The following is a 72,089-nucleotide window of genomic DNA, read 5'->3' as shown; positions in this document are numbered from 1 at the left end:
GTCAGTGAGCTAGAGCCAGACATCCTGAAGAGTGAGGTTGAGTGGGCCTTAAGAAGCATTGCTAATAACAAGGCAGCAGGAGACGACGGCATCCCAGCTGAACTGTTCAAAATCTTGCAAGATGATGCTGTCAGGGTAATGCATGCTATATGCCAGCAAATTTGGAAAACACAAGAATGGCCATCAGACTGGAAAAAATCAACTTATATCCCCATACCAAAAAAGGGAAACACTAAAGAATGTTCAAACTATCGAACAGTGGCACTCATTTCACATGCCAGTAAGGTAATGCTCAAGATCCTGCAAGGTAGACTTCAGCAGTTCATGGAGCGAGAATTGCCAGATGTACAAGCTGGGTTTAGAAAAGGCAGAGGAACTAGGGACCAAATTGCCAATATCTGCTGGATAATGGAAAAAGCCAGGGAGTTTCAGAAAAACATCTATTTCTCTTTTATTGACTATTCTAAAGCCTTTGACTGTGTGGACCATAACAAATTGTGGCAAGTTCTTAGTGGTATGGGGATACCAAGTCATCTTGTCTGCCTCCTGAAGAATCTGTATAATGACCAAGTAGCAACAGTAAGAACAGGCCACGGAACGACGGACTGGTTTAATATTGGGAAAGGAGTACGGCAGGGCTGTATACTCTCACCCTACCTATTCAACTTGTATGCAGAACACATCATGCGACATGCTGGGCTTGAGGAATCCAAGGCTGGAGTTAAAATCTCTGGAAGAAACATTAACAATCTCAGATATGCGGATGATACCACTTTGATGGCTGAAAGCGAAGAGGAACTGAGGAGCCTTATGATGAAGGTGAAAGAAGAAAGTGCAAAAGCTGGCTTGCAGCTAAACCTCAAAAAAACCAAGATTATGGCAACCAGCTTGTTTGATAACTGGCAAATAGAGGGAGAAAATGTAGAAGCAGTGAAAGACTTTGTATTTCTAGGTGCGAAGATTACTGCAGATGCTGACTGCAGTCAGGAAATCAGAAGACGCTTAATCCTTGGGAGAAGAGCAATGACAAATCTCGATAAAATAGTTAAGAGCAGAGACATCACACTGACAACAAAGGTCCGCATAGTTAAAGCAATGGTGTTCCCCGTAGTTACATATGGCTGTGGGAGCTGGACCATAAGGAAGGCTGAGAGAAGGAAGATCGATGCTTTGGAACTGTGGTGTTGGAGGAAAATTCTGAGAGTGCCTTGGACTGCAAGCAGATCAAACCAGTCCATCCTCCAGGAAATAAAGCCAGACTGCTCACTTGAGGAAATGATATTAAAGGCAAAACTGAAATACTCTGGCCACATAATGAGAAGACAGGACACCCTGGAGAAGATGCTGATGCTAGGGAGAGTGGAAGGCAAAAGGAAGAGGGGCCGACCAAGGGCAAGGTGGATGGATGATATTCTAGAGGTGATGGACTTGCCCCTGGGGGAGCTGGGGTTGTTGACAACCGACAGGAAGCTCTGGCATGGGCTGGTCCATGAAGTCACGAAGAGTCGGAAGCGACTAAACGAAGAAACAACAACACAAACAATCAAGAATAAGAGAAAAGGTTAAAATTGTAAAATGTTCCAAATTTGCACTTCTGACTGGAATCTCAATCAGACCAATTTCTAACTTTTACTACTTGGAGTATTTATCTGTTTGCATGTTCGTTGTTGAGCAAATGGTTCAGATTGCAGGTGTATTCTGAAGGGTGAATAATAGAAGAGATTGATGTGAGATTAAGTACATGAAATCTGAGTACATCTCCTTATGATTTAATTATCAGAGTGGAGAGGGATACAGGCAGATATCTTTAACATTAAACATATAATAGGAAGAAATTGCTGGATTGTATTTTACCTCCTGGATCACAAGAATGCAACTTGAGGCCTAGTGAAATAGTTTTTGAATCATTTCCTGAAAGTTAACTAATCTAGAATGATGGGTTAGAACAGACTGACAAATCCAAATAATGAGTCATTTCAGAATTATTTAGGGGTATTTAGATACTACTTTAGGCTGTGAACTGAACATTTACAGTCTCCCATTTAGAGATCCAGCTATCCAGCAGAATGGGATTTGTAATTTGGAGAAGACATTCTTTGCACTTTGAGAAGACATTCTTTTCAAGTCCCTGGTTCACTTTTTGGTATCTCCAGTTGAAAAGATCCAAAAGCAGTTGATGAGAACTTTATTTAAACCCTGCACAGCCACTTCCAGTGTGCATAGGTGGGCCTGGTGAACCAAAAGCTGGATTTAGTAATTTCATACATTTCTTTTGTGGTACACCAAACTTACCTGAATTGCAGATCAAGGCCATATTAAATGTCAAGGCAAGCATGAATGTCCAAATTATATCTTTGTATCACTGAAATGCAGTTTTTGTCTTTCTTCCTGTTTATTATTACAATATCAGTGGGTGGTGACTGGACATTTACTTCTTTTCCTTGGAACCATTTTTTAAAAAATCAAAGCGGGTCTGGTAATTTTCTGGCATGTGCCTTTGAATCTTTTTTTCTTATGTTTTATTTTGCATGGATGATAAAGCTCCTGGGGAGGTCCCTGGTGTTGCTGACCCTCTCTGTTCAGATTCTAGCCAACCACAATTAAACTGGGGGGAGAGATGAGCTGCTCGTGAATGCTTGTCTTCCTGAACATGTGATATTTCTGCTCCTATAGCTAGGGTTTTTTTTCCCCAGCAGAAGACAAATCAGCAAGTATGATGCTGTCAGGGCTCAGACATCACATCCCCTGGAAGAAAGCAAGAGCCAAGGAACTTCAGAACCCCCCAAGGAAAAGTCAGAATGTCAGAAGCCCACACCAGCTATTAAAAAAGAGGAAGAGTCAGAACAAATAAGAGTAGGTGGCATCTTTTTTGCTGTAACTGTACTGGAGTCCTCAGTTCCCTTTTTCAAATGGGAATATAGAACTGATAATTAGGGAATTTGTCTGACATGATGACAGTTTGGTGTAAAGGAGAGAAGCAAAATGACTTGGGAGGAAAATAGGCTCCGAAAAGCTAGTGGCTTTGTTTATTTTTTTAAAATAAAGCTACTGTGCAAAGTTCTGGATGCTATTACTACTGGAAAGCTCCTTGAGATGTGTATGTGTGCATGGGGGGCATTTTTAAAGAGTCAGTGTAAGAGGCCTCCTTGGTTCCTTATTATCACTGCTTTCCCTAAAGCTTATTTTAAGGTGGCCATTGTTACCTCCAACTGGAACTGAAATGGCATAATCTATGAATGAAATTTGGGGATGTGGTTGTATAGCAGCATCCCTAGCTGCCAACAGAAAAAGCTGTCTATGGAAAGAAGTAATAGCTAAAATCAGAGATCTTATTGGACCTGCAAATCACAGAACTGAATGATGATAATACCAAGCCAGTTAGTCTTGTCTGCTTGGTTTATGGGCCTGTACTGTCTGATAGGAGATCTTTTCAAGTGCCAAATCTTCCTCCCTCCCTCCCTCTCTCTGGAAAAATAATGGCTGAAGCTACCATCATATCTTCTGAGATTTTGGAAAAGTTACTCACTGGATTTCATGAGACTTTTCCCCCCAAATTCTTGTGAATTTCAGGATTCTTATCCAAAATCTGTTAGGATTTTGTGTGCTGTGTTTTTGCTGTATGTACTCTATGTTCCTTTGAGGTTCTCTGGAATTTCACCAGCACATTGCTCAGTGCTGATCTCTGTCGTCTGGTGTTATTTAGATAGCTATTTGTGTGTGCACGACCAATGATCAGATGGTGAAGGTAATGAGGAACAGCCAAGTAACCTTCAAAAAGATCTAATTATCAGAATTTTTCCTCTTACTTTTCTGGGTTTGGTGGGGAGAGATAGCATCACATTGCATTTTCAAAAGCACTTGCTTGCAAGATCTTGGGGGAAAGTTGGTGCTTAATTGATTTCAGCCTTCCAAAATTCCAGTTAGCATCATCTTTAATATCGGTCCCTGCTGATTAGGTAAGATGATAGAATTCATAGTCCAATTCATCTGAAAGAGATGATGTTGGAATTCATTGGCTTTATTGCAATAATTATCACTGGAAAATCTGAAGGGCCAGGTTAGGGACAGATCATCTTGGAGAAGTCTATCTATGTGGTTGCTAAGAGTTGACACTGACTTGTGGCACATAATCAATTGCAATAAATACCAATTGACAAGCACTCAGTTCCCATTTTTCTCTCTGTATGTTGTTACTCAGCGCTTTTTGCATCTGTTGACGTGGGGGATGGGGTGAAGGTGCAAGAACATCCTTTCGGTGCCTGCCTAATCTCTCCCAGCTTGAAACCTCCCTGATATGTCCAGCATCTATAATTTCCCATCTGGTATGAACAAAGACCAACACCTAATGTCAATACTTAGTCTTCCATCAGAAATGGAACAGTGTCCTTTTCCCCTTGCAAAAATGTCTGCTTTCTATTGACAGATGTTAAAGAAGCAAATTGCAGGCCTACAGGAGGAGTTCAGGAGAAACAAGATCCACTGGCAAACTGCCCATGGCAGGCTAAGGAGTCAAGTGGAAGCACTGACCAAGCAGAACCTGGAGCTGCAGGATGAGCTTGGAGTCTCTGGTCATCAGAAGATGGAAACCCAGAGAAAACGTGGAGCAGTGGATATTAACAGAAGATCAGAAACACCAGTACTATACACAAGATTTTTATTTGGGTTTAATGTCTTGGCTCCCTTCCTCAAGCCTGCTTCAGAGTAAAGACTAGGGGTCTTGTCAGAATATTCAACTGGTAACAGATTATTCTCTAGTACATTGCTTTTCAGACCAGCTTCAGAACTCCCCCTGATGAAACCTTGCAATGCATCTAACCAGTATATCAATTCATAGGGAGGCACTGGTGGTATTGGAGTAGGCAACAAGCTGGGATTTATTTCATTCATGTGCAAGGACAAGAAATCTCCTGGAAGCTGGCCCTTTCTTTTCTCACCAAGGAAGTGGCTGCTGCACATGTGGCCTTATTTTTATTTACTTTTTCAAATTCAGGTGTACTGAAAATCACTGTTGGCTATATTGCACTCACTTAAAACATTTTATTGTTAATTCATCATTTCCTCCCCAGCTTTCTGCAGCTATTTTGAGAGGGACATTCTCCCAAGAGTCTGTAGAAGAGAGACCATTGCAAGATAACCACAAGAATCTCATCAGTGTGCATGTAAGAAGGAAAATACCATTTGATGATTTGACTCATGGAGATAGGAATGTCCAGATAAGTCCTGTAGTCATGATGATGCACAAAAAAAGAAAAAAAAATGCTTCCAACATATAAGGAATGTGTACAACTTGCACAGTATTGTAGCTGGACTGTGGAGGCAGAGACTCAAGTCCCCATATGAAATGAAAGTTGATGTGGTCCAGTGGTTAATATACTAAGCTAGATGTAATGAGATCCTAATATGAACCTTGCTGCTTCCATGACCTCAGTATACCCCTTGGGCATATGTCTGCCTCTTAGCCTTGGTTCCACCATCTTTAATATGGTACACCATAAAAGAGACTATCTTTCTTTCCTCAGCCTAGATATGTTGGGGCTGTAAGTCACCAAGGCTGCTCTGGCTGGCAATTTTGGAAATTGTAGTCCCAGGATATTTGGAGGGCACCAGGGTAAAAAAGACACTTATGTTTAGTTTGCTAATTATAAAGCTTACAGTGTCAGATGACGAAGGGCACCAAACTCTAAAAACACCATATAAATAGATGGTGGTCATCATCATCATGGATTTCCATTATTTCAGCTGTTATTTCATGGTTGCATCTTCACTAATAGGGATTGCAAAAGGTAACTTCTTGTAAGAACTTCTAATGTCTTCTAGGCAACCAGAAGTGCATTGCTGAGGTCTGAGTCACTGAAGACTGCAACAGGAGAACAAAGAACAAGGAGCCCGTCTAAAATACTTAATAACAGAAGTATGACCCCTACTGGTCGGAGGACACCCCATCAAACACCGTTTCAAGCTCAGAAAGTAATGTGGATTCCCTGAATAGACCTGTTCCTTTAGTATTTCTAAGTAACCCACCTTTGCCAGATCTCTGTGCAGCGTGAAACTTTGTTTCAAGAAAACTCATTAATGTAGAAAGGTTAGAAAGAAAGAAAGTACCCAGCATACCTGACATAAGGGAGAAATTTAGATAAGCTTGTGCATTTTCCCCAGGAAAAGTGCCTGTTCAAAGTAATAGCATGGGAATGTAATGCAGCAGTCTAAGGTGCTTGTTTATTCATGTATTAGCAGCCTGTATCTTCTGTGGACAGTCTGAGGACATGTCCCCAGACTACCATCCTTTCCATGCCATAATCCCTCCAAAGCAATCAGAAAACAATCTTGAAATCCTGAGCACAGTCAGAAAACACACCATGAGCCAGTCACTGCGACTCCAGTTGATCCATTCAAGAGTGTAAAGACAGTCATTACCACCAGTCCTGGTACAACAACAAAACAAAACAAAACAACAAAAAAAAGTCACTTCTAATACGAATGAGAAATGAAATAAATTGTTACTACCCCCTCCCCTTCCATGTTTTTAGTTTCTGTCGTGTGTATTTGCTTATTTTCAAAATACTGTAGCATTTCCTGTGGTGAGATGATTTCTGAATGCAAAGTTGCCTTTTCTTTTGCATTTTGCAAGCTGCAGCGGTGAAGTGATCGCCTGCTGGTAATTTTGCAACCAAGCGTTTTTCTCAGTAGCTGTAATCACGGTTATATGTGGTGGTGAGGGCTGGCGTGGTAGAAATGCATTCTAAGCAACGTCTGTGAATGGGCACTAAGAATAAGATGTTGATGCTCTTGGGCTAGGTCTGGAGTAATGGTCAGCTTCGGTCCAAGAGGAAGGCCGTAATGGAAGGGTTCTCTGCAATGAGAAAACGGGTCACCCAGAAGCTCAACAGAGTCTGAGCACTAGACAGCAAATGCCAGCTTTGTTGTCCTTTCAAGTAAACCTGTTCAGGCTTAATGCTCTGATCCCCCTGCACTTGAATGACTAGATCCAAAGTGAGTAATTCTCTGTGCCATTGCTGAATATGATACTGTAGGGTCCTTAGTTGTATGGAAAGCTCTCTTTGCATTCAAACACAAGCAGAACACCCCAGCCTCTTTAAGATCTTGCTGCTTAGACTATCTAGATTAGCAGCTGAATGCCCGAAGATTGCTTGCCTGCGGGTGTTGAAAGGAATGCCAGAATCCACGGCCCCGTCCCTTTTCACAAGCTTATGGTTCAAGCTTGCCTCTCTTTGGTGATGACTGCCTTTCACCCAGGTTCTAATTAGCTCACTGGTTTTGAGTTTTATTTCAGACCTCTTGAGAGCAGTAGCAATGTTAATAGGGCTGCAAAGTATCATAAGCTTTTCTGAGCGGCTGGCTGGTTCAGAGCAGCATCTGGGGTGGGGGGGCAAGTGGGACATGTGCCCTGGGCACTGCGGTGGGGGGGGCGCCAAAATGAGTCCTGGGGGGCGCCAAAATGGGCGTGGAATCCATGTTTGCCCCGGGTGACACAGACCCTAGTTGAGGGCCTGGACTGGTTTCTAGACCTATGGGTAAGAATTCAAAAGGAGAAGGAAAACTAAGAAGGTTATTGCCTGCTGCTTCCCTTCTTTGCCTGAGAGTGCCCTTCTTTACTAGCTTCACCCCTACTATTTCTGCAACATTTTTGCACTGCTACATGAGTGTTCTCCCCGTTGTCTTCCTTGTTGTACTCCATCCTCCTACTGAGCCAACCATTGCCCTCCACCTGGCCAGTGAGGGAGCACCAAAGTGCTCAGTCCTGATGTTGGTTCTTCCCTCACCATGTTTGCTGTTACAGCTGAGAAAAACAACAGCCCATCCAGCCACTGGGTGGCAAAGCAACCTCTCTGAGCAGCTGGGGAGGACACGCCGAGGTTCCACAATGCCAGAATGACGGGAAAGGGGAGAACCTCTGAGCAGCAGAAGCAGGACAAGGCAAGAGTTCTTGCCAATGGATTGACCTGTCTTGCAGAGCCAGAGGAAACCTTGTAAAACTGTATTTGTGCCATTTTCTCTAGAGCTGAAAGTCCTACATAAGCCTCAGGGGCATGGTGCCAGTCTCAGATTGGCACAGCCTGGGTTGTGGGAAGGACCTTAGGACCTATTTGTTGGATGCCCAATGTAGAAACAAGTGGCATAAATGTCTACCTTTTGGGAATATGTCTTCAGGTTGTCCATAAAAAACCCAAAATCTGTATCACTGATTAAGTGATCACCGGTAAGATGGCTGGGATACCACTTTAAGAACTGGGTATTCTGGCTGGGAATTCAGGAGGATACCATATTGAATAAGGCTGATGTAGAAGTAAATAACTGTTCTTGTTGCTTTTTTCTCGGTCTCACTTTCACAGAAAGTGGGCAAATCTTTATACATCTAGAGCAGTGTTTCTCAACCTTGGCACCTTTCAGATGTGTAGACTTCAACTCCCAGAATTCCCCAGCCAGCATGGATGAACCTGCAGTGCTTCTTGCTTATCCTACATGCACTGAGGAAGAGCTGCAGGCAATTGTGTGAACCATTCTAGCAAGGCTGACTGGGGAATTCTGGGAGTTGAAGTCCACACATCTGAAAGGTGCCAAGGTTGAGAAACACTGCTCTGGACATTTCAAGTGATGGCATGTACAGAAATATTTTTATTCATTTAAAAATTGCCTCATTGCTGTAGGCCTCATCTCAGTTGACTTCTGATCAACAACAAATCCATGGAAGAAACACACCCTTGTCTGTGTCTAACCTGTGCATACACAAGAACGCTGCTCCATCTTTGTATGTAAAAGGTAAAATACGTGTAAAAAAGAAGGCATCTAGTAACTGAAGAATGGGCTCCTTTTGCTAGCTAACAGTAACAGTAGCAACATACTGTATTGATTTAAAAAATGGATTCTGAATGACTTATGCTTTATTGTGCAGTCACTAACCATTTTAATCTATCAATATTTGAATTCCTTTAGGCATACGCTCTTCTACCTCAGGCGCTTCAGAAGATGCAGCATTTTTAAACAGCCTAAATAGTGACATTTTAAACTCCACACCCTTGACTGATGTGGAAATCCAGGTACGTTTACATACAAACCCTAAATGTCATCTTAAATACAGAGAACGTTCCTATAATTCTGCTTTAAAATAACAGCCTCCAAGCTTCTTTTCCTCAAAAATCAAAACAAGATGACTTTCTTATCACCTCAAGTGATTTCAAATTAGTCACTTAATATCTCTGCAGGTGATGGAGGATCTTGGCCATACAAGGGCTCAGAGATTCAAGAAGGCCCCTGAGCAACTAATATCAACAACCATCTCTAGGCCAAACAGTGTCACTGCAAATGGAAGGAACACACCTGAAGAAAATATTTCTGCATTTGTGAAGGCTGAAAAAAAGGTTTGGGCTCCTAAGGATTCATCTATTTTCTTAGGAGTAAGGAAGGAAGTAGGGACGCGGTGGCGCTGCGGGTTAAACCGCTGAGCTGTCGATCGGAAGGTCGGCGGTTCGAAACCGCGCGGCGGGGTGAGCTCCCGTTGTTAATCCCAGCTCCTGCTCACCTAGCAGTTCGAAAACATGCAAATGTGAGTAGATCAATAGGTACCGCTTCGGCGGGAAGGTAATGGCGTTCCGAGTCATGCTGGCCACATGACCCGGAAGTGTCTATGACAACGCCGGCTCCAAGGCTTAGAAACGGAGATGAGCACCGCCCCCTAGAGTCGGATTCGACTGGACTTTACGTCAAGGGAAACCTTTACCTTTACCTAAGGAAGGAAGTAAGATCAACATCTTTCTTGGGATTATAAACATATTTGGAATCTTGAAAGCCTATGGGATCTCTCATAAATGGTTACCATTGGAAGACTGCCTCTACTACATGGCTGCCATGGTGACTCACCAGTTTAAGAAGAAAAGATTTCCCATTTGTTATCTTCACTGTCAATCCTACTATAAGTATACATTTCCACTAGCTCAACAGGCTTAAGATATTTTGTTCAACATTTACTTGATCCATAATTTAACTGCTATTAACTGTGACATAGTATTTGATTTGTTTTTCAATGTTTTGTGAAAGAATTTTGACTGTCACAGTGATATGCAAATGTACTGTTATATTTAGTCTTCTCTGATTTGAAGTGGGTAATAAAAAAAACCCTCAGGATGAACAGAATTTCTCTTCAGGGATGATGTTTCTCATGCGGAATTTATTTTCCCCATTGCTTTAGCTTCTTTACACTGCCACCCGAAGTACTAAAAGGCTTGTTGTGGAATAACAATTCTGTGCCCAATGGGTAGAGAAGGCCAATGAGTAAAGAGAGAAGTTTACTCTGTAACAATAGGTAGAATAGTCCTGCAAGAGCAGATGTAGCCATCAGGATGGTTACAGTCCTCATAAACATGCATGGCGTGATGTGTCCATTTCTTACTGTTTTTGCCTTATATGGTTAAACTTTACAGTTTTTGCATGTGATCTTTTAAAATGCTGATTAGTTACTTCCCCATCCCAATATATCTTGACATGTGCACTAATTTATTACTTTGAATTCCTTGTCTGTTTAGAGATAATAGATATTTTTTTCTTGAAGGCTTTTCTTTCTTTATTGCACTTTCAATAATACCAGATAATCCTGCTCTATCTTTGAGATTTTTTTTACTAGAGTCATATCCTGGTGGACCATCATCTCTTCCAACATACTTAAATTCCACAGAATGTCCCCCAATTTGCTGAAATATCTGCTTAGGCAACGAGACAAATAATTTTTCTGTGTTAGTCTTATATCAGGTTTGCCTAAGTTTTATTGCCTTTATTTCTTCCCCCTTAAGGGGAGGAAATCAAACACATTTTTAGGGAAACATCATGTCTTTTGGATACTGGCTTTTGTAAAATTAGTTATTCTTCACAGAGACACAGATGCAGATTCATTCATGTTTAATTGCTGATAGGTTTCTTTTCCAAAGCCAACATTACCCAGAAGAGCATCATTCTGTACTGAACACAAGGCTGTTGGGGAAGTGAAAGAAGAAACGAAGTACCTAGATGGAAAGGTAAAACATTTTAGGTATATATAAAATCAACAGACATCAACCAATGTTATACATATCCTATGCTAAATAACAAATATGGACTTTGGAAAGCAGTACCTGCTTGAACACATTCCCCCCTCCCCGTCTCCCACCTGATCAAGACATCATGCTGAATCCTAAATCATGGTTAATTGGGCATAGACTACAGGGAGATAGGCCACCTTATCTCTCTGATGTTGATACTGACATCAACTGTTCTATTTCATCTGTGAAACCCAAAGGACTAGTGAGGCTGATTAGTGTCAATGCAAATAGCAGACTGAACTGTGAAGTGCTTGTGTATGGTATATGTGTGTGTGCATGTGTGAGATTCATTTTCTGTCTCCATCTTCCCTGTTTCAAATGTCTCCCCCATCTTTGCTCCTCAGCTGCTTTTTGACTTTTAAGGTGGCTCACCATGTGCCCAAGCCAGCATGCGTGTTGAGCTCCAAACAAGGAAAAGCAGTGTGGGTACTTGTGCATAGGTAATGTGGATCAGGAAAGCTGCAGCTGGGGAAAGAGCTTAAGCTGTTTAAAGATAAAGGATGCAGGGGCTTTCAATTTGGGTATTGTGGTTAGCTTCAGAACGAGGCAGGTTCAATTTGCTGGGTAAGAGACAAGTCACACAGGGGAGCTGCCTTTTATACATAGCTTTAATTTGAGGTTGTGCTGGCGTTCTGGGCAGCTAGTTTCACTTGGCACATGCCTTGAAAAATTTATTTGCTGGGAGTGTGTTCCCCATCTGCTCTGCGAGAGGTCTTGCTTGATTTCCTAGGTGCTCTCTGCATGCAAGGAAGCTCACTTCCCGCACAGCTGGTTTGCGTATGAAGGGGGTCACATAATGCGAAAATTAAACTATTACAGACATATGTCACTGCCATATGGCAATTCATCAATGTGCAAATTGGAGTACCCCATGCAGGACTGGAAGTCTCCACGGAGATGCAGATTATGCTGACGTGTAGGGAAATTGAATTTTTAATGCAATTTGTGCCAGACATGGATCTCATAAAATCAGCATTCATGACTGGCAACAGGATTCTTTCTCTCCACTGCAAAACCTTTTAAAGAAACCTTGAGGTTGCTGCCCACACATTTATTGAAAGATACTGAAAATTCTTATTTTGAAAATCTGTCCTTTTCCCTGATTCTTTTCCTAAGACAAGCTTTGAAGATGTATGTTACATCTGTCCCAAAAAACAGTTAAAAGGCAAAGAAGGAGGTACAGCTGTAACATAGGGGCAAGTGTCCAAAAAGAAGCACAGATGTAACAGGAATAACTACAGTCTTTTATACAGATATTTATACTGAAAGTTATATATAAATAATGATCATAGAGCCTAATGGAGTTGCAAATCTGTATCAGCTTTATAATCAGACAATTGCCCCCATAGAGAGTGTGGGAGTGTAGCCAGTGTAGATGCTGAGATTTTTATTATTATTTATGGGTTTATTTATATATTTAAGCAATTTAAACAGCTGCCCATCTCTCAAGAGTGACTCTAGGCAGCACATAGAGCATTAAAGCAAAAAACCTTGCAAAACCCCTAACAACACAATATACATAACGATGCATCCAAAATAATAATCCAAAATAGTAAGAACAATCATCCCTTTTTGATCAGTAAAGACCAAAGAAAACAGAGCCACCAACAGGGCTGATTTAGCCTCATGACTCAAATGCCTGAGGGAATATTGAGGTCTTTAAGCCCCCTTCCCCACCACCCCTTTTCTGCTTTGTAGAAATACGGTTCATACAAAAACAATTATTCAATGAGTTTGAGTTGAGTATCGTAAGGTTTGAGCAAGGATCCTTGCACTGATAAGCAACCTTGCTTCCATTCTCACAAGAATCGCTGGGAGCTGGGTGGCATATAAATTTAATAAATTATTATTATTATCAAGAATAGTTCCCCTGAAGGTGAATTTCTTTTCCCTTTGCCTTACCCCTTTGCAAAGGGAAGACCTTTCCAAAGCAGAAGTACTAGCAACGTTTTTCCCACCCAGGAATGTAGAGTCGAATTGCAAGACATGTGATATACATCCAAAAAGGGTTATAATACCATTTGATACTTTTTAGAAAGGTTGGGGCTAGGAAAAAGCTATCCCAGTTTGGAAGGAATTCTCTTTGCTTCCTGCTGCCACATTTTAACCTCCCCCAACTAGTGCATTTTTCACTTTGGGAACAGATGTAGGTAAGTACAACATGAAAGGTGTCATGAGTACTGATGGTGAGCAGGAGGGGGCCCCTATCCAAGGGGAAAAATGCATGTGTAGTTTAGAGGCTTTGAACTGTCCTTCAAAGAAACTCAGAGCAGACCCGCCTTGAGTTTTGGGTATATCTGTGTGGGTTTCTCACAGTCCTTCAGTTTGGCAGGATTTTCTGTCTACTAGAGTAAGGCAATAAACACTAGAGACCAAGTCATCATCTCAGTGTGGTTCTTCGCTCTAAGATAGGACAAAATGGGCCATTAGGGTTCTTATATCTGAACACTCTAGCATAGTGTTTCTCAATCCTGGCAACTTTAAGATGTGTGGATTTCAACTCCCAGAATTCCCCAGCCAGTATGCTGGTTGGGGAATTCTGGGACTTGAAGCCCACACATCTTAAGTTTGCTAAAGTTGAGAAATGCTGCTCTAGCTACTTCCAGATGGAGGACCAGGGCCACAACTAGGGGGGGCAACTGGGGCATGTGCCCCGGGCGCCGCACTGGGGGGGCGCCAAAATGAGTGCTGGGGGGGCGCCAAAGTGGGCGCGGAATCCATGTTTGCCCCGGGTGACACAGACCCTAGTTGCGGTCCTGTGGAGGACTTCTGTTCTACTAGTCACAAGGCCTTGTGCAAGAGTTACATCTTTTTTTCCTCCTTAACAGATTTTTTTTAATGAAAAGGAAAATGATAGAAGAATGTTGGAAACAGACAGGGTGATACAAACGGTGAAGGACACCTTCCTGGCCTCCTTGTAAAATGTTGTCAAAGAGGCAGGCTGATTGCAGAATAGAAATCCTGTCTCTCTCTCATTCATTTACACGTGTGTGAATAGAGAGATACGCTTAGCCTAGCTTGCTTTTTCCATGCTTAGATGGAAACCTCTAACAGCCAAATTTGTTCTGAAGAGGCCAAAACACCACCTTTTAGCAGAGACATGACCTTTTAAGAGTGATGTCTGCTGAGTTGCGGCTGCCCATACAAGAAAGGAACTATGCTCTCAGTCTCATGCATCTGGTTTTTGCTTTAAAGGTGAAGCAGCTGTTCACTGATGGACGCAGAATTACTACATACCCTAATGGTACAAAGATGGAAATCAGTACTGATAAAAAGACAACTACTGTCACTTTTTACAATGGTGATATTAAGAAGATCTTACCGGATCAGACAGTGGTGAGTATATTTATTTATATCTCTCTGCTTTAAAGCTAGAGTTTTAGCAGTGGACTGCTGAATTCTGAATGATTCGTTTTGAGGGAAAAGAAGGCAAATACGAGGCCATGTCATCCTGTTGCAGCAAATTGTGAACACATCTATTTGGGCCTACACTTCCACAGTCGGCCCGTTCCAACAATGCACAGCAAGAGTGTTGCGCCATTTATTGTGCTTCTGCTGATCATGAGAAGGGTCACAATGGAGTTTAACTGAATGAAACCCTTGCAGATCATGAACGAGAGGGTGTGCCAATTTCAGGCTTGCAGATTTTTTTTAAAATGATTTAACACCAAGCTGGAGCTTAGTACAAGAGTCAAATAATTAGAATTAAGGAATTTCAAGAAGCAATAGCCCATGAATACAGGCATTTCTTATGAATAGCAGAGCTGAATGCAACTCATGGTGTTTCTTCATTTGCCAATCTGTTTGGAGTTCTGTAAACTTTTTTTTTTTAAAGTATTTTGGTTAGTACAGGTAGTCCTCGCTTAACAACCACAACTGGGAATGGCCACTCCATTGCTAAGTAATGTGGTCACTAAGTGAGACATCACATGACTGTGACTTGCAATTTTACTGCCTGCTTCTCCATTGACTCTGCTTGTCAGAAGCTGGCTGTGAAGCCCGCAGATGTTGATCATATCACCATGGGATTTTACAACAGTTGTAAACACCCACCGGTTGCAAAGTGCCTGAATCTTGCTCATGTGACCGTGAGGATACTGCAATGGTCTTAAGTGTGAGGACCAGTCATAAAGTTACTTTTTCAGCTGTTGTAACTTCAAATGGTCGCTAAACAGGGTAGTCATTAAGCGAGGACTAGCTGCATAATTGAATCATGGTCATTTTGTGACTATTCTTTTTAAGTCCTCTTGGGGGAGATGGGCAGTAGCAAAATTTGAATAATAATAATAATAATAATAATAATAATAATAATAATAATAAGTCCTTTAAATAGGAAATCCTTGCTGGTCTGTTGTAAATAATCCAGAGATCTCCTGCTAGAGTCAACTCAACCTTCTGGTCATCTTTGCTGTACAACCCTTCAGTCTTCCCAGGGTTCCTGGAGATGTATTTAAAAATTGAACAGCAGACATCAGTCCTAGCCTGCAGACAGTCTGGACAGCATGAGGTTGGAGAAAAATGTTCTTGAGGGCTGTTCTTATATACAAAGAGATAATTTTAGGAGCTGCAGATTGAACAGACTGCTGAAGAATACTGGGGCTTGAGGTCAGCTGCCATATTACTGTTGTGTGCAGTGTTGGCAAATGCATACAAAGCACTTGAACTGAAAAGTGCTTTGGAGGGTCTTCCAAAATGTATTCATGGGCTACTGGTTTGATACACTTCCTTTCCATTCCCAATCTTGACACCACAGCAGAAAGAAATCAGCACAGTTGCAAACTAGCTGTGCAAGTAATGCAGCTTTTTTTTTAATATTATTTTTGTGACAAAGATATTAAATAAAAGGAAGCATTTTGTGACTACCCAAGATATCTGGGGAAAGGGATGGTAAGCAACTGAGACTTATTCACTCTTTTTTCAGATTTATTACTATGCAGATGCAGAGGCAACCAGGACTATTTATCTAGATGGCTTGGAGGTGCTGCAGTTTCCTAACGATCAGATTGGTATGTTGATGTTGCCACAAATATTATATGGTATACTAAGTTTTAACCCTACTTCATCAGCAAATGTTAGGTAATAGATAATAGACTACTGCCGCCCAATCAGATGTGTTGAACTACATCTTCCATTATCCCAACTAGTTCGGCCATTGGAGCTATAATCCAACACACCTAGAGGGGGCCCAGTTGATAGAGGTAGCAGCATGACTTCAGACTAGAACTTGCATACTTTGGTACCAGTCTCTTTATGGGATGTCCACTGAAATAGACCCAGAAGACCTGTGGAGGCCATGAAACGTACTGGGTTGATAGGTAAAGGTAACCTATTTTTCATGTATTATATTAACTTCCATATTGCCCTTCAATAGAAATTTCTGGGACAGTTCACAGTAGACAGGTCTGTCTGGAATGAGACTATAGCAGGGAGACATAAACGAAAAGATGAAGCAGTTTGTATTATCCATCCATAGTGATATGCTGGCTGTATTAGAATCAGCAGAAATTCTTCCACTGTCTCCAGAAAAAGAAAGCACATATATAAGTTACTATATTTAAACAGAAACATGTCTGTATATGCTGCTTTTCTGCAGATTCCTTTCATAGGAAAGTAAAAATTATGGCATTATGGCAGAAGTTTGCATTTCTGTGAGATTGCCCATTGTTTCTTTTGTTTGAAGTAATTATTATTTACGCATGTTATCACAATTGCAAAGTAAGGTATAATATCCCCTTTCTTGATTTAATAGAGGAAACTTATTTCATAAAATGTTGGTGTCTGATGTTAATATTTAGGCAACATTGTGTGTTAGCCTTACAATTGGAGGGAATGGTTTTTAAAAAGTGATTGTGAAATAAGATTTTTTTTTCTAATGGAGCACTATGCTTTTTTCCATTGGGATAAATTCATTATGTATAATAGTTTGCTGCTTTATTACAACATGGATTATTTCTGTATATTCTATTCACCTGTTTTTGGTTTGGAAAACAATATACTGTATGTAAAACATCTTCCCTTAATTAGGATTCAAATGTGCCACCATTCGTGCACTGGAAATCTGCCATGGCATGCTGTTGATAGATCATTATATATAATGGTTGTCTGTGTGTGTTTTATTCATCATACATGCATACTGGGAGGCTATGGGCAATTAGGTTTATAAGGAATTTTGAAAAATGTCCTTGTTAACAGAAAAGTACCATCCTGATGGCACTGAAGAAATCATCTTTCCAGACCAGACAGTGAAACGCCGCTATGGTGGAGGTCTTGAGGAAACCGTTTTCCCAGATGGCACAGTTGTTAAAGTTGAAAAGTGAGTAATTAGAGAGATATAGGCTGAACCCTGGAGACAATGACTTTGACTTAGTCAACAGATCAGTTTCTTTGTCAGGAACTATTAAAGCAGAGCAGTTATCTTTACTGGCTTTTACTGCTACAAGATTTGTGAGTCCTGACTAGACCAAACTATAAGCTATTCTTGACTTCCAGGCTTAGTAGAACCTGTGCTTCATGCTGTTGCACCTTTTCCAAATGGCCCTAACTGATCTCTGCTAAGTACAGTATGCTTGTCTGATAGCCAGCTGGCTTACTGGCTGGCTTACTAAACTCATAAAAGGTGTTTATTACTGGGATCTCCTTTAGAGGGGGCAAGTGCTTTGACTCTAAGCGTTGTGACGTTGGACGTGTTATTTACTGCTTTACAGAAATGGAGTTAAAACCATCCAGTTTCGTAATGGGCAAAAGGAGATCCAAACTGCTGTCTCAAAAAGGAGAGAGTACCCTGATGGTACTATAAAGACCATCTATGCTAAAGGCCAATGTGAAACCAAGAACGTTGCCGGACAGGTTCAAATCCAAGACGACAAGGAGGTCCTCATTCTTGATGAGTGACTCATTTGCCTAAATGGTGGTCTTGCATCCCTGCTGCTTGCAGTTTTTCCAAAAGTCTTCTGCCAATGTTAAAATTCAAAATTAAAACAATACAAATGGAATACAGCTTGCTACAAATTAATGTAAACAGTGACATAATCAGTATTTAAAGAAAACCTATAGAGATGTTCAATAGCAATTTATTTTTGAAAGGTGGGTGGAAAAACTGGCTATGCCCATCTGCTGAAGAAGAATCACTTCCACCTCTTTGAACTCCAGAATCATGGAGAAAGCCTGATTTTGTGTTCCTGTTAGCCTTGGTTGGAACAGTGATGAGATGTGTGCAGAATCCCCTCTGTAAATCTCAGTGAGCCATTTCATAGGTGGTAAAAAATCCTCGGATACCTTGAGTGTTTAAGATATGGAAACCACAACTTTGATTTTGGAGTGTAAAGAATCAAGAACCGCTATAACCCTAAAATCATACAAGTAATACAGTAATTCTAAATAGTCAGTCTCAGCTACCACTCTTATACAAGCTCAGTAGCATCTGGAACACATTACAATGATGCCAAAATTATGACACAGACGTAGTAACATCATCACATACGCTTGTATCCCGAGGTCTGATGGAAATATGTAAGCCATAATATTTGTGTGATGGTGTTGTAAGTGTTTTGTCATTTGCCCTGCTCCCTTGTAGTAGGGACGCAGTGGCGCTGCGGGTTAAACCGCTGAGCTGTCGATCGGAAGGTCGGCGGTTCGAAACCGCGCGGCGGGGTGAGCTCCCGTTGCTAGTCCCAGCTCCTGCTCACCTAGCAGTTCGAAAACATGCAAATGTGAGTAGATCAATAGGTACCGCTTCGGCGGGAAGGTAACGGCGTTCCGAGTCGTCATGCTGGCCACATGACCCGGAAATGTCTATGACAACGCCGGCTCCATGGCTTAGAAACGGAGATGAGCACCGCCCCCTAGAGTCGGACACGACTGGACTTTACGTCAAGGGAAACCTTTACCTTTACCTTTACTGCTCCCTTGTGGACCACAATACTCTTTATCATGCCAGTTTGAATGCTTGTACTCACCTGTAGCTTTCTGTATTTTACAGAGAAAGATGTTTTTATTTTTTTAATGCAAACTATTTTTCTAAAGTGTCACCAGTTCTGATCTTATCAAGGTCACCTTCCCAGGATCCTGATTTTGAGGTTTCTGTGATTAGCTAAGCCATTGTTTGTTAAGCCAGGGTTTGTTGAATTAGTCACAACTGACTGGATTCTCACAACATGCTGAGCCATAGACAGCGGTTTACAAACCACAATGACATCAAGCTAAGCTAAAACTCAGACAAACTATATTGTTGCTTAAGCCAGTGTGTGCAACCAGGCCAGAAAATTCAGCTTTCAGCCCAGGAGGCTGGGACAATCCCTCTTAAAACTTGTCAAAAGACAGCGATAAGAATAGATGTTTCTGGAGCTAGAATGGCTAAAGAGTGAGTGGATATGACTACACACAGACACAGACACAGACACAGCCCCCAGGCAAGATGTCGCTGAATGAAAAGGCTGTTTGTATGCAACAGGAAGGTAGTTTTTACATACACACACCCAAAAAGTGGGGGGGGGGGCTGAGCTGGCAGAGTTCTCTTCAGGAAATTATATGGCATAGTGGAGCTCCCTAGAAATCTTCAAGTAAGTAGGACTCTGATGGAGTTTTGATGCTCTGAACCTTCATTTTATACTCAGCTTATAAGTATGTGGAAATGAACCGTATGTCACAGAAATGCCATAAGTGCTCCAGTGAAATGAAACCTGGATAAATATTTGCATCCAGATAGATTTCGTTATTCAGGAGTGCATATCCATAATATTTTTCCAGCTGTATGAAGAGATTCAGATACTAAGATGTTTACAGTTCACGAGTTCTGTGCTTGAATCTCCCTGTTTTTTTGTTTGTTTCCCTGAGATATGTGCTACTCCAAGCTGGTGACCTTTAGAAGTGTTGGAGTATAATGTTTATCATCTCCACCTGCATGGCTAAGAATCAAGGGGGGATGATGGCGCTTGTAGTGCAACTGATCTAGAATGTGCTGAGTTGGGGAAGGCTGAACTGATGTTCCATCTTGTGAGTAGAAGGGCTGTTTGGATCCTGTGTGGGCCCTTCAGTAATAGTATGAATATGTGGGTGAATATATCTATGTTAAATCACAGTTAAGAGTTCTGTATATTTGACATGTTCATGGGAAACAGGCTGTCTGACCTTTCGTTTTCACTTTTGTAATGTTGATGCTAAACTTGAATACAAGGAAGTTGAAAGTGGTGAGAAGTCTTTTTAAAGTAAAACAATGATAGATTAGTACAACTGATACATTTCTTGTTTGTACTCTTTACTGATTAAAATACTTTAATGTGAATAAGCTGGTTAATATTTGATCTCTTTCCTTTCCATTACTTTTATAAATATAATAATATTTTTAAGGAGATGGTTGCACATTTTCCAATGTTTATGCTTATATTGAGAACTATGTCAAAGGAAGAAAGAAAGAAAGAATGGGAGTGTGTAAGACAGATGTCCAAAATTTCCTGCCTGCTAGATGTGTTGGATTCCCTGATTTTATTGTCTGAGAAATATAGGTGTTTGGCACATCTGGTGGGCACCAGGTTGGGGAAGTCTAGTATAGGATATAGCATGCATTATATGTTTTGCATCAACTTTCAGGCTCTCTTGTGTAAAAGAGTATAGGATTGCTCAACCCATTTCTCTACTGGTTTACTAAGCTTTTATTTAATTTCTGATGTTCTGGTTGCAATTCTTTACTCATTAACTTATGGATTTCCTGTATTACACTTCTGACATTTATCCCATTCCTAGATGCTTCAAGTGCTGCATCATTGAAAGGAAATATCAGGATAAAATCACCTACACGGGGGAATGGCCGTCTGTCTTTATCTGAGAGAAAATAGGGAGGAATAGTTGGCTTGTGGGTGTAGACCTCTAGTGAATTAAACCAGTGTGTTGGCTGCACAGGCTCACATAGCGAATGACTAGTTCTTAACATCTGTCTGCTTTTGGATGATGGCTTTGATTGGATAGATGTTTTGGGCATGTTCATTCTTTCACGTAATTGTGAAGTTAAAGTTTTCCTAGGGTATGCGCTGTCTATTCTGTCAAATTTGGATGTTCTTTTATGGATCTGCAAACACGATGGAGAAGGGGATGTTGCTGCTGACTTGACTCCTTTCCCACAAGCCAGGAAATCCAGTGGGACCTCTGACTGGGTAGCCAGCAAAGACTGTGTTCGGCCGAAGCACGAAAGCCCCCGATTGGGCCCTCTGCTTTTTCTTAGACTATCAGCTTCCTTGTAGTTCAGCAAGTCGACAATGTCATGGAGCAGCTTCCTTTTCACAATTGCATCAGTGGTACAGTCTAAACGCAGGCCTGGACTGTGGTTTACTTCTAGAAGCCAGGGTTTCATTTTCTCATCAACCAAAATGTCAAACCCAAAGAGTTCAAAGCAATTGGATGTAAATGGTACTGAAGGAGTGATGGCCAACAAAGTTAGTATGACTATATGGTTGATTTTTTTCCACAGGAGCAGGTCATCAACACTGCAGCTCCTTAAATAGGCTCGGAATCTGCTGAAAGTCCATTTGCAACCAGAGCCAATGACTTCTTTGTCCTTTCTGTATGATGGTCCAAACTTATTGATGCTTGTGTTTGTCAAGTGAGCATAAATGTTGTCAAGGGATCTAAGGTCAAACTTCTCTGTTGCAAACCTCACCAGTCCTTCTTCATATATATAAATTGTAAGGGGACAAAAGCTTGTAACACAAACATAAATACGGAGGTCCCATTTGTATCCAGAAATAAGCAAGGGGTTGCTGATATACTTCTGCACAATTACCATGCAGTCATAAACAAAATCCTTAATGTCTTGAAAAATGAGTATGCCTCTCCCACGAGATCTATCAACGGGCTTGCAGATCCAGTAACTCAGTTTTTTTCCTGGTATTTGCCTCTCCTTGGAGTACTCAGTTATAAATTTTATATAGTCATTGGGCATGATGAAAGCCACTGGACTGAACTCATAAAGGGTTGTTCCATAAATTCCCTTCATGCGTTTCAGATGTCTTGCCAAATAATCTTTCCGGGTGATCCTGATGGTTTCTGGATGGTGATTGAGCCTCTGCCATGGTTTGATGCTCCGGTGGTCTGTCATCCGGAAAGGGTAATTTCTCCAGTAGAGGTTCCAGTCTTCATTGTCTTGCTCATGCTCATCATACTCAATCCAACCACGTTCCAATAAAATTTCACGGACTAACGCAGGTACACTATCATGTAGCCGGAATACTAGTGGCTTGATGGTGCCTCCAGGTTCAACGCTTTTTGCTGTTGTGGAACTCTTACTTCCTACAAAATTAATAGGGGCAGGTAGTAGGGCAGAAACAATTCATTCAATTGGTTTGAATGATGATAGCAGGAAAGTGATGCTATTGCTACCCCATGTGTTCTAGGCTGGAAAAAAAAAAAGCATTTTCTATAAACTAGTTTCAGGACAGATTCTTTGAATCCAGACAGTATAAAAATAACCTGTGTTTTATTTTATTTATTTATTTAATGTATTTATAAAATTTGTCCCTGCCCATCTCCTCCCATCTCTGGTCGGAACTCTGGGCGGTTTACAATAAAATAATCAATTAAAACAACAAGCATAAAACATAAATACAATATATAAATATATAATTACTCTTAACAGATAAATATAAATATAAAAATTAAAATGAGAATAAAATCCAAGTGTTTTCAACATTAAATGGGAATATAGGAAGCAACTGGATTTTTCTTTGGAATAAGGCCTCTGAACTAGGGCAAATCATGAGCAACTTGGGACCGCATATGTTCTTAAATTCTGATTTTTTTCAGCCTAACTTGCTTTAATTGGATAATTGCAATATGAGGCATATTTACAAAACAGGTTCCTCCTTTGGATCCTTCTCCTAACCTTCTGTGCCAGAAGAAAGTCCAATCTTCATGCTGCTGTTACAGTGTAAGTGCTCTATTGATTAAGATCAAAAGGGTATCTTGTCCAACAATGGAACCAGCCAAATGCCTACAGAAGCGCACAAGTGGGACATGTATTCAGGAGGACCATTCTGTTAATATTCCCCAGTGGCTGGTATTCAGAGGCCTGCTGCATCTAATCCTGTGAAGTATCACATACCTATTGTGACCCACAGCCATGAATAATAACAATAGCTTTTGATTTAAGAGCCTTACATCCTAAGCTATACTGATCTTTACCAATTTTTTAAATTCAATACGTCACACTGATATACAGGTAGTCCTCATTTAACAACGATAGTTGGGATTGGCCACTCCATCTCTAAGTGACACAATTGTTAAATGAGACATCACATGACCACCACTTGCAATTTTACTGCTTGTCAGAAGCCGGCTGTGAAGTGTGCAAATGGTGATTGTGTGATTGTGGGACACTGCGACAGTTGTAAATGCCTGCTGATTGCGAAGTGCCCAAATCTCAGTCACGTGGCCGTGGGGATGCTGCAACGGTCTAAGTGCGAGGACCAGTGGCAAAAGTTACTTTTTCAGCACTGTTGTAACTTCAAACGGTTGCTAAACAGAGCAGTCTTTAAGAGAGGACTACATTATTGTTTACCTAACACTGTTCTTAACTAAATATTATTGCCATATTTCAAATAATGGATTCCGTTGACTAGTCGATTAAAAGCAATACTCCTTTTTACCATCTTTTCCCAGCCTTGTGTCCTGTAAATGTGTTTGACTCCAATGTCCTTAATTCCCACCCATTCTTGCTGGGGATTTGGGGGTCAGCTACATTGAGAATTAGTTTTTCAGGGAATGAATATTGATTATGTCAATAATGAACCAAGCCAAGTGCCACTTAGCACCAAATGCAAAGCCAAATGAAAGGCAGGAAGAATCCCAGAATTTAAACTACAGAGGATGTGGATTCTTCTTTTGACAGAAAGCAATCAACTGGGTAAAGTGGCTTCATCTTGGCTGTAATAAAGATGCTAATCTGTCTTTAATACCTGAGTGGTTTTTCTGCTGAGTCCAAGTTGGGGAGTCTGATAATTATGGAAGCCCAATACAACTGGAAGTCACTGAGACAGGGAAGATTTATTTCTATCTATTGCTATATCCAGTGTTTCACAACCTTGGCAACTTCAGGATGTGTGGACTTCAACTCCAAAATGGTCTGGCTTGGGCCATCATTTATTTGTTTGGAGGCAGGTGGTTACTGGAATACAACTACCCATCTTCCCTGACTCCTGGTCATCCTGACAGGGACTTGAAGTCAAGAATATCTGACAGCTACAGATTCCACCCCTCCATGCTTAGATGCGTGGAAGAAATGGGGGGATGTAGGGGGAGGAGATGAACCTGCAGTGCTTCTTGCTTATTCTACATGCGGTCAGGAAGAGCTGCAGGCAACTGTGTGAACCATTCTAGATGCATTAAATAGACTAGTGCAGTATTTCTCAATCTTGGCAACTTTAAGATGTATGGAGTTGAAGTCCACACTTCTTAAAGGTGTTGAGAAACACTGGACTAGTGTGCTGCTGAGCTCTGTTCTGAAAAAGGATGTATTTGTGTTGGTCTAGGAGGCTGTTCCTGAGTTCTACCACCACAAGAAGAAATGACAAAATAATATTATTCCAAGTATAACTAACTGGCAGGACATGCATTAGGAAGCACAGCAGGCTTTTCTCCTTAACCGTAATGTATACTAGCTTGAGAAGACTTCAGCACCTGTGCTTGTGAAAGACATAAATGAAATGTTAAAACTAAATAAACAAAAAGTACCTTTCCTTAGGCTTCTTGGTTCAGCTGGATTTTCAGTACTGTAAGTATGTAAAAGTAAATGAGTATCTGTCAATATTGGATAGTAAAAAAATAGTGTAGAATACTTCAAACCAGCCTAGTAAATGGGAATGACCTGGCACCTTATGGGGACTGAAAGAGCTTTATATCTAGTAGGTTTATGATTACTGGTGACTTGACACACATCTGGGTTTGGTTGTTCCCCACCATTTCTAGGTATCTCTTCCAAACCACAAGGAAGCCAAAAGGACAAAACATGCACTGTGATGTCATGACACAAGCTCCATCCTTTTGTGCTTGCCTTGCTACATCACACACAAATATGTAGGGCTGGGGGGTGGGGTTGTGTTGTAACATTGTGATATACATTTTGTGCTTGCTTCCTGTGGATGCCTATGCTGTCACCGATCAGCCCAAAGGGCTTTCCATAGCAACTTGGCTTCTCTGCCAATTAAGACCATTCTCTACTCTGTTCTAATTCTCTTTGGCTAAGCGTCAATAATCTTAAATAATATGGTTATGGTCAGAGAAAAAGGAAGGAACTGGCAGTTTAGTAAGAATGTTAAAAATGTTAGGGTGGAGGAGCTGCTCAGCCTGGATTTTGCTCAACTTTTCTCCAAAGATGGCATGATCCACAACCTCACAAAACACAAAAACAGTAGGAATAATGAATGGGGGAGAGAATTCAAGATTGATTGATTGGTTTACTTATTTACTAGCGTTTGTATTCTGCTCTGCTCTAAAGTTTCCAAGTGGCAAACTTCAAATAATAAAAGACATAAAATCAACTTTAATAACAACAATAATTGATTATGTGCCATCAAGTCATTTTCGACTCCTAGCGACCAGATAGATAGACTTTCTCCATGAACAACAAAAAATAGTATTGAAAATCAAAATAAAATTAATGAAAGTTCATAAATAACATAGCAGTTCAAGATGGAGTAGAAATTAGTTAGCAATTACTCCTGTCTTTGGAACTAGATTAATTCCATTTGAGGGTACTACATCAGCCTGGTATGTTTTCAGTCGTTGAGCAGATGGTGACTTTTTCTTACTGGGGCCACTAAGCAGAGTTTGACATTCATGTTTCTTATATTTCTGCTCTGGATTTCCCTCATCACACTGGTAGTTCTGACAATGTGGTCACAAAGTCCCCTACACTGATCGTTAATGCTTCTTCTTGTGTAACTCTTGTTTTGCTTTGCCCCTTCCTGATCTTCCCATCTAAATTTAGATTGTAAACTCTTTGGGGCAAAGTCCTGCACGTTGCTTACGTTGTGCTATAACCTTGTTTACTGACAGCAGACATGAAATGATCATTTCATAGTAACAGGGCTACTGACTTCTTTACTGATCCTTATTTCTGGTATTAGCACATGTTTCTCTTCATCCTGTGAAACCTTCACCCTTGACTCTTTTCTACCTGGTGGTTTCTATAGGGAAAAGGGTGCTACTGCAGGCAAAATGGCAGGTGAAGTTGTATTTCTCTGATGAATTGGAAAGACTCTACCATCACTATCAACAACAAAAACATTGTTTCCAGAAATACTTCTACATTTACAACCCCAAGGATTGGGTATGGAGAGAGATCTTTGTGATAGCCAGGTCTATCTTATTCTTTGCATCTCCATTTTCTAAGAAATTATTGGATCCCTAAATATCAGCATTTTAATTAGGAGACAAATATATGTAAGAAAACATGGCAAACCATATTTCCTCCGCAGCTGTGCAAATTTTATATTTTCTATGGCTGGAGTCTGCCTTTTGCCAGAGTGTCATCTTGACCATCTCATGCCCATTTGAAGCTTTCCTCCTTCCATTCTAAATGCCCACCTTTTGAAGTAAATCCACCTTTTGAATGTATTGTTTACAAGTTCCAAATCACCATAGGAACGCATGATGTGCTTCGTGTTGCCCATTCCAACATTCTGTTTCCTTGTTCTTTTTTCTTCTCAATAGAATATTCAGTGATATTCCAGTATCACCTACTGGATGGCTGCCAAATCAGTATTATCGGTTTCTGAGATATACATGTATAGGGTGGGCAACAAGCATTGTGTAATACTTGATCCTCACTGAGATATAAACCAAATTTGCAGAAGATGAAATCAAAATATCTATTGCATACTTTTTCCTTATAGCTTTCTGTATTTAATTAAACAAGTATACTGTAATGCAGGATCTTTGATGTTGTTGTTTCTACCATTTGAAATAGTTGTTTATTGGTTGTAATCTTTAATGAAGGCTATAGTTTTAATTCCTTTGTTGTATTTATTTAGACTTCAGTGCTATACAACACCGATATAGAAGTTAAGTCCATTGATTTTAATAGATGTTACTTCTGAATACACATCTATAAAATGGCATTACTTTACTTTTTAGTCATAGGAATTTATTATCTGCCTTTCAATCCACTTCCCATAGTGGTTTATAAAACTTAGAACTTTAAGTAGTCAAAAAAGACTAAAATTACCACAAAGGAGCAGACTATCTATGCAAATATTAAATGAACAAAATGAAATAGAAACAATAAACAAATATTTTTGAGCAAAAAAAAAACAGTTTAAAGATTTACATTAGATTTACTACCATATTTACCCATGAAGTTGTCCATGCATGGGGAGCTCCTAGATAGCAGACTGAGTGGGCCAGAGGTCACCTGGTCAGAACCTTTTTCTCACAATTGGGTGATACAGTTTCTTTATTTTACATTAACATTTGCTTTATAAATTCTTTCCAAAAAGAACATGTCAAGAAAAAATCATATGAGTAAATAAAACTGAAGGGAAATCATCAGGAAAGGAGTCCTCTCTCTGGGCTTTTTCAACAGCAAACTGTCCATGCTGAGAGGGAAATCCCATCTTTGAGAATTTGTTAAATTCTCCTCCTTCTCCTGCAATAATTCAGGCAAATCCATCACCCAATTTCTCTGATCACAAATTTGATGGAAAACTTTGAAAAATCATTTGAGCCAGTTCTACAGGTAGTCCTTGTTTAACGACCACAATTGAGACCAAAATTTTGGTTGCTAAGCAAAGCGGTCATTAAGTGAATCCAACCCGATTTTACCATCTTTTTATGGTGGTCATTAAGTGAATTACCACAGTCGTTAAGCAAATCACTCGGTTCCCCATTGATTTTGCTTGCCAGAAGCTGGCTGGGAAGGTAGAAAATGGTAATCACGTGACCACAGGGTTCTGTGGCGGTCACAAATGCGAACCAGTTGCCAAGCGCCCAAATTTTGATCATGTGACAGTGGGCAACTGTGATGGTCATAAATGTGAGCACCGGTTGTAAGTTGGTTTTTTCAGCACTGTTGTAAGTCTGAACCATCATTAAATGAATGGTCATTACATGAAGACTTTCTGTATTTATACTGGGGCCAGAAACAAAAAGGGGAGTGGGCACAGTAGTGGAAGTGCTGGTATGATATGAGTGTACAACCCAATCTCAGGTCTAGTCTGAACTTAGTGTAGGTTCTGACCAGTTTCCAAAGGCACCCCCTGTTAGAGCAGCCTGACCTTCTGCAATTCCTAGTTGTTATACCTGTTGAATCATAATTCATAACGCTGTGCAAAGCATTTGAACTCCTCAGAGCATCAAAGCAGTTGTGTTTCTTGCAAGCTGCTTTGAAAGCTGATTTCTATGGTTTCCAGTATGTACAGTGCATGTCTATACATAGACAGCACTTCTGTCAGGATTGCCCTGTAAAGTAAAGGAGCTGTGCGCATTGAGCTCATCAGGGTAATGAGCAGAAGAAAAGGTTGACATACATGCAGCAGTATTAACCATCAAATGTAGCCTCCAAACTAATAATCAGGTTACTAAAAAAAGAAAAAAATGTGATAAAATCCATTGTAAGCAGAACCGTTCCAAAAAATGTGACCATTTTGGTTGAAAGACTTTTCCCTTGCCCATTTGTGTGTGCATGGGAACCCTGATAAAATGATCCATGGCTACAAATCAGGTGTAACACTTCCACTGGAACTTCCTTCAAATGAAAACAGCTGCATAGGAACACTCATGCTCAGATAGTGAGAGACTGCCTTCAAAGCAGCTGTGTGAGTCTTGCCAAGGACATTGATGCTTGAGCACTTCCAAAAGAAGTGCTTTCTTCATGCTAATGCTCTTGTGAAGCACTTCTTTCAAATGCTTTCCACAGCTCCAGTTATTTGTATGTTTATAGGCCTACCTGAGTCGTATCATAATCAGTACTCGTTTAATACAGTAGATGGGTACATATTCAATTGCTGATCCCAGTGCATTCAAATTGCCCTTTTCTATATTCTTTCAACCTTCAAAGGTAAGTTAATATCTCAATATTACAAATCGGGTTGAGGATATGTATGTGATTTCCTGGTGGTAGTCACTGAAGCATCACAAATAGGAGGAACTCTATTGCTCAAGAAGATAAAGAAGGTCAGAATATGTTCAGATATTAATTTATAGGTATAGATACAAATTTAGAAATGAAATAGAGAAACTACATTTCCATTGCAGGGGAAAATTCTGACCAGATGGCCTCTGGAGTGGAAGCCTTTCAAATAAAAGATGCCTTGCAGCAGATCTGTCATCTGGCAATCCTTCAAACATAGGCCAGTCCTCTGGGAAGCTAGTATATCCTCCTGTTCCCAAGCTTGTCTTCAGCTACCTAATTTCCTATTTTGCAGCCTTAGCCATTTCATTACTTTTGCTCTTAATTCAGTTTTTCTTCTGTATGTGAGCTAAGATCTATACTTCTTTGGAGTAAAAGGTTCACATACCTTTCCCTTTGTGAGGGTTTGCACGATAGTGTTGGTGCTCTTTCAGCACAGCAATTATCCTTGTGGTCCTCAGCACAACACATCTGGTCCAACCCTGCCTCAGGAAGAAGGCATCAGTTAACTTTGCATCTCTACTTTGTTCAGCTTTTTAAGGTTCAGGTGAAAATTCAGAGGCTACTGAAATGAGCATTAACAGCTGCTTCTTACTTGGATCTTTCACAGAACAAATAAGTCACAAGATTCAAACAGTTGCCTAGGAATGTGAAACAGAGATCTTATGAACAAAAGCAAATATTGCCATTGTCACAAAAACCTTCAACCTTTCTTTTCTTTAGCGCATTTACTTTCCAGTCCTGAGCAGGATCAGAGAGATCTTAGATTACCAATTATTTTAAAGGCCCTGCAAAATTCATCGCTTAAGTTTTCTTTATCCTGGAAACAAAAGTAGCTTGGAGCAGAGATATTTGTAGGCAATAAATGCCTAGAAGGATTGCTTGAAATACTATAAAAGTTGATAAAAATATGAAAATATGTTTTTCTTTCTTTTTTCTCTTTTGTATATTAATAGTAACCTTTTTTCTTTTTTCAGTTTTAAAAATTCATTGCAATTTACAATTTCATAGTTTTACTGTATGATCTATACTGTGTTACTTGTTATTCCTAATATTCACATTCTGCATAGTTTAGTAGTGATTTTTGGGTTCAAAGATTAAAAAAAAGAAAAGTCTTGCAGAAGTTGCTAACACACAGCTCCCAGATTAGGTATGTATTGTCTAAATGTCATTCATACAAAAGGTTGATCAGCACTGTCCAGTTGCCCTGTCACCAGAAAGGAGGCAGAAATAGATGGCATCTCCTTCTAATAATCCCCCAATCACCTTCAAAGGGAGCGTAGGATGGGTTTCTCTGCCAAACACCACTTCCCCCTGTTCCATCACCTCCAGGATGCCTGTTTGGCCAGAGAGCTTCAGCTGATTGGAGACTAACCTCAGCAGTTCATTGGCTACTGGCAGAGGAAGGATGTCTCCTTCAACTGGGCAAATGCTTCTTATGCACTGTGATAGTTTCTATGCCTCCTTTACTGATACTGTTGAAATAGGATAGTATGTATGTATGTATGTATGTATTTATTTAAATAGTACAATAGGGGAAAAAATCACCAACAGAGAAAAAAAGATAGAGATTATACCATGAAAAAAAGGAAAAGAAAATCTAGCAGTATTCTAGTGTTTAAAATAAACAGGACAAAGGAAAAAGAGAAAAAAAAACCCTATGCGATGGCCCACTATATTGATATATAGTCTAGATTAAATGATAAAGTTAAGGATTAAGCTAACTTTATAGTTTTCTATCAGTACCGTTTGGATGTTGTTCTGTTAATTAGTTTTTTGTTGTTGTTGAAATAGCATAATGGATAAGAACTTCATTTAGCGCAGAGATGTTTGCAGGTTCAAGTTCACAACTTGGCAGAAGTTGTGACTGTTTAAATTATGATTATCTTTTGTTGTTGTTGAGTGCCTAGTTTTTGTGGTGGACTTTATTTTAATAGCCTATGGATTTACTGTTTTACCATTTGGTCAGTCACATGAGATATTAAAGTTTTACCTCCAGCTCCCAAGAACAATAGACTCTGAGCTGGTTTGAAATCAGTTCTGGATCTGCATGATTCCGTAGTATCAACACTGTTTGAAAGCTGAGGCAATTTATTTCTGGCTCAGTTGCAGCATATTTGAAACCAGAGAAAAACAATAGTTTTTCTCTGAAACTCTGTTGTCACACAGAACTCTCATGCAGCCTGCTTTTCCATTTGCAAGGTTTCTCACCAAGCCTCACTTCCCAGGTCCTGAGCTTCAGCTTCGGTTATGACTTGATGGCTTTGCAGTTCCCCCAGACATAGACTTGTTTAAGGTGAGGAAGTTTTTATTTGTCTTAACTTTGCAACTTCAGTGGCAGTGAAGAAGATTGTGGAATTCTTTCAGTCCTAATTCTGCCAAGCCTGGGAATCAGCTAAGAGAATCATTCTGTGCAGGTGGGAAGAAAACACCCTTCCAGATGTCACAGTAGATTCAAGACCAGTGTCTTTTGTTGATTTTTGAAATGTCTTTATATTGTAGAAGTGGTAAGATGGAGCAGTATATTTCCAAATGGTCTAGTTTAATGTTAAATGACTGAGCTACTTTTGACATGGATAATTTTTTCCTGTTTTTTACACACACCCGTTTGTGTGTGTGTGTGTGTGGTCATTTTTTGGTATCGTTTTCGTTTAATTAATAAATTAATTATAAATTAATTTCATTAATAAAATTAAATCTTAAATGGAACAAAGAGTTCTGAACAGATGACTGTGGAAAAGAAAAAGAATCTGCATTTTTACCTAGTTATGTAATATTTAATTTAATCCTATGCCCACCTTACTCACTTGGCAGAGCAGGAAAGTCCATCAGTTATATTACATTACATTACATTACATTACTTTAATTTTTCTGCTGTGAAAGTTGGTGCTGGGCTTCCCTAAGGTTCTGGTCACTTCAGCAATGGCATTACCCTAAGGGTAAGTAGCTTAGTGTTTTACCGAGTTTTTAAAATCTCACTCCTCTTTGGAAAAATCTTGTGATGGTTCACGGAACATAGTTCAGAAACTAAAACGGAAGGGCTGGCAATGGAATGCAATAGCCACCAGTGTGATGTGAAGCAGTCTGAAGGTTCCATCCAGTGTGAAAAGAATGGACTGACTCCTTCCTGGGGTGCAGAGTTTGCCTCTAGCAGAATATCTTAGCTCACACAGAGTCACAGAGGTCAGAAGAGATCATGTTTCTCTCTTTTTTTTAGTACTAAATTTTATTAAGTTTGAAGAAAAGAATAAAAACTACAAAAACAAAAAACAAAACTACAAAGAAAGGGGAAAAAACTTTAAAAAGTGCAAAAACACAAAAGAAAAAATGTTCAAATTTATAAAAAGATGTGGCTTCCAACTTTTAACAGCAAGGATATACAAAAATGTCCAAATCAATATCTTACTCTATATTAAACCAAAACACCACATTATTTCTGTAAGTCATTCCACTTTAACACATAATAAAAATTACTAAGTACAGTTACTCCTCCCCCTTATATTAAAATAAATAAAAAAAAGTTCATATAAACCTCCTAAACATCTTTCTCCCTTCCAAAAGATAAAACATATTTAATTATTCCCTTCCTACCACTATTCTATGCACTTCTGTCTAGTATAATAAGAATCAAATTAAAAATGCATAAGTTGTCCGCTATTATACTTAATAACACAACAATTTTAATAATCCCAATCTTAATAACCCCCAAAACAGAAACAATTCAAAATAGTAATTCTATATCTTTGAAAGGGAATAAAGCAAACCGGATGAACATTCTTCAACCCTTCTCCAACTTCAGAATAAACCAAAGGAGTTACATATCCCCACAGTGTGCAGAGAGCTTTCCTCTTGAAAGAATCAGACAGCCCAACTGCCCCCCTCAAGGATTCCAGGTTCTTTTCATGGCATTCCATCAAGAGATCATTTTAATTTATGGCGTGTAGATCATTCTTTCCCTTTGATTTCTCCAACTCCATTATCCAATCTTCATCCAGCACCTCGATAAAACTCCCAATCTTAGTCTTAAAAAAAACATTTCTATCATTCTTAAGTTCCTCAATTTCATCCACCATATCCCCAACCTGATGGCACATTTTTGATCTCATATTTTCCTCTATATCCTGGATATCTTGCATAAAAGCCTGATAGAAGTCTCAAGAAATCTGTTTAAAATCCTGGTGAAGGTCAGAAAGAATCTGTTTGAAATCCTCCATGTCTCACGCAGTAGATTATGGCACCCCCTAGGACCTTAACCAGCAAAAGTCAAAGATATGAAGGAATTCTGGAATGTGTTTACATAAAATGAGAGTGAGATAACAGACATTCAAGGGAAAGTGAACAGTAAACTGAAGGTTCAAATCAACATGTAGGAAAATGCTAATATCTTCAAATTTACCACAAAAATAGTAATACGAAGACAACTGTTTTAGTCTCAATCTTTGGAATTTCCTTTGGAAGGAAAACAAATTCCAAAAGTTAAAAGAATTTTTTTTAAAAAATAACATTAAGCACCAAGAGAACCAGCTTCTCCTCATTGTAGAAAGCCTCTTTTAGGGTACATATGCTTAAAAAAAAATACAAATTGGTGATTTAGAAATGAGGTGGCCAAACTTAGTGTCCCTTTACGGCTACAGCACAGCTTGGAAAGTGACGAAATCCCTGCCTCTCAGCTGACTCTTACCAGTCAAATGCAAAACGCTGTTTGCAATCTTCTGGCTGCAAGCAGCTGTCCGGAGGACAAATGGGATGATTCCAGGTATTCTCCTTGATCCGGAGAATGTTCCTGGGCTTCAGGAAAACCTTCCTGAGCCTGAAAAAACTTACCGCACTGTCCGCTCCGCCTGCTGAATCAGCGGACACAGCCGTTCAGTCCGCCATTCCCACCGGAAGCCGAGATCATGTTTCTCTCAGGGAACTCAGCTTGTGTCTGAATGTATGAGTTCTCATATTTGCAGGAAATATATTCAATCCGTATGATAACAGCTGAATATATTCAAAGTTGATCATTTGACAATTGTATATATGGGAGATAGGACATGGCCCATTGCACAGGATCTTAACTCTAGAGAAAATGTTCACTCCTATTGATTTCAACAAGATTCAGTTGCAGTGGTCAGTTTGTATCTGCTATATCAATACAAACTGTTTAGTGCAATTTTTTTGGTGTTTTGTTTATTGATTATGCATTGTTCACTCAGTTCCCAAAAAGTTTTTTTTTAATAAAAGGCCAGCAAAAATTAAAACCAATTCTATATTTATTCATTATCTATCTTACTTCCAGGAATTCAGGTGGCACACACAGGACTCAACCCTCCAATGTGTTCCCCATAACAACAACCCTATGAAGTAGGTTGGGCTCAGACTTTACAAGGAAAGTTCATAGTATGGCACAGTCTTACCACAAAAGGAGAGAAAGAAAATCCTGTGCACAACAGCATAGCAGTTCCTTGAACCTTCTCAATGGTTGTCATTGCCACCAATCAGTCCCTGCATAGGCCCTTCTCTGTTGGCCAGTAAAAATACATAAGCAAGCTTTGATTTAGGAATGGGGAATGGCCTTTTTTACATAGATTTGCTTACTGGATTAGAAATGGGTTGACTGAGCATTTTGCTGTGATGTGACTGGCTCCTGCTTAGCAGTCTTGGGTGTTCCAGAAGACATCTTGGATTCCAGGTATTCAACTATTCCATATAAGACCATCGACACAATCAGTACAGTCAACAGAATATACAGTTTGATGGAGACACTTAAGAAGGTGCTGTAGCCAAAGGCTATGACAAATCCCAATGACTCCCACAGGCGGTAATTTGCAAACGCAGCCTCTTTGTGCTTTTCAAACAAAATTCCATAGAGAGCTATAAAAAAAAAGATGAATTGTGTCAGATAACCTTTAAGACACTGGCTCAGATTCATGTTTTAAAACAACAGTTGTCACCTATTCCAAACGAAGGTGATTCTGCATTAAAATCTTATTTTACACCTTCCCTTTTGTACCAGGTAGTTGCTTAGGTTGTATTCTGTTCTGTTCTTTCTTAAACTAATTAAATTATATATATTTTAGAAGTTTAGCTGCCACTGTGAATGGGCCTTTTGCCTAATATCTGGCCTGGGACTTTCACAAAGAAAATATATATTCCTTAAGGCAGCACCTTTCTCTCCTTTGGGTTAGGAAGGTGACAAGCTTCAGCTGAAAGGTACAGATACTGAGAAGCAATGCTGGTGCCAGGTCAGCAATAAGCAAGGCAGGGGAGTGTATGGAACATGGCTTCTGTAACGCCTTCCAATACCTTAATAGCTGCTCCATTCTGGGTCACATGACCAGGAGGGAGGTGAGATGAGAGTTTAGAATGGAGCACTTGGCAGCTTTCTGGACCACTGCCCAAAGGGAAATTCCTGGGATTTTTTTTTTCTGGATGAGTTTTCTCTGCAGCCCCTCACTAAATTCAGCCCATTTTCAAACTCAGACTTCCCTTTGCTGGCTTCTTCCACCAGCCCAAATCTGATTCCATTCTGTTCAGTTTTCAGAACATTATCCTGCTGAGGTTCAGATCGACAGAGTCTCCAGTCCCTTCACATCATTTCTTTCTAACCTTCCATTGGGCTGGAACGACATAAAGCAGTTTCTCAACCTTGGCAACTTTAAGCTGTATGGACTTCATCTCCCAGAATTCCCCAGCCAGCATACTGGCTGGGGAATTCTGGGAGATGAAGTCCATACAGCTTAAAGTTGCCAAGGTTGAGAAACACTGACGTAAAGTCTCCTTCAAGTTGATCTGGACTCTTAGTGACTTCATGGACCTGTTCTCTTTTTCTTGGCATGGTTTGGACCTGCTTGGCCTTTGCCTCCATCTAGGATGTTTGGTAGCTGCAAATGTTTTAACTAAATTTGGGGGAGGGATGCTTGAGGGGGGCTCAGCAACCCCACACTCTATCTTTCAGGAAACAAAGTGGTTGTATCTACTGCTGTTTGTGGTGTATTTGCTTTTCTTAAAATCTGGTTCTCTGTCAGTAAAGGAGATACTACCAAGGAGGACACCACACCCCCACCAGAGCTGGCAGGGCAAGCTACTGCAGCAGACAGCAAACCCCACACTCACTCACACTGAAGATGTTACCTATTTGGGTAGTGAAACGTCTGTCTCTCAGCCCCACCCACCTCACAGGGTTGTTGTTGTGGGGAAAGTAAGAGGAAGAAGGAGCACTAGGGTATGTTCGCCGCCTTGAGTTATTTATAAAAATAATAAAGGCAGATTAAAAAAACAACAACAACCAAGCTCAGAGAGCACCAAGGACTCCACAGATAATACAGAAATGTGATACATCTCCAATGAAAAGTAAGCTCTGAAAGAACTGAGCAGTATTCAAGAACTTATATTATTTTAGCCTTTAAGAGGAATTTGCTACTCCTTTAGGCACAGAAGCTGCCTGGGCGACTTTGGGCCAGTCACTCTCCCTCAGCGCAACCCACCTCACAGGGTGGTTTTTTTGGGGGGAAAATAGGACGAACAGCATTATGTACGCTGCCTTGAGCTGGTCAAAACAAAGGCAGGATATAAATCTAATAAATCAAGAAGCAAGCAAGCAAGTCAATAAATAACATTGCATTGTTTGAATATTGGATTCCACGCAGGGTGCTATGTTATATATTGGCCTATTTTCTATGGCTGCAGGGAGGGAGCGTCCCATCACATCAGACCCTTTGGCGCCAATATCCTCTGCTCTGAATGGCAAGACTTTCTTGAGTCTTTTCTCTCTTTAGACAGAGAAGCGGGCTTGCCCTCACCTGCTGCTTGAGATATTTTTAGCTGGGCAAATCTAAATGCCAGGCACACACATACTGAACAAATGAATTGGAATGAAACTGAATCCTGCACTTCTATAGTTATACTGTAGGGGGAGCTCGTGATTAATATTAGACTTCCAACCCTAAAAGACAGCTTTGTGAGTGATTTGCTTCATTTCTGAAGGCTGGTGAATTTTTGACCATCCTCCTTAGAATGTTATGGACCTTGGTGACAGAGCTGGGTTAAAGCTCAGCAGTGTAACTGGCTGTTAAATTGAGCTGCTCATACATAGCTTGGAGTAGTATACAGGTAGTCCTCGCTTACTGACCACTCATTCAGCAACTGTTCAAAGTTACGAAAACCCTAACCCTAACCCTAAAGTTAAGTGTTCAAAGCACTGAAAAAGGAATTTATGACCAGTCCTCATAGTTGTGGTCATTGCAGCATCCCTATGGTCATGTGATTGCTATTTGGGCACTTGGCGATTGGTGTGCATTTACGACAGCTGCAGTGTCCTGCGGTCATGTAATTGCCATTTGTGTCCTTCACAGCTGGCTTCTGACAAGCAGAGTAAATGGGGCCACCCGCAGAAAGTTGCAAGTTGTGGTCATGTGATGTTGCACTTAATGACCCACTGTGATTCGCTTAACAACTGCAGCCAGAACTGACATCGTTAAGTCGGTGCAGTCATGTGATATTTAACAACCATCCCACTTAGTGACAGAGTTGCTGGTCCCAATTGCGTTGGTAAGTGAGGACTACCTGTAATCCCAAAGCATCAGGTTTTAGATACAGCATGGCTCTACCATTTAACTACCCTCTGAAAGAAAGTAACTTCTGAGCATGCAAGGAGTGCTGCTTCTCCAACAGCAGCTCTCCTGGGCCCAGACAGAGATCTTGCTCATTATCTACTGTCAGATCCTTATTTAACTGGAGGAGTTTTGTATGCTCTCTTACAGAGACTGCAGTAACAGACGTTCCTTGGCTAGATTCTTCAGGTGGGTGTGCAGCCTTTTTAACACCAATGCCCACTGAGCATCACTTAGCATGAACCCGTGTAACCAGTAGGTTATCTAGATAATTAAACATTGAGGAGCTCAAGGGAGCATGCATAGCCTTCTTCTGCTAATGTTTGGCTGCAACCATTGCCTGTGAAGCAGCTGAGAGATTGAGTGGTGTAGAGTGAGTGAGTGAGGTAAGGGTGGACTTGAATCTGGGTCCCACCTTAATCATTATATCCTACAGAATATGATGTGTAATCTAAGAACCTAAGTTTTATTCTTAGATTGGTGCCATGACATTCCCAAGAAATGAGAAAGAAGATATATGAGGGGTTGTTCAAAATAGCACAGATGCTGCTAAGCAAAATAATCACACAGACACAAATACATAAATACACACTTCTATCATCTCTCTCTCTTCCCCCTTTCTCCTCTAACCTTTACAGTAAATTCTTTAAGATTTTTCCTACTCAGCAGTTTTTTTAAAAAAAATCTTAAATTCTTCTCATGTAACGTCATTTTATTTAATAATTATACTCTCAAACATAAATGCATACGTGCAAATACTGATTTTAAATGTCTTCTGATTTTAAGTCCCTTTTTTAAAAAAAGGTTTGTTTAGAAGGCACCATATAAAGGTAAGGATGCCTTCAAGTCATCCATGTGAGGCATCTGGGCAATGTTACAATCATAGTTTGCCACTGTCTTCTTCAGAGATTCGTCTTCCTTTAAAAAAAAAAAAATCTGTCTAGTCCTGGGAATCCCAGGCAGTTTCCCTTTAATTATTAATCAGGATTAATCTGGTTTAGCTTCTGAGATCAGCCAAGATCTGCTGGATGCTATTTGTTAATGTGAAAGATAAATAAATCAATATTCATCCATAGCTTTCAAGTGAGTTATAAAAATTAACTGATATATAATAGGTTGTTAAATTGCATTATAAAACTTTACCAACAATCTTTCTTAATTTTCCTTTTCTTTCCCTCTTCCTTTGTAGTGTTAGTTTAGTAACTTGAGCTTACCATTTGTCAGAACTGAAAAGGCAAGCAGAAACACATGAATATCTTTGAATGGAACCTAAACATGCCTGGTTGTGGGGATTGTGCAGAACTTCAAGGGGGCAAACAGTAATAAAGCATCTCCTTCAGAGGGTCAACTGATGCTGGTCCACCCGCCCCCCTGCCCCAGCAGCTTAATTCAAGATGAAGTGTACAGAAAACGTTGCCCTTTAAAATACACATATTAACCGTTTCTAAGTTTCAACAATCCTCAGGAATCAAATAATTTTATAGGTTTGGGATAAAGGTTACTCAGTTCATTATTTTAAGGGGAACTGACCTACCCAAAACTCTGAATATCCAAACTGCAATATGAAATCCTTCAGGTTTTTCCTTTTTTGGAATTCTACAATGTATTTTTCAAGCTGAAATTGGTCCAGGTGAAAAAAAGCATACTTTAGGAAAAACATTGCATTAAAAGGCACATATGCAAATATGTATTTTCAAGAAATTGTATACAAAAATATATACACATTTCTTTGTGCACAGAAACGCATGTGGATGTTCATGCAGATTTTAAAAAGTCATCAAATTTGCATAGGAATAGGGTGTGATCACTGCGCACAGCAGAACAGACCTAGATGGCCTTCCATGATCATAACATGCAACCTTCCAGTCATTCACGTCAAAGAGGCGCTTTCCAGTAAGACTAAGGCAGTTGCTCAAACTGATTATCTCCTTTGCATAAAGCCCACAATCCTATTTCATCTTTCTGTTGGCCTTCTCTCGCTATAAGTGCTTACCATTGGTTAGGGTTTGCAAGATAGCATCTGCTACACCCCAGGTGGCAGGTATTATAAAAAATAGGGCAAGTTGGTTTGGGTGAGGTTTCCAGAGCAATAGTGCGATTATGCAGGCAAGACAGAGAATGGCACCTGTTGGATTAGGCAAAGAACATGAGAAAACAGTAAAGCACATTGCAATTCACACTTTATGAATTTAAGTACTGCTTGGCTTCATCAGACCCAAAGTCCACTTACCCATAACTTCATTTCTAGTGCCCAGCTGACTTTGGAAGGAAACAAGCAGGATTGCTCCAGACAAGGAACCAATTAGGGGGTCAGCCTTCTAGCTCTACACCTGCACTGAAGTCCAGGGCTTGCATTTTGGGGCATGTGCACAGAGGCAGTTAACAACACTTCTGCTGCATGATAATGCCTTACTATTCTGGGGAACAAGGTTAAATAGCATCTATTGGCAGCCCAGAGCACATTCCCAAGGTAAATAGAGGAACTGACAATCCCTGAAAGTGAATATTGCTTGTTTATGGCTGATAACACTGTGTGGATCCACCTACAATGGTTTGTAAATTATCGTTTATAGTTTGGCACAATTTGTGAACCCAGCCAATTGTGCCTTAATCAACAAATCATAGCTAAATATGGTATGTCATACAGTTACCATCTAAGATGCAATGCTATGACCCCTAGTGGGGGGCAGGTGTGTAAAAAAAGACAAGATGGTAGTTGTGGCACTGCAATTGAAGTTCCACCCCTTTTATATGTGTATTGACACTGCATGCACATACAGTAAGGAGGGACTTCCACCCCTCTACCGCTATTGCCGTCCTGCCCTTCTGATCTCAAGCTGTAGACCAGTGTTTCTCAACCTCAGCAACTTTAAGATGTGTGGACTGGCTGGGGAATTCTGGGAGATGAAGTCCACCCATCTTAAAGTTGCTGAGGTTGAGAAACACTGCTGTAGGCACTGATGCCTACAACAAGTTCCCTGAAAATAAGCTCTACTAATTCAAAGTCGTAATTCCTCACAGGAATCTACAGGATTGCACTGTTGTAATGCACATAACAGTGAGATCAGGTTTTTTAAAAAACATATCCTCAAATCCTTTGAGGATTTTTTTCCTGCAAAGCAACTATAAATTAGGGCTGTGCATGTGTTAAAAATGATTTGATTACAGGTTGTTTAGTTTACAAAAAATATGACAAAGGGAAGATAGGATAACAGTGTTCAGATATTTGAAAAATTGTCATAGAGAAGAGGGTTTGGATTTATTTTCTATTGCCACAGATGGCAGGACTAGGACCAATGGGTTAAAATTACAAGGAAGTTGGTTTAGGCTAGACATCAGGAGGAACTTCCTGATTGAATGAAGTATCAGCCAGTGGAAGAGGCTGCCACGTTATGTGGCAAGTTCTCTTTTGCTAAAGGTTTTCTAACAGAGGGTTGATTATCATCTGCCAGATATGCTGTAGTGAATCTTGCACTGAGTAGGGTGCAGGACTGGATGACTCCTAAGGTCTTTTCCTCTCTATGATTCTATGGAACTTACTCTATGATATGGAACCAGGTATCACTTTAGCTCAGCACCTATTATTCTTTAAAGCAGCCTTTTTTCAAGCTTGCACATTAGCCTCTAAAAAGATGCTGCTGCTTTAAGAAGTCCACTAATTAAGATGACTGCAATGTGACTTTAAAGCAGCAGCATACTTTTCCCAAGGCTCCCACTTTAATGAATAGCAGAATAGTCACATTTGTGCAAGATCTAATGTAATCCTTCCAAAACATTTTTAAAGTGTGCACGGCCCTAATATCTATTTTTTAAAAATTAATATCACCTATATGAATACACTGTAAAAGGAGTACCATAATTATTGATATGAGGTCAGATACTAGAATTAACATGCTGTATCATAATTTCATGAATCCCATAGGTCACACAAATTTCCATATCACCTTCTCTAACTTGGGAGCCTTCAGCTCAATTGCCTCCAGATGGTTTTCTGAGAACACTTGATATTACAGACCAACAGTATCAGGTGAAATATAATTCCTGTACACTTGGAAAATTTTGCCATGAAGCTGCTGATCCAGCAGATATATTTATATATATATATATATATATATATAACGATTGGGACTGTTGGTTTTTCATCTTGCTAGTGATGAGAAGTTCTCTGGACTGACTATGTTCTTGAGCAATTGCTTCTTAACTTGTATCCTATTCCTCAAAGCCCAAGTCCACCCAGGCCATCACAGCAGGCAAGCCCCCAGGTAGCCCTTACCTACCGAGTGTATACAGAATCTTTCTACCAGTGATCTGGTAAAGCTTGCCAAACAGCACTGAGGCGAGTGAGTTTGTAGCTGAAAAGCAGATCATCACATATCCAACAAAATTTATCCCAAGAGCACAGGTCACATAGGACTAGAAAGAAATGTGAGAAGGAGAGAGATGCCCACACAGTTATGTTGTTATAGATAGCAGCAACCTCAGTTTTCTTGTTTGAAGCTAAATGCCTGATGAGTGCTTCGGAGTGCTGATGTTGAATATTCATGCAACACCTACATGATCAATAAAGCACCATTCTCTATCTTGCTATAGAGCCTCTAAATTCAGTGTGCAGCTGCTGTGCAACATGGATAGATGACCAGGACTTGATCAGTTACTGCAGCTGTCCTCAGATGCAAAAACAATGGAAAAACCGGACCTGGCACTGAAAAGACATAACATACTCATTCTCAAAGTAGTATCCTCCAGGTGTGTTGTAATTCTGTGACTGCCTAGCCCTTTGGTTTCTGCCTGTCCCACCCAATCTAGCAGAGGGAACATGCTCAAGGTCCCCTTGGTGAATCAGTGTCACCTGGCAGGTCCTAGGAAGCATACCTTCTCTGTCATGGTGCCTGCCTTATGGAACAGCCTGTCCCTTTTGGGTTTCTGGAAGGCTGTGAAGACCTGGCTTTCCCCCCAGGCATTGGAGCTAGGATATTAATGGAGCTCTGGCATTTGTATGTGTAACATGTCGGTGACAAATTTTTCTACAGGGGCCTTTGTTTTTCTAAATTGTTCTGGATTATGTATTATGTTTTCATATTTGTTTACTACCCAGAGTTCCACCTGTTAGATGTGCGGCCATATAAATGTAATAAAGAAAAAAAATAAAAAAATCTCAGCACACTGGAATTCTTAGCAAAGAAGTCTTTGTGCATGTTGGCTAGGAATTCCTTTAAATTTAGCCTGCTCTCTTCCATAGATAAGAGGGAGGAGGTTGCTCCTCTTGACCATATGGAAGAGAGAACTCCTGTTTCAGTTAAGTTTTGTACGTGGAATGGGAGGGGACCACATGTTTTTCTTTGCCTCAGACAGTTAAATGTTTTGGGCTGGCTGTGAATGCAAATCCCAAGTAAGGAATAGGGGCCTTTTGTAATTTGCAAGCTGCTCTAAAGTAACTTTTGATGAAGTGGTTTATAAATTAGTAATTCATACTGTATACCAGGGTTTCTCAACCAGGGTTCCGTAGAACACTAGGGTTCCTTGAGAGGACACTAGGGGTTCCCTGGGAGATCACAATTTATTTTAAAAAATATTTCAAATTCAGGCATCTTCACAGTAAAGAGGTAAGTCACATTCTTTATTTTTAGTTTAAGAATACTGTTAATGCATATATACAGGCCTACACATGAAACAAATATAATAATTTTGTAACTTCTGGACTATATTTGAGCCTGGATGTGCAGAAGAAATGGAGTAGCCCTCATAGTCAATAAAAGAGTGGGAAAAGCAGTACTGGGGTACAACCTCAGAAACGACAGAATGATCTCAGTTCGAATCCAAGGCAAGCCATTCAACATCACAGTAATCCAAGTCTATGCCCCAACCACTGATGCTGAAGAAGCTGAAGTTGACCGGTTCTATGAAGCCCTACAACACCTTCTAGAACTAACACCAAAAAAAGATGTCCTTTTCATCATGGGAGACTGAAATGCTAAAGTAGAAAGTCAAGAAATAACCAGAATAACAGGCAAGTTTGGCCTTGGAGTACAAAATGAAGCAGGGCAAAGGCTAATAGAGTTTTGTCAAGAGAACATGCTGGTCATAGCAAACACTCTTTTCCAAGAACACAAGAGACGACTCTACACAAGGACATCACCAGATGGTCAATAGTGAAATCAGATTGATTATGCACTTTGCAGCCAAAGATGGACAAGCTCTATACAGTCAGTAAAAACAAGACCTGGAGCTGACTGTGGCTCAGATCATGAGCTTCTTATTGCAAAAATTAGGCTTAAATTGAAGAACATAGGGAAAACCACTAGACCATTCAGGTATGACCTAAATCATATCCCTTATGAATATACAGTGGAGGTGATGAATAGATTTAAGGGAGTCCCTAGATCTGGTAGACAGAGTGCCTGAAGAACTATGGACGGAGGTTCATAACATACAGGAGGTAGCAACGAAAACCATCCCAAAGAAAAAGAAATGCAAGAAAGCAAAGTGGCTGTCTGATGAGGCTTTACAAATAGCTGAGGAAAGAAGGGAAGCAAAAAGCAAAGGAGAAAGGGAAAGATATAACCAACTGAATGCAGATTTCCAGAGAATAGCAAGGAGAGATAAGAAGGCCTTCTTAGATGAAAAATGCAAAGAAATTGAGGGAAACAATAGAATGGGGAAGACTAGAGATCTCTTCAAGAAAATTGGAGATATCAAGGCAACGTTTTGTGCAAAGATGGGCATGATAAAGGACAAAAAAGGCAGGGACCTGACAGAAGCAGACGAGATTAAGAAGAGGTGGCAAGAATATACAGAAGAACTATACAAGAAAGATCTTAATGTCCCCAATAACCACGATGGTGTGGTCACTGACCTTGAGCTGGACATCCTAGAGAGTGAAGTCAAGTGGGCCTTAGGAAGCATTACTACCAACAAAGCTAGCGGAGATGACAATATTCCAGCTGAACTAATTAAAATCCTAAAAGATGATGCTGTTAAAGTGCTACACTCAATATGCCAACGAATTTGGAAAACTCAACAGTGGCCACAGGATTGGAAAAGGTCAGTTTACATTCCAGTTCCAAAGAAGGACAATGCCAAAGAATGTTCAAACTACCACACAATTGTGCTCATTTCACATGCTAGCAAGGTTATGCTCAAAATCCTACAAGCTAGGCTTCAGCAATATATGAACCGAGAACTACCAGAAGTACAAGCTGGTCTTTGAAGAGGCAGAGGAACTAGAGATCAAATTGCCAACATTCACTGGATCATGGAGAAAGCAAGAGAGTTCCAGAAAAACATCTACTTCTGCTTCATTGACTACACTAAAGCCTTTGATTGTGTGGATCACAACAAACTGTGGCAAATCCTTAAAGAGATGGGAGTACTGGACCACCTTACCTGTCTCCTGAGAAACCTGTATGCGGGTCAGGAAGCAACAGTTAGAACCAGACATGAAACAACCGATTGGTTCAAAATTGGGAAAGGAGTACAACAAGGCTGCATTTTGTCACCCTGCTTATTTAACTTATATGCAGAGTACATTATGAGAAATGCCGGGCTGGATGAATCACAAGCCGGAATTAAGATTGCCGGGAGAAATATCAACAACCTCAGATATGTGGACGATACCACCCTAATGGCAGAAAGTGAAGAGGAACTAAAGAGCCTCTTGATGAGGGTGAAAGAGGAGAGTGCAAAATCTGGCTTTAAACTCAACATAAAGAAAAACTAAGATCATGGCATCTGGTCCCATCACTTCCTGGCAAATAGAAGGGGAAGAAATGGAAGCAGTGACAGATTTTATTTTCTTGGGCTCCAAGATCACCACAGATGGTGACTGCAGCCATGAAATTAAAAGACACTTGTTCCTTGGGAGGAAAGCTATGGCAAACCTAGACAACATATTAAAAAACAGAGAGATCACCTTGCCAACAAAGGTCCGTATAATCAAAGCTATGGTTTTCCCAGCAGTAATGTATGGCTGTGAGAGTTGGACCATAAGGAAGGCTGAGCACTGAAGAATTGATGCTTTCGAACTGTGGTGCTGGAGAAAAATCTTAAGAGTCCCTTGGACTGCAAGGAGGTCAAATCAGTCAATCCTACAGGAAATCAACCCTGACTGTTCATTGGATGGACAGATACTGAAGCTGAAGCTCAAATACTTTGGCCACCTAATGCAAAGAGAGGACTCACTGGAAAAGACCCTGTTGCTAGGAAAGACCGAGGCAAAAGGAGAAGGGGACAGCAGAGGATGAGATGGTCAGGTAGCATCACCGATTCAGTGAACACGAATTTGAGTAAACTCCGGGAGACAGTGGAGGACAGGAAGGCCTGGCGTGCTATGGTCCACGGGGTCATGAAGAGTCAGACACGACTTAACGACTGAACAACAACAACATATTTTATAACCTACCTTATTATAGTCACCAGCAAGGAATCCTTGTTCAAGTCCACTGAACATAGTCAAAGGTATCAGGAGACACTGGCGTTTATCTTTAAGCTGTTGAAATGTTTCTAGAAAAGTGGATCCAAATGATGCTGCTGCCTTTTCTTCACTCTCTGCTTGGTTGGTTGAGATTTGATCCAGAAATATAGCGACTAGCAACACAGCCAGAATCTCACTAGCTGAGAAATGAAAGGATGTATTTGAACAAACAAAATTAAAATGATACATTGTTGTTTTTGGAAGAACTGGTGTTAAGTAACAAGGTCATATTACTTGGCCATTAAGTGCCTCTAATTTAAATCTAGAAGTATTAAAAATGTCTTGCTTTAACCCAAAGCAAAATAGTGTAAGGGCATCCTTTTTCCACAGTTCTTTTTGCTCAGCTGTGACATCTGTGTTATGACAGCTAGGGGGAACCCCCCCCCCCCCCCACAATCTGCTGTTGCATAAAACATTTCTTGCCATTCCAGGTCAAATCAAAGGCTTTACTGAGATTAGCATAGATACACTATTACACATCTGTCAATATTGCTTCTACTGTAGATGAGCTTATTTTTTGAGCCATTTCTTTTCAATGGCAGTCTTTTCTGAATTACATGTGAAAGAAGGGACATTATAATAAAGAACAGGAATGTTAATTTTTATTACATTATATTGATGAAGGTTGACACAGGAATAGTCAAATGGATTCAATATAAGAACTGAAATGAATATCCACAAAATATCCAGAATTTGGTCAGTTTTGCCATTTCTCTGTTCCTATTTTGAATGGGAAATCACAATCAGAATCAGAACTACTCTGTCAAAGCATAAAATTTTGATCCCTAATATCTGAAATTTGAAAATCTTTGACTCAGTGATTTTGCAGGGCAGCCTCTCCCTATCACAAGCTGTGCATCTTAAACCACAGAAATAAAAAATACCCAAATGCGTCATATTAACTATAAATCAGAATTAAACCATATTGCATGACAACCAAGAAATAGTATTAAAAATTATATATCAGTAGTTTTCAAACTGTCTGCTGAGGAACAAAGCTTATCAGAGATTCATCAGGAAGAACAATAATGTTGAATAACTTCCCCTGAAATACACACTGCCTATCAGTATTTTACTTTCCTTTCAATGAACACCCAAAGGAAGTTGACTTTGGTTTGTATTGTATTCTCTATCAAAACCAAATGAAATCTGTGCACAGCTGTCCCTTGTGGTGAGCCATTGGAAAGTGAAGGTGGCAATTTCTCACTGAAATGTTCTGAAATTCTGGATTAACTCTGTGCATCAAATCTGGCCAGCCAATCCTCCTAGACCTGAAGAAATATAAGAGGACTTCATATTGTGACTGACTGTGAGTTCTAGTCCCACCTTAGGCATGAAAGCCGGCTGGGTGACCTTGGGCCAGTCATTCTCTCTCAGCCCAACTCACCTCACAGAGTTGTTGTGGTGGAGAAAATAGGAGGAGGAAGGAGTATTAGGTATGTTCACCGCCTTGAGTTATTTATAAAAAATAATAATAATAAAGGTGGGATAAAAATAAAATAAAATAAATAAATATTGCAATTAAGCTCTCATGTATTCCTACATTCTATGGATATTCTTCTTGACTTCTGGTTTCCCAGTATTCCTCCAATTGTCCCAATTACTGACTTGCCCTATAGCCTATGCTTCTCAGATTCTGGTTCAGTTCAAATTCCTGCCTGTGCCCTATGCCTTCAGACCTGGCTGAAAGAGAAACCCAACGAAGTCTTATATGCTATGAACAGGCACCACATAACATGATCCAATATTTTCTGCAATGGACAGATGTTGCTGGTAGAAGGTAGAACATTTCAAACCTCAGTAATTCAACAGTGTTGATATTTAGAAGTAGCACAACCAGTATAAAAAGGGTCTGGAAGTAAAATTTTTTTTACAAGAAATGGTTCGAGGCATGGGATGTGTTCTCTTCTGGAGAATAGAAGACTGTGGGGAGACATGATTATTGTTTTCAAGAATTTGAAATGTTATGTAGACAAGGTGGCAGAATTGTCTGGAGCTGTTCCAGAAGGCAGACAAGAAACAATGGATTTAAATTAAAAGGCAGAAGGCTTTCATAGGGTTAGGAAAAAAAAACCTTCCTAAAAGCAAGAGGTCTTCTATAATGGAATGGACTGCTTTGAGAGGTGGTGGACTCTCCTTCAACAGAAGCATTTAAACAGAAGCTAGACAGCCATCTCATCTCAGGGATGCTACAGTAAGTAGATTCTTCCACTGGTCAGGGGTTTAGGCTACACGTCCTCCAATGTCCCCTTAAACTCTTAAAGGGATTCTATAAACGTATAAGAAATTACTTTTCTGATTAATTTTATTATATAAAATATATAAATACTTTGTAAATCCTGTTTAAAGTTTAGGAGATCAAGTTATAGATCTCTCAATTACTTCTATTTGGCTTTGGTCAACCAGTGATTTTCCATCTATTGAAGTTCAACTCCATTGATCCCCATCACTGGCCAACCCTGATCTCCGTTTAAAGCTTTTCAGAATAGAATACATCTCTGCTGTATGTCATTCTGAATCATTTCACAATTAAGATCTCAACATTTTATATATTAATTTATCCACTTAAATCTTGCCATGATGGAGCTAAAGGCAAGAGAAGCAACTTTCCTAGATAATCTCCCATCAATGCACTACCTAAACCAAGAATTTAGCTTTAGTAAGGTCCTGCATCATGTGACTTTAAAACATGCTCTGATACATTATACATACCAATTATGTACACTTTCCTTCATGGGATACAAAAGGTCCCTGAGGGGCCTACCTGTGTAGATTCCCATCAAAGTATAGATCAAAGTGTTAGATGGTCCTTTTGACATCACAGTGCTATTTGTGGTATTTATCATGCAGTTGCCTGCACCACAGCATGCCAGATCTGCTTCTGTGTGATTCACTAAAACATTAAAAACATAAAAAGAAAGAGGAATTTATTAGTGGTCAAAATACAGACAAAAATGAAGGCTGTATATACAAAAGAAAGCCATATATACAAGCAAATCATGGTTATGTGTCAACAGTTTTCAAGCTGTGTTTCAAAGAAATTTAAACTGCTTTGGTGTTCTTATTTCTAACCCAAGCAATATCTCCTTGGCAGCAATTATATTTGGAAACAGTTGTAGGCCTTCAGGAAACTTTATATCTCTGATTAGAGAAAAGAGGGGCAAAGCCCAGTTTGTGTAACTCCTGGTTCCCTCTCAGGACTACCAAAAATAGATGATATCCTCCTCCCCTCCCATTTGAATGCAGGAAACGCATTTAAGTTCAGTGTAAGAGCTTAATAAATTTCACACAATTGAAAACAAATCCCAACTCTGCTTCAGAGGAAAAATTAGAAAGCCTCAGCTCTGCCAGTTTGTGCAATACAGCCTCACTGACCTTGAGCGATGGCCCTGCACACTCTTGCCTTGCCTGTAGCTGTGAGTTGTACATGAGATGATGCTTAGCCACCCTTCCTCCCTGAAGTGTAGCCTCTGTTATAAAGAAGGAATCCCTAAGTGGTCTCTCTTTGGCATCCTTGTTGCAAAGTCCTTCCCACTAAATTGCTTTTCCTGGTCCAGAAGGTTCAAGTAAGAACTTGCTGATGCACATGATAGTGTAAAGGTTTGCTGTAGCATAATATGAATTGTGAGTTTTCTTTCCAAAAGCAATAATTGCACCTTTGAGCTGAGTATGGTCCTTTGAAACATTTCAAAAGCACCACTAGCAGTTTCTGATTTGTTCCTAACAGTAATATTTGGTCAATCCGTGGAATTTTATCCACTAGGAATAACTCTTCTTAAAATTGCCACGTTGGTAGTGATTTTAATTAGTTCCTGTAACCTTCAGTCCCAATCAATTTCTTAGGAGAAATGACTAATTTTCTGGTCAATCTAGCCTGTATTAGTAAAGGTAAAGGTTTCCCTTGACATGAAGTCCAGTCGTGTCTGACTCTAGGGGGCGGTGCTCATCTCCGTTTCAAAGCCGAAGAGCCGGTGTTTGTCCATAGACACTTCCTCTGTGGTCATGTGGCCGGCATGACTACACGGAACGCAGTTACCTGCCCGCCAAAGCAGTACCTATTAATCTACTCATATTGGCATGTTTTCGAACTGCTAGGTTGGCAGGAGCTGGGACTAGCAACGGGAGCTCACCCCGTCACACGGATTCAAACCACCGACCTTCCGATCGGCAAGCTCAGCAGCTCAGCGGTTTAACCCACAGCGCCACCGCGTCCCTCTAGCCTGTATTACCCTTACATTAAAAAATTAAATAAAACTTAAAGTAAAAAAAAACATTAAAACATAGAATATAAATCTGCAGACTGGTTCTTTACTGTAAATGCTAGAAACACCATTTGTTAGGGTCAGTTTGGTACTTTGTCAGAGGATTAGTAAAGCTGTGTAAAATAGCATGGGATTATCCAATGTGCTAAACCAAAATCAAGCAAATTGTATTACGATCTAGGGCAATATATGAACTATATCTGGAATCAGTTATATGTGGGCCCAGGAGGTAGAGTAAGGTGTAGAGAGAACACAGGCTGGCTGTAATGCTCAACAAGAATTTTAAAAACCTTAAAACATTTCCTTTCTCATTACGTTATTTACAACAGACTTCATGTATCTTCCTTACTACACATCTACTTAAACATAATTACCTTTGTTAGGAGTCTGGCCAAAGACCAGAGATGCTATTAGATTCCCCCAGACTCCAGAGGATCGGTATATCAAAAAGAAGATTCCAAAATACTGGGTAACTATGTATTTTCCAATTTTCCCTGCTTTCTGAGCATATAAATTGCCAGCCACAGTAAGGTAAGTGCACTTGGCTGACCAGAGGGGGGCTGCTCCCAGCCCCAAGATCATTGATGTGGGAATGAGTGTGAACCTGCCAAAAATAGGTAACTTAGTTATTTTTCTGAAACAAAACATAAATGAACAATACTTATTCCACCAAATTTCAAAGGAGTTAATTACTTGTGCTCCCTCTGCAGGAACAAAAACAAAGTGCAAAGGAGGCAAATAATGACTCATGTGCTTTGACACCTTCACTCAAATGCCAATACTTAACACTTGCATAAGAGGTCGTGATACAAGTCCAGAACTGAGGCATCACCATCAGAAGCTCAAGTTGCATCATTGCCGCTTTGGCAGCAGAAACTGAAGTGATGCCTATCTCCTATTTGCCTAGTATGACAGGTATGGCCTTTCCTGGATAGGGTTTCCACAGTGGTCTAGGCATTAGTAAAATCAAGACTAGGCTTATGTGATACATTTTATGTGAGATGGCCCTTGAGAGTGTTTCAGAAGCTGCAGCTAATGCAGAAGGGAAGAATAAATTTGTTTAGTGGAGCTCCTTACCATTCATATTTATTTTTTATTTCTGACATTTGTAGAGACAGTTTGGTGTAGAGGTTAAGGCACCAGGCCAGAAACTGGGAGACTACGAGTTCTAGTCCTGCCTTAGGCATGAAGCCATCTGGGTGACCTTGGGCCAGTCACTCTCTCTCTCAGCCCTAGGAAGCAGGCAATGGCAAACCACTTCTGAAAACATTGCCAGGAAAGTGAACTGACTTGTTCAGGCAGTTGCCAGGTGTCAAAAACTGACTGGAAGGCACACACACAGACACACCCATTTGTACATCCTCCTTTACCTCTGGGAGTTCAAGGCAGTTTACCTAGTGGGTGTCTCTTCTTTTTACCCCCATGGCAAGAGTCCTTTGAGATAGGATGGGCTGAGAGAAAATAACTGGCCCAAAGTCACCCAGAGAAATCCCAGTTTGAATGGGGTTTTCAAGCTGGATCTTCCCAATTGCAGTCCAGCCCTTCAACCCTAAATTGAACTGGTTCTCTCATATGACTGTGCAGGAGTACTTTGGATTCAGTTCCAAAAGATACTGTGGGAGCATGAATGTAGAACCTCTCAGCAACACTTGTACTGGATTCATATGGATGAATATGGATGCCCTTTCCTGGATTCATATGGATGCCCTTACAGCTGCTGTGCCATCCCAGGAAACTGAACAGGGCTTTAAGGAGTTGTAGTTATGTACTGAGCTTGCACACCCACATGCAGTTTTTGGGACCTGAATCCAAATGCTGCACAGTCCTTATATGTGAGGTCCATGCTGAGGGCTCTTACCAGCTGCCATGCTAATAATTATTGTGGTTAATATATGGCCCTACACAGCCTGAAAAAATGTCCTTCCATTTTTCCACTGTTAGCGTTAACAGACAATCCCTTGTTTACTAGATTGAAGTTAGCTAACATTCAATGAGCAGTGATGGTGAGGGACATGCTGTTTTGTAGTGTCAAAATCTGGAAAGAGCCACACCCTGAGTTCAGTGAGTGTGGCTAATAATGTGAGCTAATTCTGCTAGTGATGTTTAGTTGACTACCTCCTTGACCTGATTCTTGGTGGCCAACTACCCTTATTAGTTGTTGCATTATTGTATGGTTTTAATGTTTAACTGATGGAATTACAATATGGAAATTTTGTTTCTTTATATTGTAAATCCCGTTGATATTTTCTAACACATGGAAAAGTGATATATAAATATTTTAATAAATACATAACTTACACATTTTCTTCTCTTTACACTCTAAGAAAATATGTTTTAATGATAGCTTGGACAGTTCCATGAGAATCATTTTGTTCACATGAAAAGTAAAGGTGTACTCTCAGGGTTGCATAGACTATTTCAGTCCATTACTAGAATCTGATGAACATCCACGAAACATGAATGAGGATCAGTTTTTTGCACCCAGAGCTATAAACAGAGAACCCTCTTCCACTAGAAATGCCACGCTGCTCAATGCTCAAATGTACAAGCTCTCCACATACACAGATGTACTCATAAGGAACCTATTCTCATAAATCTTCACTCATGGTTTGTCAGGAGCAGGAAAAATTATATAATTTTCAACCTGTTTTGCCTTAAAGCATCTTCTGTGCATTTTTTCCCATACACTGTGGGTGTTGTGTGGACTCTATTTTCTTGCCCTTAAAGCAAGTCCTGAAGGAAAATGATTTGGATCAGACCTTTGAGATCAAGGAAGAGATACAAGCCAATGCTTTCAATGCAAATTCTCAAATGCACATTGCTCCTGTGATTCTGCTACTAGGGGAAAATACATAGACATAAAAGTTGCCTGTAACATGAGTTTCACAAGTAAGTATGGTACACTGATTGAAGTATTGCAATAGGCCCCTGGATACTCAAGTTCAGTTCTGTCTTCAGCCATGGATGCTCACTCTTTCTCAGCCTAATCCAGTTTCTCAACCTTGGCAACTTAAAGATGTGTGGACTTCACTGCCCAGAATTCCCCAGCCAGCCACCCTTGATTAGGCCTAATCAAGGAACTCCCAAGGAGAGAACAACACCCCCACCAACCCAAGCAGGGCAAGCCACGGTATATAAACTGAGAGCAAGGCCCACTCCCTCTTCGCACTGAAGATGTTGCCTAGTCTGGCAATGAAATGTCTGCAAGAAAACAACAAGGCTCAGAGAGCCCGAAGGACTCCACAGTTCACCCCTGAGCTACAAATATCCTCTTTGATTGGAATCAGTGTAGTAAGTGGCAGATTAACTTGCCTTTGTCCTGATCAAAACAAGGGTTTTCCATGAAGATATTGTGAGCTATGATTCTGGAATTTCCACATCACATCTGCTTTGAGTCTGACTGTCTAATATAATGAAATGCAGGATATTCCAGAACTGCTGTGCTGTTATGGATGGATGAATATATTGTCCTCATAAGATAAGAAGAAATGAGGTTTAGAAAGCTTAATAGTCAAAGTATAACTTATTTATGGCTCTGTAAAGCTGCCACTTTATATTTTTCTCACCTGAACTTTTGTACTCACTAGAGGTTGGTGGAAATGAAAGTACAAGGGTTACATAACATTCCCCAGGCCAGTGCCCTCTGGATATGTTGGGGTGTCAACTCCCAGATTTCCACTCCTAACATGGCCAATGTTCTGGTTGGAGATTCAAGGAACTGTACTGCTAAGATATCTGGGGGCGGGTACCTGGCTGAGGAAGGCTGAGAAAACATTGGCGAAATGTTTCTTTCCTTACCCTTTCCTTTAGAAATGTAATTATAACACCAGTCATTAGATGGTGCCTTTACTGGCTTCTGCTTGGTTTATATTGGCTCAGGGCTTTGTTTGCTAAAGGGGATGTTAGTGATTGCCTCAGCTACAGAAGCAGTTGCTATACACTCTACAGCATATCTGTTTGTTCTGCTTTTCTGTTTGCTTTCCAATTGCTCATGAAAAAGGCTGCAAGTGTGTGGCTGTTTTGTTTTGATGAGAAACTTTCACTGACATATCAGAGGTAGACTAGGAAAAAAAGACAAAGACAAAAACAAGACCTCAAACCAGATATCAGCAAAACCATCTTAACGATCTACAGAATGGCGTAAAGCAACAGCTGCAGTTTTACAGCTTGAAATTGTGGCATAAATCCTACCCAAATGGCTATCCCTCAAATCCAAAATTAGAAGGACTATTCAATCTCTGTTTCTCCCAGTGTCTTACTTTAGGTTCATCTGAAAATGATCTCATTGTGGGTGGAGAGATGCCCAAAGCCAAGCAAGGGAGAAGAAATACACCAGTCATTCATACCAAGTCTTTTGTTTTGTGAGGCCCAAACCATCCTCTGAACAAATGTCCACCTATTTACTATGTAGCTGAACATTTCCCCATTAGTTTAGATCCAATTAGATTTTTCATGGTGGTAGCCCTCTACTGATCAGTCAGCCTGAAATTATGTCTGTTCCCCCAAATGCATTGCAGATGACATAGGAATTAGGCAATAACTATTACCAGCTGGCATAGAAGTTTCCCAAAGAGAATGTAATATAGCAGCACATGGAGCCTACAATGGTCCACTTGCATCCAAATTTCTTAATGAGGACTGATGGGAGAAACATGGAGGATAGAATCAGAGCAGTGTAGATCACACTCAGGGAGGCAACTCCCAGGCCTTCTTCAGAGTGGAGGCTGCTCTGTACAGACAAAATGCAATGGAGGCACATATTTATAACAAACACCAGGAGACAGTGATTGATAGAAACAGAGGAAGAGACAGTTAAGCCAGGGAAGTTTGGAAATGAATCCATGATATCAAACACATATGACAAATGCATTGTCATCACAAAATGCTGCCTGTGTTTACTATGTCCTGAGCAGATGATGTCAGCACACACATTTTATCATCCCCACGCCATGGATGCCTATGAATTAAATCTCTATTGGGGCACCCAGATGCATCGGTCTTTATTGTAAAGAGGAATGAAAATTCAGTGTGTCTCTTGCCGTGGGGCAGTTTTGGAAAGGAAGTAGATTGACCAAGCCCCCTGCCTTTTATCAACCAGCCAGTGCTACAATTGCCACCAATGACCAATTAAGGTAATAATGTTTACCCAAAGCTGTCTCCACCTGAGAAAGTGAAGTGGTGGGTTCTTGTAGTCATGAAAGGGCAGCAAGCTGTTGGGAATGAATGTTGCTGAACTACAGAGAAAGCGGAGAGATGCTGAGGATTTTCTGCATTGATACAACAAGAATGACTTGATCAAACCACCAGGACCACTGGCCTTACCTTGAGGTGCTTATGATTTATTTCAGTTGGGGGTTAAAGCTTTCTTTCATTATGGAATCTCATCTCATCTATTTTAAGGCAATGGCACTTTGCCTTTGAACATCAGGTTTTCCCAAGGCATCATACAGTACATTAAAATTACAGACAATAGTTTTAATAAGAATTAAAAGACACAATAAAGTAAATAAATAAATAAATAAATAAAGCAGCCACCAGAGTAGTTAAACCTCTCTATACAATATGTATGTAATATAATATGCAGTATATATAATATATATTACACACACACACACACGTGTATATATAAATATACATGAATGATCAGGAAAAAAATGAAAACAGAGAAACATGAAAAGAAAATGAATTTAGATCTGTTCTGTACAAGGCTGTAGCACAGCTGGCAGAACATCAGCACATAATCATTGTCTCACATGACGTTACGTAAAAGCCATTCCACCAATAAATATAGCGGTTAGCTTCCTAAATATTTTAAGTCCATACCAAACCATACAAAAGGGCATATGCAATTCATTCCCTGCACATCGTGGAGCGTATAGTGCACGGCACGATCTCACAGATCCAAATAAAGGTCACCTACCTGAAGGTTCTGGAGCCCTCCATAAGCAGTAAAGAGAAATGAGAATCCAAATGAAATAACAAGAACGTTTTTCAGATACAAGTCCATGGCTGAGTTATGGACGTTCCAGATGGAGAAACTCCAGAGACAGGGTCTAAAAGCAGCTGGATTCTAGTTTCCTTCACCTATAACACAAAGGAGCCATATTAGCTATTTGAGTACCTGCCAATAAACTTTGCCTTCTCCAGCACTGAAAATGCTCCAGAAGTCTGGGACTAATTCACTTGATTTGAAGTATTAATTGGGCTCCACAGAAGGCATATTGGTATCTGTATAATGTCTTCCTTTACGCCCAATTTTACAAATCACTTCCAGCCACAAGGCAACTTTCCAGGCTGCCTTTTTGAAGCAGATCTCCCTTCCATGCCCACTTGCACTGAAGGATGAGTATATTTTAAGAAGCAGGTGGGTGGGATACAGTTTTAGGTTACCATTCCATTGAAAAGGTCACTTGGAAAGCTGTAGCACAGCACGACACTCACTATTCCCCAAACAGTGGTTCCCCAAACTGGTGTCTTCCAGATGTGTTAGACTGCAAGTCCCATCACTCCCAGCCAGGAGTTGGGCAACTGAACTCCAAGACATTAGATACCTCTATGTGACAAATACAACACATGTGCTGCAATGAAAAAGCAGCAAATGTTAGTGCACACTTTAAAAAAAGAATGTGCAACAAGCCAAATGTAACAGATTTGCACAGAATGAGAAGCTGAGAGATCAACAGATATACTGTAGAGCAGAAAGGAAGAAACCAAGCAGCAGAGTGCAGATACAAAGCAGCATCAAGGACATGCCAAACCGAAAGAGAAGTGTAGGCAAATACGAAAAACTCAAGACAGAGGCCTTTCTCCCTCTAGGAATAATTTGTTATATTGTCACTTTGTTGAATAAGCTACAAGCTATGGTTGAACACAAGATAAGTTACAAATCATGGTTCGCAAGCGATCTTGTATGTAAGTTCAGTTAGAATCACTCTTCTTTGTCTCAGCAGGCTTCACAAGGCCTCACATGTCAGTGAATCCAGACCCCAACTGGCCTGTTCAGTTTGCTCTGCAGGGGCTGAATTTTCCAACTTCTCAGTGAGTGAATTTCTCTAAAGGAATGTGCTGCATCTTTACTGTAGAAATTTGTCAAGGCTGAAAAGTTTTTTATTTTGTACCAAGCTCTGAACATACTTCAAAGGCCTGTGGTATGTCAGCTTTGACACCCTTTTATTTTTTTCTGTCAGGGCACCTAAGATTAAACTGACTCCAAAGAACCAGACAATCTTTGCATGTCAGTCTCAGCTCTTATATATGTAGGGAATTTCAAGAATGCCCACTTGAAAGCTTTCCTTACTAGGGCAATGCAGGCCGGATACTGTAAAGGCTTTGCTGTAGAATGGGCACTTCTAGCAAACCAAGGAACACCCTTATGTGACCTAGAAAAAAGGAAAGGAAAGAGCTTTATTTCTCTTTGAAGTTCAGTTTTCTTTTCTCCAAACTTATTTTAATTTTTCACTAATGGCTTTTTTTTTGCATTTCTGTTTAGGTATTCATACAACTTTAACACTACAGTTCAATATTTGGGGTGTATTATCAGCTATCCAAAAGTATGGCTTTCATTTATCTTATGTGCTTTACATGGAAAAGTTTATGAAACTTTTCTTCAACAGTATGACTGCACTCTTCCATTGCCTGCAGCCAATTGCTTGAGTTTGCATAACCTGCTAAGCCATAAATCATGATTTACAATCATAACAGCTGCATCCACACCTGCTAAGCCAAAAAACAAACAATCCACATCATGGCTTAATGTAATGTATGAACTCAATCTGATATGTTGGTAGCATTTGCTCAATATTATATTGTTAATATAATAATATTGTAGATGTCTTTTAATTGTAGTTTTTAACATTTAGTTTTTAATGATGGTTTTTATTGTAAGCCACCTAGAGTCACTTTACTGTGAGATGGGCGGCTATATAAATGTGATTAATAAACAAATAATAAATAAATTATCAGAGGTGTGTACCAATGCAAAGATTTGTATCTGAGTCTCTGATATCAGGAGGTGAATTATGGTTTCTGAAGGAATCACCACCTGCTTCTCTCTCTTTCCTTCTGGAGGTTCTTCATGCCACAGCACTGGCTCCCTACTTTTTTCCCATCATGCTTTTTATAGGCATGTTTAGCCTGCAATTCATATAAAAAGCATGATGAGGAAGGAGCACGTGCAGATAAACAATCAGAGCAAATGCCATCATTTACTGAAAAGTGTGAACATTTTCTTCTGTGTCTGCAGGTTCATGCTTCTCAACTACTCCACAGAAAATGAAAGTGAAAGCTCAGTTCAGATACTATTTTGAATATAAAGGCATTAAATAACAGCAGATATTGCATTCTGAGTGGCTTTCCACCTGGACAGAGTCCTCCTGTCAAAAGGTCTTCAGATCCATCCTTTCAGAGCTGATCATTTCCATTTTCTTCACAGAACGATCATTTCTTGTCCCTTTATCCCCTTGCAACTTTTCTTCAAAAAGTCTAATTCAATGGCGTTTGGGAGCCATCCAAACCAAGAGCTGCAGTGGGTATTGTTTTTGATCCAAGGCAGAGGCCCATCTGATAAGAAAGAGGATTATCTCCAACTTCCTCAAGCACCTTGAGAAAAGACTATTAGCCCAGGACCCTCATGTCAATGTAGCTTATGTGGAAAAAGGAGGAATTGAAACTGGGGACAAAACCATCTTATTCTTCTCACCACCCATGTTAAAGTTTTTGCTTGTGTCGCTGACCTGCTGCAATCTCTCCTTTTCTCTCCTGAAGACAATGACTCTCTCTCTCCCAACCCGCCCCACTTTCACCCCATCAAACAACTAACTATAAACTGATGTTTAGCATGGAACATTTTGTCCAGAGCTGAGCCACAGTGATTTGTCCCAACTGATTCATGCCAGCTCTCTCTAGTTAATTGCATGCCTTGGCAAAGCAGATGAATGTGAGGACTTTTCCACTGAGGAAAGTAGAAAGGCTGAATTTCAGATGATTCCAGAGGTCAGAAGGAAATCAAAACATTGACTCATGCAACCTATCCTTTACATGTCTACTCACACAACCTTCAGTGGACTTGTTGCCATGTAAATGTAGGATTTGTGCCATGCAAAAAGAGGGCAGTATGATATCATTCAGTGGCTAGTGTCAGATTTTGGTCTGGGAAATCAGAAGCCAATTTTATTTGCCATCTCTGCAAAGGATTCGGTCAGCTCAGCTCTCTGGCTGTCAAACAGAAACTGGAAGTTGCCACATACTCAGTCATATCTTGATTCATCTGGCCCATGCGTTAACTGGCAACAGCAGCTCACCGTTCGAGGAAAGCATCTTTCTCAATTGCAACTAGAGTTGATTGATTGAATCTAGGAGACACCTTCTTGGCAAAGTAGGTCTTCTATTAGTAAGCTATGGCATTCTTTCCCATTAATAGTTTCTCATACGGATGACTGATAACACCTTTTTCTAAAAACCACATATAGTTGTGGATAAGCTGAGAATTTTAGGTGCCAAAATACACCTCCAAAATTGGGTTTGGCTTATCTGTGAGTATATGTGGTAGGGTTTTCTGTCAGCTTCTTAAAGGAGGAAGGAGTATTAGGTATGTTTGCTGCCTTCAGTTATTTATAAAAATAATAAAGGTGGGATAGAAAATAAATAAAATAAAAAATAAGTATCCTGTATATACTTGCAGATAAGCCGACCCTTGAATTTATATCCAAAATACCATGAAAAATGTACCACCCGCAGATAAGCCAATTGTGAAAATTCAAACTTATTAAAATTTCGAGGGTCAGCTTATCTGCAGGTGGCACATTTTTCATGGTATTTTGGATATAAATTTGACGGTCGTCTTATTTGCGGATGGGCTTAAACGTGAGTATATACAGTACAACAATACAACCAAGAAGCTGAAAGATATAATTATTCTCATAAAGTAGTCACAATTATCCTGCATCTGCATCAAAAAGTAATTTAAATTATTGCACTCTTAAAATTATTCTTAATATTATTTAATCAGTGTACATACCACTTTCATCTATGGTATTTAATTTATATTCTGAGCTAATATCTTCCATATTAGCTTATTTTTTAAAAGTGTTTTTAAGTAGGTGTCTAACAAATGACACACACAAGTCTGGTCAGGGCTTCTGGGCTCCCAAAATTCTGTTATCTCAAGCTTGTTGATAAAACCACCATGATAGCTGTGAAACTGACCAGAAGCAGCCTTAAAATGTCAGCCTAAGCAAACAGCTCTGGAGATAAGGCTTGAGAGAAACGTGATCTAGAAAATCAGCTATCTGGACATGTTCTTACAGCGGCCTTGAAAATACTCCCTTGTCATTCTCCAGTTTAGTTCCAGCACCTACAAAAAAGACTGTCTCCCCACAGCTTATATTCCCCATTGGAGATGTTGATTCTGCAGTCCTAGCAGTCTTCCTGAGGCACCTTAGTCTGATAGTACCTAATCAGGGTGAAGGCTGATCTTCAGGGCTCAGATACCATCCTGTCCTAGGCAGGATCCACTGAACTAGAGATACATCAAATTGTATCAATAGATAGCTAGATAGGCAGGTTGTGTGTGTGTGTGAGTGTGTGTGTGTGAGAGAGAGAGGGAGGGAGAGAGGGAGATAGAGAGGGGGAGAAGAATATATGCAGTTTACAGTTTTTTTTTCACATTTATTCAATCTCTTTCTCTCTCCTTGTAACTGGAAATAATGTCATTCATAGCACAGTGATAGATCACATGTTTACTGCAAGGATGTCAGCATGTGATTTAACACTAGCCATTATCACCAATTAAAGTAACTTTCCTTTCCCTCTCTGCTCTCTACTCATAGTCTCTCATTCTTGATCCATAAATGACACAACTGCTTCTTACACAGATTAACCTGGCCCGATTAACAATTCCGGGAAGGTGCCAGGTTCTGTATGCAGAATAAACTACAAACATTGGAAAAGAAATACATTTTGCATCAAAATGCTTTGTTGTTGTTGTTGTTGTTGTTGTTGTTGTTGTTATTTTAAATGTATTAGCCACCCAACTCCAATGGACTCCAATGTATTTTGGTAGCGGGCGGTGAGGGGAAGATTTAAGTGCTTCCTGATGAGTTTTTTATGTTGAAACTCCCCTACCTTACTCGTGGATTTTAATAGGAGGATCTTCCACTTCCTGCTCTTTCTTGTTTATTCCCAGGGAAATCAATTGAGAAGAAAACACAGGAGAAGCTGCAAGATATCCTGAGTCCACAAGCACCCCCAGAGCTGTGACTGATCACACAAAAGGGAAGCACTGGGACACCAGCTGGTAAAGCGACTTCCCTTGCTGAGTCCACTCCTCACCTACACTGCACACAGGCAGTCACCTCTTCTAACTTGTTCAGTCATGTTACCTTTGAAATCGTGTCTCTCTCCCACCAGTGCATTGGCAATTGTCCAACAGTGGTGTCGGACACTTGAGCTGCCTTTTCAGGATCAAGGCAGCCTCTTCTGAGGCTGATAGTCCTGGGCCACTCAAAGTCTGTCTCCTTACTCTGTTTGAACACTATCAGTCAGTTACCAAGCTAAATTACAGAACTTTTATTAGGCATTAGTCTCTCTTGACTGGAAACACCCACTAATGCTCTCTGTTTCTGAAACACGCCCGTAAGCAGGAAGAAAAGTGTATTGCAATGCTGCCTCCTTCTTTCATCATCCTCATCGTAATTTCACATAATGTTTTGTGGATCAAAGCATGCCAGAAGTGATGCTGAATCTCTTGGTCCAAGAAGGAAGGAAATGCATCAGCCAGATGACTTCCTTCTCCTCACCTTTGTTTCTTTCCCAACTGGTTCAACAAGCTTGAGCCAAAAATGGGTCAGGAAGACACACTGTGTAGTTTGTCCCTCAAATGGCTGTGGAAGTTTTGTGACTGCCCTAATCCACACATCCTTGCTACAACATTGTACTTATTTTATTTTTATGACCCTAACAACTTTGGTTTCTTAACCATTATTTAGGGCATAACATATGTGTAAACCAGGTCACAATAGTGAAATTCTCATGCCATTCCTAACAATAATATGGTTGATTTGGGGCTAGCGTGTTGAGTGAACCCAGCCACAAGGTGTGTAAAAGAAGATTTATAGTTCAGCATACTATAGGAGCCCATCAACTGCAGCTCAGAAGCCACAGTTTGCACAATGGGTAAATCTAACCAAGTGATTTAATCAAGAAGCTATGATTAAAACAAGCCATGGCTTAGCACAATGTATGAATACTTTCAGTGAAACAGGAGCCCTACTCTGGTATTTATCCAGAACTGGGTGTTTACTTGTACACAAGAAGAATAGGACTCTACCCTATCTGTTCCTAGCCTTGCTGCATTGAGCATTTAATTGATGGTGGGAAGCCAACCCAAGTTTTATCCAAGGTCCCCATTTTAAGGCTTTTATTCACATGGAAGGAAACATTGGCAGAATTTTTCTTCAGTACATGCTGCTCACCATGAGATGATCAGAAACCGAGAGGCTAGGCTGTGCATAGATAGGAAGGTTAGAAAGGGCAGGGTTCAAGGGCTGCCCCACCCAGGAAGAAATACTTGAAGGAGGTTAGTGATAACTCTCCCAAGCCAGCAACCTTTCTGAAATTTTCACTAGGTTCACAACATTTTGCCCTTCCTTTGGACAAGTTACTGAGCATAGCTGTCCTAACAGTCAGGAACCACGCTGAGACGAGGAATAAGTCTCTAGTGTTTTATTAGTGCTACTTTAGACAGAAAATCCTAACAAACTGAAGAAGCGTGGGAAAAACCCAGACAGATAAACCCCAAAAGTTAAGGCGGGTCTGTTCTGTGTCTCTTTGAATGGCTGCTTAATTCCTCAGTACTACGCATGCGTTTTCCCCCCTGGATAGGGGCCCCCTTCTGCTCACCATCAGTGCTCATGACAATAGCTGAGCTAAAAGGTTTTGCTACCTTAAAAAGACTGCCTCATCTTGCCCTAGGCTATAAAGATGTTAATAATAGAAATGGCTTCCCCTAAACAGTAGCCTCCCCTCAACATTATGGAAAAAAGCAATGCAGAAATTGTACTTCAGAGGTGCAGTTAATTATGCCATATCTTAAAATAGCTGCTGTGGAGAGCAATCTTTTAAATAACTGCAGGGTTTTTTCTTAAACAGAACTGCATGAAATGGCATTAATGCCTATAAGCATTAAATCTGGAAGGGCGTTAATGACTCTTTAAAAAAAAACTTGTGTTGGAGGGTGTCTGGACAAGAAAGAAGAAGAGCTTAACACAAAGCAGTTCATCTATTAGACTCCTCTATAAACAAATGACAAGATAGGCCAGCTAAAGGCCTTTGAAATTTGGTAATTAGCAAACTGTGACAACATCCAGTCTTTTTAAAATGTTGCTCTTTAGCTGTAAAGATTCTACTGCATTCACTTGCAGTAGAATCTTTACAGTCATTCTGAGTGAAATGTATGATTCAGTTCTCCAGATCTCTGAACAGTCCCATTAGATGCAAGAATCCTTACCCATTCTGTCTGATGGGACAGCTGCCTCCCACCAAGTATAAGGAAGCTGTTGCTACACCTACCACCAATGAGCTCCCGGGATGTCTGATACTTGAGGAGAGGACCACCTTCTCTCTTCAACAAGCAAATATTCCATGAAATATCTCACGTTCAATCTCATTATTAACCTGAGACTGATACAAAGTGGTAGGCAGCTCCATAATACTTGTTAACCTGAAGGACTGTAAAATTACAAGCTATATCATGCCTGGCTTGCAAAAATCCAGAGCAAAGATAGCTTTCTGTGGAGTCCTTGGTGCTCTCTGAGTTTGGTTGTTGGCTTGCAGATGTTTCATTACCCGACTAGGTAACATCATCAGTGCGAGTGAGTGTGGGGTTTGCTCCCTGTTTATATACAGTAGCTTGCCCTGCCAGTTTTGGTGTGGGTATAATTTAATTAATGCTGTTTCCAAGCATTTAAAACCACAGGACTTGCCATAGAGAGCCAAGAAAACATAAGGCAGACAATCATACCACAGACCAGAAGAACGCAGAATCAGAACCAACTCAAAACAAAGCAGTCCTGAAAAACCTAAAGAAAGACCAAACCATCACTATCTTCCCAGCAGACAAAAGCCAAACCACAGTTATCATGGACAGAACACAACACATACAGAAAGCCAAATAATTACTGGAGGACAAAGAAGCCTACATCCCAGTAAAAACCAACTCAATACAGAAACTGGACAACCAGATCAAGAGAACCCTCAACATTCTAACCAAGAACGGTCAAATCACAAAAGAAGAACAGTGGTGAATGCAAAGCAGTGGACCCGTTCTCCCATGCTTCTATGGACACCCAAAAATTCACAAGCCCAACCGCTTTGTCCAATTGTATCATTACCAGGGACCCAAATTTACAACATAGCTCAAGAACTCACACAAAAAAAAGCCTGGACATCTCACAGAGGGGAGCGATATGAACTCCCCACTACAGTGCCTCCAGAAAATCAGTCCTAAAAAAAGAAGATGAAATTATGGTCCGGCATTCTTCATGCCCATAGATCCAGAACTAGCAAAAGAATCCATTGCAGCAGTACTACAAAACACACCAGACCTATCCAAATACACTCAGATTGAAATACCCAGAATCATGGACTTCATCAACCTCTGCCTCACTACCGATTTTCAGTTTGATGGAGAGACATACCAACAAATCAGAGGAACAGCCATGGGATCACCACTCTCAGGACTCAGAGCAGAGACATAATGCAGCATCTAGAAACTATAGCACTCCCACACATACAACCAAAAGTATGAATCCAGTATGTAGATGACACCTTTGTCATAATAAAAAAAGGAACAACTAGAGAAGACACATGAGACAATCAGCAACATGTTCAAAGGAATAAAATTCACAAGGGAAGAAGAAAACAAGAACACACTATATCCTCATCAGCAATGATAACAACCGTTCAAAAGAGACAATAAAAAAGCTAAGAAGGAAATAAAAAAGACCAGCACACATCCTCTTCAGCAGCCAACACCATGATAAGCAGGGATTAATACCAGGCAAACAATCAAGCAGAAAGCAATACCCTAATCAAGGAACTACCAGGGAGAAAACCACACCCCCACCCACACTGGCACGGCAGTGGTAGGCCTACTTATGACCCACCCATAAGAGTTTCATTAACATTTTCTTCTCTGAAAAATGTGTTGAAAGTATCTCAAGTGATGTGCAATATCTGCTATTAATAGAAGTTGCATAAGGTTAAAGGAGGAAATCAGGGTTGCATTTATGAGGTGGTTGTTGTTGTTTCTTCCTCTCCCACAGTTCAAAGGGAAACTATTCTTCTATGCCATTGTCATTTGTCTGCAGCAATGGGAGGGTCATGTCCAGAGTCAGTGCTAACTTATCATAAGGAGTTTTTGAGTGAAATGCTTTAGCCTCCCAAGATCTAGGGAGCTAAAACTCTGTGTTATCAAGATTGATAACTGCTTTCTGTAGTCACTTGATGCCTCCCATTATCGTTCATTTTATGAAAGCTAAAATTGCAGATTGTCATAAGGAGTATGTCAGTTTCAATAAAAATCACACCCCTCATCCAGGGTAACACTGCTCCAAAACTTGAATATTATCCAAAATTATACGATGTATTATTATGACAGTATATTAATATACCACAGAAAAACTCATCACGTCACAAATTTTCAGAATTCAGCACCATTTCAATTCCTTGTAAAATAATGTTTTTAATAGGAAGAGAAATCACTACTCTGTGTTGCTTTGAGTCCATGGGAACCAATAAAATGTGGGATGGGAAGAGAGTTTCCATTTATAAATGACACACATGGCAATTGTTCTCAGATAATTAATTTGTACAGATTAGATCCAAACTGCAAGCGTAAGATTCTAGGGAGACGTTAAGATTATGACGGGCAGATTTTATATATTCAGTTGTATGCCATAGAAAAGGTAATAGAATGAGAGATGAGAGGGAATAGGAAATATGCAAGAGGCATTAAGGCCTGCTGTATTAGATGCATGTGGGGAAACTGTTTTGTAATTATGTCTCTTTCCTGAAGGGCTTGAACAATTTGCACAGTGGATTGATTTTGAAGGCCATACATATGTGATGCTATGCTATGCATGCTTTGCCCAGAAAAAGTCCCTGTGTACAGGTAGTCCTTGCTTAATGACCACAACTGGGAGCAAATTGGTCATTAAGCGAATCCGACCTGATTTGATGGCATTTTTAGTGGCAGTCATTAAGTGAATCACTGTGGTTGTTAAGTGACCCATGTGGTCATTAAGCAAATCATGTGGTTTCCTATTGATTTTGCTTGCCAGAAGCTGGCTGGGAAGGTCAAAAATGGTGATCACGTGACCACGTGTGACTGCCTTGTTTAGTGACCATTCGCAGTTATGATAGTGATGAAAAAGTAACCTAATGACAAATCCTCATATTTACGATCTTCGCAGGGCTGTAAAGCAAAGGAAAGCTAAAGTAAGATCATACTCATGGTTGCGGTTTTACTTAGCAATTGCTTTGCTTAATGACCAAATTGCCGGTTTCAATTGTGGTCACTAAATGAGGACTATCTGTATTGAAAAAGGTGTAAAAATGCTACCAGAAATGCTAGATTCTTGTTTGTTGCTAATTAATGTTTCTTTTCATGATCAAAGAAAAATGAAATGCAGAGCTTTACTTAAAGGCACAGATTGCCAAGCATGTCTGTGAAAACTGGAAGTGATGTGAGCAGTCGGTTTATATAGCCACACATCTCAGATGCATGACTCCAGGAGGCTATAAAATATACAGCCTGTGATTGCTGAGATAGCAAGCAGCCATGAAGATTTGCAGCTGTTGAATGGAGCAAAGAAAGTGTAGCAGATTGCAACATGGATAGGTTGGGCCCACAGTGCGACTATGCTGCACACGAGATTCGGAGACCTCCTTTATGCAACCATTGGCTCAATAATCATCACTACATCATACCCACAATTGTACAACCTCCTGTTGTTTAGTTCTTTGCAAATTTTTGGAATAAGCATCACCCATGCCACATTTTGGACATTAAGAATATCGCAGTACAGCAATGGACTAACATACTACACTTCTAAACACAACTACTCAAAATAGTTTTCATGGATTTTAACAGGATTTATGTCTCAACAATCATTCTTAGAATCCGATCAGCCTATTCTCTAAGCCTAGCACCGGTGAGCTTTTGCACAAGTTCAGACAAAGCATGAATTGGAAGCAGATGAATTGGTTTGCTGCTCCCTTATTTTGGAAAACAACTTGACATACTCCTTTTCCGATCAATTTCCATTTTCTCTGTGCAATACCTGTTATATTACCAATACAATATGACATAGCCAGAATTGCATTGTGATCAATTTAGGTTCACTGTGAAACATGCCCAGGGTAGCAAGATACCCCATCAGCCATCTAATCTGATAAAGCCTAGCCAGTAGTGATCCTGATGTTAGAAATGGAATTAAGTCCAGAAAGGCCAAGGCAGCATTTTATCTAAGCAAAGGTGATGGCTTTAAAGATGTGGGATTTAACCCTCAGCCTCTGTTTCTTAGTCTGAGTAGATATGAGATATTTGTTGCCTGAGAATAGCCCTCCCCAAGAAAATTCATCATACCCAAACCAAACCATTTGTGACACACAAAGCATATTTCTTCTTCCCTGCCAGGGAAGCAAGCAAGCAAGCAAGCAAGCAGCAATAAACCATTTGTTGACCTTTCCTGACCCTTGGAATTTGCTGCCTTTGATGTCTGCTTTTCTCTGTCTAATGCTCCACCAAATTCAAGCCTCTAAAAATGCTATCTTTCAGACCCTCTTTTCAGTAGTGACCTTTGTATGTGTTCTGAAATTCAAGATTCTGTTTCAGTACCTAACATGTAAGAAGAGTCCTCCCTCCCTCCCTTTTTTCCCTCCTTAACCTTTGGTGCCAATCTACTTCTTTACACATTTGGATATTTGGCTGCATTGGAAACAAGCAATATCAGAAATGTTAGTGAGAAGATAAAGGAAATTTGCATTAATTTATTCTCCCTAGTAAGGCTCCTAATTGCTAAATAATGCCTTGTTCAGTTTTGGGTCTCCTAGATTTTTGGCAAATGAATCCAAAGTATGCAATCTTATGCACTTCAGAGGGATTAGGATTTCTCCAGGTCAAGAAAGCCAGTGTCATACAGTGGTTAAAATGTTGGCCTTTTAAATTATTCTAATGGTACAATATATGCAAAAAGAAAAAGAGAATAGAAAAAAAGAATAAAAATCCCCCAAAGCACACCTCTCTCATCTACTATATAAAACTAGTCTTAGATATATGAGAGTATTGTACACCATGCCTCCCTAGCAGAGGTGTGCAGTAGCAGGAGTTTCATATTTTCCAAGGTAGCTGGACCCATGCTGGCTGGGGAATTCTGGGAGTTGTAGTCCATACATCTTAAAGTTGCTGAGGTTGAGAAACATCGCTGTAGATTATAAGGGATAACATATATACCAATTCCAAGAGAGCCCACAAGGTCAAGATTCCAGGAAGCAAAACTTGATATTTATTAACTTAAAAAAGAAGATGCCCCTTGACTTTATGCTATTAACTTAAATTTGGAAAATTAAATCCTCTGTCTGACAAATGAAGGATGCAATCTCAGTGTAAATTTCAAAAAATCAGAAAATAAGAAGAGGGAGGGATTAATGTCCAAGAAAACTGTTGGTGAGATGTGCAAGAGGGTCTGAAAGGAAAATCAGTGTTCCTGTAGGCAAAAGTGGGCAGAATGGTTGCATTCTGTCCCCTCTTTGGCACTGGTTTGATCATTTAGTCAATGCAGTTACTGATGAGGACTCTGCCTATTGGGCCATTTTATTTTTATCTTTCCTACTTACACACATTTCTCTCAAGGATTTGAGGATTGATCAGTTACTGTGACATTGATATAGCACAGGCCACCGCACACCTGCAGACACTCTTCAAACCTGGACTTCTCTTGGTGACAAAGTTGACTTAATTTGACAGGGGTTACAGAATTATACCTGTTACCATGACAGATGTCCACAGAGACTGAGTCATGCCTCTTTGAGATGCATTCACTTAAAAAAAAAACTAAGCAAAAACAAACCAAAAATCCAGTAACAACTAATGTAGTGTGTGTGTGTGTGTGTGTGTGTCTGTGTCTGTGTGTCTGTGTCTGTGTCTGTGTCTGTGTGTTTGTGTGCATCAGACTGGGTGGAAAGGTTTACTTAATAAAAGCCATAGTGCTTCTCAAACACTTATAAAGTAATTATGGGAATGTGTTGACAAATGAAATTCTATCAAGTATTGGCTAGCATCAGAAATTCTATCAAGCTAGCAGGACTTCCAGGGAAGAAATGGTGGACTGAAGACAGCTCCATGAAAAGCACAGCTGATGACCACGGCAGAACAAAGACCCGGCAAGTAGACTAGCTTTTTGATAATTCCTCTCCAGGCAAGGAGAGGACTTGAGATCATCCACAAGGTCTCCAGACAGCTGCTCCTCATGAGGAAACCACAAGACAGCAGTCTCCAGCAGGTTTAATGCTCTGAGAGACAAGGGAATCGACATCTTGCTCAAACCACAGTCAGTGCCTGAAAGGGCACTAAGTTCGCATACTTTCTTTTCTAATCACTTTTGGAAATTGCTTGTTAAGTGTTTTTTGGCTGTTAGGAACCTTTGGATAAACAAGTTTGAAAGCACTGGATGAGTTTCCTTCAATCCTTAGGGAAATAATTTTTAACTGTAAGATGAAGAAATTATTATTATTATTATTATTATTATTTGGAATAAACAGCAAAAGGGTGATTAAAACTTGGATTTTAGAAAGTTACAAATGAACTAAGGGTCCAGATAAATTTGAAATAAGATTTTGGAATTAATTATAAAGAATCCTTCCTGTGGGAAAATGCTTTTGTTTTGAAACATAATAAGATAAGATTTTAAAAATTGGATACTAGAGGGAACCAGAGGAACACTTAATTTACAATTACAGAACATTGGAGGTACTGGAGGATAGTTTTGAACAATGGATCAAGAAGTTAATTTTAAAAGTGTCTGCCTCTATGGATAGCCTGTGTCTAAAAGATGTTACAGAAGAGGAGCAAGTTCTATCTGAAAAGAGTGAGTTGAAAGTGGATTTCTAACAGAATGACATGGAAAACGATGTTACACTGGATATACAAAAGAAACTGTTTGATATCTGAACAATTAAAAAGGACATATGAATAACAAACCAAGTGAGTGACCTGGATAATTTTCCTACATTGGATTTATGAAAGAGGCTTACTAAAGTTTTGAAAAATTTTGTGAGAAGGGACAAAGAAAAAATGAAAAGAAATTAAATTCAATGACATTATCTGAAGGGACTAAAGATTAAGATTGTTAGAAGTAAACCGAAGGAATATAAAGTTGGTTTATTTTGTCAACGTTAAAATAGATATGTTGTTATCTCTGATAACCCTTAATGGACTTTTGCTGATATCAGGACTGAAATGACAAGGCTTTATGGATTTGTTTACAGATAAGAGATGGGCTATGGGAAGAAGAGCTCATTTGTTGTATTTTAAAAGAAGGTGATAAGTTACTAAAATAGTTTATACTTGTTGTGATGAAGGTAAAAAAGTCACTTCTTTATATATTTCTTTTTTCTTTTTACTATATGCTTATTTTTTTCTTTCTTTTCTATTTCTCTTTCTCTTTTCCCCTTTTTTCTTTCTTTTTTCCTGTACTTTCTACTCTTTCTTTGTTATTCTTCTATTTTTTAGTTTGTATTAGTTTTTACTGTTGTCATTATAAACTCTGATAAAATTACTATAGATAAAAAAGAAATTCTGTCAAGCTAGCCACCAGGTGTCATTGAAGCATAAGCTTCCACAGCAGTGATCAGCCCAACCACCCTTCTGCTCTTTGACAGCTAGGAAAACTTTAAAAAAACAAACAAATTACATGAATGGAGACAAACAAAAGGTCAGCCATTTCAACAGCACAACAAACTGTGCAGCTGTGCTTTCAGGCTGCTGGCCAAGTGTATGTTGTTTTGCTGTTTTCCCCTCCAACCGCTACAAAGGGCTGACCCATGACAAGCCAAAAGGGAATATGTGTGTGGGGGGGATGTTCATACACAGCCAGCTAGCAGCCCATGGGGATAAAACCCCAAACCACAAAAATGCAAGATCTTGAAAGCACGATGCAGAGATACCATTGTTTGCCATGTCCGATCACAATCCTGTCTCCTCTTGCCTGGTTTCCCTACACTTAAGTTAAGCAACATCTGGCTGCTGTGGAGGAGGAGAGGAAGATATTCAGCTTAAGCTGCTTCAGAGCTTGGTCAGCACTTTCATTTGTTTCCTCCAGAGACATGGGAAACACGAGGAGTAGATAATTTCTGACACTTTTGAAATCTCTGTGTGGGTGAGAAGATGTTGTTCTGATTGTCACATGTCTTTCTTTCCCACTTCCTGTCTTGAACAGATATAGTCTTCAGCCATTGTTTTTTCTCAGCCAAAGGGTAGGTCTATAAGAGGGATGAACACTGTCTAGA

General features: G+C 40.0%; 2 protein-coding genes across 3 annotated transcripts; both read right to left on the bottom strand.

The window, feature by feature from the left end:
- Positions 1 to 20,543: 20,543 nt before the first annotated feature.
- On the bottom strand, positions 20,544 to 29,842 carry TTLL2 (tubulin tyrosine ligase like 2). Its single transcript, XM_063290464.1, has 3 exons — positions 29,588 to 29,842; positions 24,804 to 24,841; positions 20,544 to 22,364 (listed from the first exon to the last, which is right to left on the bottom strand). Exons 1-3 carry the CDS (start codon positions 29,668 to 29,670, stop codon positions 20,716 to 20,718), a joined length of 1,770 nt encoding a protein of 589 aa, XP_063146534.1. The 5' UTR covers positions 29,671 to 29,842; the 3' UTR covers positions 20,544 to 20,715.
- Positions 29,843 to 34,422: 4,580 nt separating this feature from the next.
- Positions 34,423 to 56,638, bottom strand: UNC93A (unc-93 homolog A). Of its 2 annotated transcripts, XM_063307583.1 has the most exons (8): positions 56,446 to 56,638; positions 55,073 to 55,254; positions 50,900 to 51,129; positions 49,028 to 49,156; positions 46,192 to 46,403; positions 42,071 to 42,206; positions 39,787 to 39,918; positions 34,423 to 35,055 (listed from the first exon to the last, which is right to left on the bottom strand). In XM_063307583.1, the coding sequence occupies exons 1-8, from the start codon at positions 56,530 to 56,532 to the stop codon at positions 34,784 to 34,786; spliced, it is 1,380 nt and encodes a 459-aa protein (XP_063163653.1). In that variant the 5' UTR covers positions 56,533 to 56,638; the 3' UTR covers positions 34,423 to 34,783. The 2 variants fall into 2 exon arrangements, with proteins under 2 accessions (XP_063163653.1, XP_063163663.1); XM_063307593.1 differs by lacking the exon at positions 55,073 to 55,254 and having other exon boundaries at positions 56,446 to 56,590.
- Positions 56,639 to 72,089: the final 15,451 nt, after the last annotated feature.

Source organism: Candoia aspera, chromosome 1, assembly GCF_035149785.1.
Source record: "Candoia aspera isolate rCanAsp1 chromosome 1, rCanAsp1.hap2, whole genome shotgun sequence".
NCBI classification, from domain to species: Eukaryota; Metazoa; Chordata; class Lepidosauria; order Squamata; family Boidae; genus Candoia; species Candoia aspera.
The sequence above is the reverse complement of the archived record's forward strand: the minus strand, read 5'-3'. Positions and strand labels throughout refer to the sequence as shown.

Coding starts and splice junctions, on each gene's coding strand:
- TTLL2 (XM_063290464.1), bottom strand. CDS start 29,670: ATGTGTTGTGCTGAGGACCACAAGGATAATTGCTGTGCTGAAAGAGCA. Junction 24,842..29,587: donor AAACCCTCACAAAGGGAAAG/GTATGTGAACCT, acceptor ACATACTTACAG/TACTGAAAATCCAGCTGAAC. Junction 22,365..24,803: donor ACCAAGAAGCCTAAGGAAAG/GTACTTTTTGTT, acceptor TTAATTTTGTAG/GAAGTAAGAGTTCCACAACA.
- UNC93A (XM_063307583.1), bottom strand. CDS start 56,532: ATGGACTTGTATCTGAAAAACGTTCTTGTTATTTCATTTGGATTCTCA. Junction 51,130..55,072: donor GGAAACTTCTATGCCAGCTG/GTAATAGTTATT, acceptor TATTTTTGGCAG/GTTCACACTCATTCCCACAT. Junction 39,919..42,070: donor AAAGATTCTGTATACACTCG/GTAGGTAAGGGC, acceptor CTAATCCAACAG/GTGCCATTCTCTGTCTTGCC.